The sequence below is a fragment of the Artemia franciscana genome, unplaced genomic scaffold, assembly GCF_032884065.1.
Source record: "Artemia franciscana unplaced genomic scaffold, ASM3288406v1 PGA_scaffold_236, whole genome shotgun sequence".
Taxonomy (NCBI): Eukaryota; Metazoa; Arthropoda; class Branchiopoda; order Anostraca; family Artemiidae; genus Artemia; species Artemia franciscana.
This window is the reverse complement of record NW_027062651.1, coordinates 20,687-92,775: the sequence shown is the minus strand read 5'-3', so window position 1 is coordinate 92,775 and position 72,089 is coordinate 20,687. Positions and strand designations below refer to the sequence as shown.

The 72,089-nt window shown below is 35.5% G+C and overlaps 2 protein-coding genes across 2 annotated transcripts in view; one reads left to right on the top strand and one right to left on the bottom strand.

Annotated features, from left to right (window-relative positions):
- The window catches only part of LOC136041539 (protein ENL-like), a 15,669-nt gene extending 10,448 nt beyond the window's left edge, over positions 1 to 5,221 (bottom strand). The window contains exons 1-2 of the mRNA XM_065726232.1: positions 5,101 to 5,221; positions 222 to 399 (exon numbers count right to left, since the gene is read on the bottom strand). Of these exons, the coding sequence (XP_065582304.1) occupies positions 222 to 399; positions 5,101 to 5,142 (220 nt within the window). The 5' untranslated portion in view covers positions 5,143 to 5,221. The remainder of the gene's footprint in view (positions 1 to 221; positions 400 to 5,100) is intronic.
- Positions 5,222 to 32,109: 26,888 nt separating this feature from the next.
- LOC136041538 (nucleolar protein dao-5-like) lies at positions 32,110 to 58,786 on the top strand. Its single transcript, XM_065726231.1, has 5 exons — positions 32,110 to 32,265; positions 40,428 to 40,605; positions 41,503 to 41,720; positions 51,913 to 52,053; positions 55,173 to 58,786. The coding sequence occupies exons 1-5, from the start codon at positions 32,263 to 32,265 to the stop codon at positions 58,680 to 58,682; spliced, it is 4,050 nt and encodes a 1,349-aa protein (XP_065582303.1). The 5' UTR covers positions 32,110 to 32,262; the 3' UTR covers positions 58,683 to 58,786.
- Positions 58,787 to 72,089: the final 13,303 nt, after the last annotated feature.

Here is a 72,089-nt window from a genome sequence, read left to right as displayed (position 1 = left end):
ATATATTTTTTTCAAATTTAGGGTGCAAAACTGCAAATTTTAATAATATAAAAGTTACCATATAAAAGACATTTTTCTATAGAAATAAGAAATGCTATACTTTCAAAATCTAGGACAGGGACAAAAAATATTGGGGGGGGAATGTCTTCCACTAATTGATGCCATTAATCAAACTAGAAAATAAAATTTTTAATAAAAAAAAATATGAAAGCACAACTTACTCCTTATAGGAATGGGGAAATCCTTAGGAAGGTTGAATACAACCTTTTCAATGAACTTTTCAATTGGTGCACCATCTTTTCCCTGAACATAGACTTCCCAATCATGGGTCAATCCTCCTGGAGTAATTTCATTCTTCAGGGTAGATCTATGACCAAGCTCAATGACTACAGCCAAAGTCTATTAAAAAGAAGGTTATATTTAAAAACAATAACAGAAAAATAAAAGAAACATCTTATATTTTTTAAATAACCAATAATTATATATATATATATCTATATATATAAAAATAAGTTGTCTGTGTGTGGATCTGTGGATCTGTGGATCAGGTGACGTCACCTGAAAAAACTGGATCAGGTGACGTCAAAACTGAAAAAAACTAAAAAAAAGGCAAAAACTACAAAAAAAACTAAAAACTAATAAAAAAAATAAAAAATCTAAAAAACTAAAAAAACTAAAAAAAGGCAAAAATTACAAAAAAAAACTAAAAACTAATAAAAAAGCTAAAAAACTAAAAAAACTAAAAAAAGGCAAAAACTACAAAAAAAAACTAAAAACTAATAAAAAAAATAAAAAAGCTAAAAAACTAAAAAAACTAAAAAAAGGTAAAAAACTAAAAAAACTAAAAACCAAAAAAAACTAAAAAAAAAGGGAAAAACTGAAAAATAAGCTAAAATAAAGGTAAAAACCAATAAAAAACTAAAAAAAAACTGAAAAAACTAAAAAAAGGCAAAAACTACAAAAAAAACTAAAAACTAATAAAAAAAAGTAAAAAATCTAAAAAACTAAAAAAACTAAAAAAACTAAAAAAAGGTAAAAAACTAAAAAAATAAAAAATAGAAAAAAACTAAAAAGAAGGAAAAAACTGAAAAATAAGCTAAAATAAAGGTAAAAACCAATAAAAAACTAAAAAGAAAAAAAGGAAAAAACTAAAAAAAAATTTCATCTAAAAAACTAAAAAAAACTAAAAAAGGTAAAAACTAAAAGAACTAAAAAAGAAAAAAATAAATGACGACACTCAAAGAGAAAGCGACCAGGACAAAAGGAATGTTCGATTAGCAATCAACAAAGCACCGGGACACTGGGAGTATAAATGACGACCAGGACATAAGTAAAAAAAAAAACTAACAAAACTAAAAAGAAGGTAAAAACTACAAAAAAACTAAAAAGAAAAAAACTAAAAAAAGGCAAAAACTACAAAAAAAACAAAAAAACTAATAAAAAAAGCTAAAAAACTAAAAAAACTAAAAAAAGGCAAAAACTACAAAAAAAACTAAAAACTAATAAAAAAAATAAAAAAGCTAAAAAACTAAAAAAACTAAAAAAAACTAAAAAAAGGTAAAAAACTAAAAAAACTAAAAACTAAAAAAAAAACTAAAAAAAAGGAAAAAACTGAAAAATAAGCTAAAATAAAGGTAAAAACCAATAAAAAACTAAAAAAAAACTGAAAAAACTAAAAAAAAGGCAAAAACTACAAAAAAAACTAAAAACTAATAAAAAAAAGTAAAAAAGCTAAAAAACTAAAAAAAATAAAAAAAAATAAAAAAAGGTAAAAAACTAAAAAAAATAAAAAATAAAAAAAAATAAAAAAAGGAAAAAACTGAAAAATAAGCTAAAATAAAGGTAAAAACCAATAAAAAACTAAAAAGAAAAAAAGGAAAAAACTAAAAAAAAATTCATCTAAAAAAGAAAAAAAAATTTCATCTAAAAAAGAAAAAAAAACTAAAAAAGGTAAAAACTAAAAGAACTAAAAAAGAAAAAAATAAATGACGACACTCAAAGAGAAAGCGACCAGGACAAAAGGAATGTTCGATTAGCAATCAACAAAGCACCGGGACACAGGGAGTATAAATGACGACCAGGACATAAGTAAAAAAAAAAACTAACAAAACTAAAAAGAAGGTAAAAACTACAAAAAAACTAAAAAGAAAAAAAAACTAAAAACTAATAAAAAAACTAAAAAATCTAAAAATCTAAATAAACTAAAAAAGAAAAAAAAGGAAAAAAATAAAGGAGAAAAACAAAACTAAAAAACGAATGTATATACAGACCGGGACACCGGGATACAAATGACGACCGGGACACAGGGAATATAAATGACGACCGGGACACAGGGACACAACTACAACGGGTACACCGGGGGAAACAGGGGGATATAAATGACGACCGGGACACCGGAACAGGGAATGGTCGATTAGCAATCACCATCAACAAAGCTCAAGGGCAATCATTAGAATCATGAGGTATAGATCTGAATACAGATTGTTTTCCCATGGACCATTATATGTTGCATGTTCAAGAGTCGGTAAACCTGACAATCTATTTATATGCAAAGACAATGGGACAGCAAAGAATGTTGTATATTCGCAAGTTTTACGTAGTTAAAACCATATATATATATATATATATATATATATATATATATATATATATATATATATATATATATATATATATATATATATATATATATATATATATATATATATATATATATATATATATATATATATATATATATATATATCTATATTCACAGGTGGGACATAGGGACACAACTACAATGGCGCGTAACTATTATGGCGCGTAACGACTTACGCGCGCGGGGGGGCTTGGGGGGGGGGCGCGAAGCGCCCCCACCAACTAGGTGTTGGGGTGGCGCGAAGCGCCACCCCAACAGCTAGTATATATATATGTGTGTGTGTGTGTGTGTTTTTCATACAAGTGCCATTACAAATATCCAGCCATACAATACCTTAATGACTTTGATTTTCTACAGCAAAGAAAAAAAAAACAAATTTAAAGTTGTTTTGCAAAAGAAATTATATAAACTTTCTTTCTTTTCACCAAGCAAAGCGTGGCCTCCTTGTATTATTTTTATAAACATAGAGTATGGATAAATCCTCTATAAGTAAAGGACAAAGGAAAGTTTATATTAAAAAAAAAATTAATATTTTCATACACAGAGCTGCCAAATAGGAAGTATTCATACAGTTTTCGGGTAGGGAGGGGAGGACGAATCTTCTGCTGAGAGGATTTTGCACGGGGAGAATTTTTCATGGAGAGAGAAGTTTCCGGGAGGTGAACTTTTCACGGGGAGTTTTATGCTGGGCGAATTTGTCAGAATTTCTATACGAAATCTCTTTATATATCTTGCTTTCTCTTTACCAATTTAATTTTAGGCGTGAAGATGCTAAGGATAATTGTTCAAGGTAAAGTTTCGCCAGGATTGAATTGCCCAGCGGCGATTTCTGTGGGGAGGGGGATTTTTCCATGAAGATAGAGCCAGGTATCCTAGTGTTATTTGAAAAACGATCAGAAAGTAAATTTAAATAAAACAAGTTTTTTCAAGTGAAACTTAAAACAAACAGAAATTATTGCGTATACGAGGGGGTTGCCTCCTCCTCACCACTTTGCTCCTTACGCTAAAGTTTAAATTTTATCCCAATCTTTAAAAACAACTCCTGAAACACAAGGCTCGTTTAATTAGAACAGTTATTAATTTTTTTAAGTGCCGAAAAACTTTCGCGTGAAGAACGGGGTGTTGAGGAGGGGAAACCCCTCATATACATAATAATTTCTGTTTGTTTTTGGGTTTTAGTGTTGTCCCTTACTTTCAGTTAAAAAGTCTTAATTTGTTTTTTTTATTTATTGAAGCTAAGAGACAAAAATTTTCTAAAGACAATGGAAAAATTATTTCAATTAAAGTAAAAGTATATAAAAAGTCAAAAAAAGTAATTAATTACAAAAATACACAAAATTATAGCCTACTTGCAAAAACTATATAAACTCCCAGCATTCAGTTCTGTTGAGCAATGCCGAAGCGTTGGACGGATATTTTTTAACAATATCGACAGTTTTGAACTTGGTTATCGACACCAAAATATTTAATGCCTTTAGACTCAATTGTTTATAAAAGTAACCCATTATCCAAGTAGTTTGTTCAAAGTAAAACATTAAAACTAAAATTGAGAAAATCCCGTGAAAATTTTTAATTCAATATTTGTAATCTAATTCTGAATACCAAAAACCAATATATTTGCCACCTTTATACTTCATAACTGTAAAAAATTAAATCTTTTTCATAGTGACAACTAGATAAATACAGTCAATCCTGGGAAAAAAAATCAATGATAATAAAAGACAAAAAAACATATCGGTTCAGGGGGAAAATACAAAAATTCCCAACATTCCGTTCAGGAGAAATGTTTCTGATTATAGTGGCTTAACATATCAGCTCATGGGTACTCTTGCAATGTAAGCAAAAATTGATGGCATATTTTTACCGAAATTGCCCCTTATTAAGTTGTATTCCTTGATTATCTATAACTTTTTTGTGTACTAATAACTGCACTAATTTCTAATAAACAAATACATATTTAGGGTCACCATAAAAAGCTGATTATTTGATTAAATGTTATCAACAGGCTCTTACACTTTGACAAGGATCGCTATTAACTTACTATTCATTATTATGAAGAAATTTATTTTTCTGTTACTCCAACCATATCATATAGAAAATATGTTTTTGGAAACTGGAAAAGGGTTACTCAGTCTTAAAAAACTCAAATTTTTCTTATCAAGGGTCAAAATCTATTGGCAGGCCCCAACAATGGGGCAACGCACATCTTTCCATGGCTTTCTCCTATTCTGCCTTTTTGTCCTTCGGTTTCCTTATAATTACTTTATAGTTCCAAATTTCTAGGGGGACATTTCACCCCCACTGTCCCCCATGGTGTAGTTACCACAAACCATTAACTACCTTGAAAAGGCTACAATTACCAGGAGACAACTGAAACATTTACTCTAATTCATTAATAAAAAGACACGCTAAGGTTAGCTGATTTCTAATTAGCTTTTATAATGTTAGAAGGGGCTTACCTTTTTTTTATCTCTCCTGTTAGCGTAAAATATAGCAACCATGATTTTATTATTAATCAAAATTTCTCAAATCACAAGTGATATCTTCACTTTACAACAATAGACTAATACTATTTCACTATTTCAGACTGCCTTGTGTTAGGAGGCTTTCGTAACTAGACAATGTTTATACTAATTAATGTACATTTAAATTAAAAAGTTAACTGACTTATAATTCATTATTGAATTCAGATCCAGTTTTCCCGGCTCACCTTTTAATTTATTCTAGATAGCATTGTTAATTGTATAAAATTTGACACTATTAATGCATAGCTAAAAATCTCTAATCCCCATGATTGGGTTTTAATTATTCACAAAAGTGGATTTTATTCAGATTGAAATTTTTAGCCATCCATTCTAGGCCAAATGATTGGCGGGTTGTCTCCCACGGGACTGTGGTAATAAGGAAGAATTTGAGGGAATTTAGATTTCAAGCTAGCTATAAAAGTAAAGATTCGAATTGATTGCAAAATAAGGGGGCGTGTGTATCTATGTTTCCCTCAAGGGGCTTGGTACTTCATTGAGATGTTAGTAATAGTAATAGCGAAAGAGTTTTATAGATTACCTTTAAAAAGAGGTTTTTGCCTCACAGATCTGTGAAATACAAAAAATTTACACTTTCTTATTTTTTTTTAATTGGGCTAAAATATATTTTCAGTAAAAGAAACCCCTCATCGTCTCCAAATAATTATTTAGTGGTAAGATTAGCAAAGATGAAAATATGAAAATATTGTTTTGTTGCGTACCAGAACTTTTTGCTTCTCTTTATAACACTACCTAAGAAAGGGGCGTAGCAGCTTGGAGAAGGGTTCAGAGGTAAATCTAGAGAAACTATGTTCATCCACTTAATTGAAATGTCACATCTGCAATATCTTGTGAACTAGGGATGTAGTTGAGCCTTTCATGCCCTGATGAACTAAGGATGGGACAAAGGAAATCCAAAACTAGCGTCGAGGCAGGATATTGGGGCTAAACAATTGTTTCTCCAATCTAGACGAAAATAACCTATTTCCACTATAAACCCATAAAAGACATATGCTTAGTCAAACAGCAAGATAAATGCCTATGTGCTGAGTGGTTGTCAGAATGACGTGTTAAGTTGAAACCTTTGTAGAAGGTTGATGGGGGGAAGGGGAAGTACGAGCTGAAAAATGACTTGGAAGCAAGAGTAGAGCTAAATCAAGGGAAAGCATGTACATTTACTTTATCGAAATACCTTACTGCAATAGTCCAGAGATGGTAAATTGAAAGTTAAATTTCCATTCTTAGGTCGATAGTAATTGGACGGAAACCGGATCCCCTCCCTTGTCATTTTTTTCCTACTTGAAACACCCCAAAATACATGATAAAAATTTTGCGAGTCATTTTTTCAAATGGTTGAAGGGTAAATACACTCCCAGGATTACATGTCCTTGTCCTCTCCCCCTCCCTCCGAAGTCTTATTTTGTCTTGGACTTTTGTGTCTCCCTGGTAAAAGTGTTCAATAAAGTATTTTTTTTATATTCTCCCCCCTAAAGTTTTTACCATTCCACCTCCCAATAGTTACATCATAAGAATCTAATTTTAATGCTGATTTTAAATATATAAGTTTCATCAAATTTAGTCTTACCCATCAGAAGTTACGAGCCTGAGAAAATTTGCCTTATCTTACAAAATAGGGGGAAATACCCTCTCAAAGTAATAGTATCTTAACGAAAATCATACCATAAGATTCAGTGTGTTAGAGAACCTTGCTGTAAAAGTTTCAAGCTCCTATCTCTAAAAATGTGGAATTTTTGCGCTTTTGCCAGAAGAAACATCACGGATGTGTGTAATTTTTTTTTTTTAACTTTTTTTTTCAGGTGTGATCGTATCGACGGAGTGACCCTAGAATGTTGCGAGATGCCTCATTCTAACGGAAATTAAAAGTTCTAGTGCCCTTTTCAAGTGACTAAAAAAATTGGAGGACTCCTAGGCGCCCTCCCACGCACATTTTCCCCCAAAATCGCCGGGTCGAAATTTTAAAATAGCCATTCTGTTCAACTTCGTCAAAGACCTAATAAAGATGTCTTTGGGGACGACCTAATCCCCCACAGTCCCTGGGGGAGGGGCTGCAAGTTACAAATTTGACCATTGTTTATATATAGTAATGGTTATTATGAAGTGTACAGAGGTTTTCAGGGGGATTTTTTGCGTTGGGGTGGGAGTGGGTCGGGGGTTACGTGGGAAAATCTTTACACGGGGAATTTATCATGAGGGAAGAGAATTTCCATGAAGGGGCGCAGGATTTTCCAGCCTTATTTAAAAAAAACAATGAGAAAATAAATAAACATTTTTTTTTCACCTGGAAGTAATGAGTAGCATTAAAACTTAAAACGAACATAAAATAATACGTATATAAGGGGGTTTGTGTCCTCCACAATACCTTACTCTTTACGCGAAATTATTTTTAGTGATTCCAACTATTTGCTCTACGGCCTTTGTGATTCAGGGGTCATTCCTAAAGATTTGGGATGAAATTCAAGCTTTAGTGTAAAGAGCAAGGTATTGACGAGGGGGCAAACCCCCTCATATACGTAATAAAAATACACAAATATAGAAGTTCGTTACGTAAGTTAATTCGTAAGGTACGTATGTTTCTTACTAACAAAAACGATGGTGAATTTTTTTTTTTTAATCCAGTTGCATTTTTAAGTAACCAAAAACTTGAGAGCAGCTAGGGCTCTTTTTTTTATCAAAATCATTCGATCAAAAATTATGAGAAAGGCATTTAGAAAACCAAATTAGTATACAAATTTTGTTTTAATTATTTATGTGCGGTGAGTTAAAATCAAAATATACATTAATTCCATCCTATGTGTATTAAATAAATAAAAACAATTTTTTTAACTGCAAGTAAGGAGCTACATTAAAACTTAAAACAAACAGAAATTACTGCGTATATGAAAGGGGTTGTTCCCTCAGTAACGCCTCGCTCTTTGCTAGTTTTTTTTTTATTGCTTTAAAAAGTAGAGTTGTGACAGAGTCAAACTTTAGCGTAAAAAGCGAGGCGTTGCGGAGGGGACAATCCCTTTCATATATAGAGTAATTTCTGTTCGTTTTAAGTTTTAATGTCACTCCTTACTTGCAGTTAAAATAAAAACTTGCTTTTTTATTTAATAAACACAAGACGGATAAGGAAAAAACAGAACATGTTTGATCAAAGGTGTCTGATGTGTCGAAACTCTCAGGCATTCCTCCCTGGATTCACAAAACCTTCTCATTCGTAAGTTAAAAATACGTCATTTTTTTCTAATTTTTCAGGATTAACCCCCCCCCCAACTAACCCAAAGAGAGCAGATCCGTTCCGGTTATGTCAATCATGTATCTAGGACTTGTGCTTATTTTTCCACCCAGGTTTCATCCCGATCCCTCCACTCTAAGTGTTTTCCAAGATTTTAGGTTTCCCCCTCCCAACTCCCCCCCCCGTTGTCACCAGATCCGGTCGGGATTTAAAATAAGCGCTCTAAGACACAATATCCTTCTAAGTATCAAATTTCATTGAGATCCGATCACCTGTTCGTAAGTTAAAAATACCTCATTTTTTCTAATTTTTCGGCAAAATTGCAAAAATGTTCTATACTTCCTGTTTCAAAACGTTTGCTCAGGTCAAATTTTTTCCTGATACTTAAGGTTCTTTTAATCACTTAATTTATCAGTTCAAGATTACGTTTTCTTATTTCAAAACTTTCGAAAGTGGATATGAATACACCCTCTACATGTGCAACTAAAATAGAAATAGAATCATTGAAAAATAAGAAGGTAGATATACAGTGAATTTAATTTTCTGAATGAAAAAGAAATTATTGAAAAAGAAAATAATACTTAGTGCTTTTTATAATAATATTCATACCATAACTAGATAGATCAAATCGGCTGCAGTTTGATCATGGAAGTCAGTAGGGGGTGGGGTCTACTTTAGGAATACAACATGCAGTACTAGGAGAATGTGCTTCGCTCTGTGAAGGGGATTTCAGGCATAAGAACAACATTTAGTATACCTCCCACCCCCTTCCCTCCGGGAAAGTATAGGCTATCTCCCATACCCTGAACTACACAAGAAAAAACTTTTGCGTAATTTTTCTATTTTTTTTTAACAAAAATACGAAGGGGAAGGTAATTTTCAAAGTATAGAATTTTTTACAATCCAATTTTTATCCCTTACAAGTTTGAATTAGTTCAAGGTTTCTGCCGCAGTGCTGCCAATAATTTTTTCAGATTTTCTGGATATTCTTTATCAAAAAATTTCTAATGGGCAAGTTAAGAATTCTAGCTCTATAATTCTACTTTTCGAACATTTTAAATTAGAAATACGATTGTTATTTTAAATATCGAGGAAAATTTCTCCCTGGAGGAGAATTTCCACAGGGTGGTAAAAATTTGTTTCCGGAGTTTTTTATTGGATAAGACCGTTTTCTGCTGTTTTCATATTTAAAAAAGATTCGTTTTTAAACAGTTCGTGGTAACGAACTGTAAGTAAGGAGCGAACCGGCTCAATAGTAACCGAAACTCTAAAAACGGAATTTTGATACCATTAGAGATATCAAAAGAATTGGTTTATTATTTTGATTCCAAATATTTAAGTTTCATTAAGTTTAGTCTTACCCATGAAAAGCTACGAGCCTGAGAAATTTGTCTGATATTTAAAAAAGGGGGAAAGATCCCTTTTCCCCTTTAATTCACAAAATTTTAACGAAAATCTTACTGTCAGATACAGCGTATCAAAGAACCTTACTGTAGATATATGAAGCTCCTATCTGCAAAAATGTGGAATTCTGTAATTTTTAAAAGAAGAAAGATCACGGATGCGTGTTTATTTGCCTTTTTTCATTTGTTTTATATTTTACCCAGGGGCGATCGTATCGAACTAGTGGGCCTAGAATGTCAGAATATGGCTCATTTTAACGGAAATGTAAAGTTGTAATGCCCTTTTTAAGTGACCAAAAAAATTCGAGGGCGATTATGCCCCCTCCCGTGCAACTTTGTCCCAAAATCGTCTTATCAAAATTTTGGCTATCATTCAAAATAGCTATTATGCATACATATTTAGAGTGGGCAGTGGATGACGAATTTTCTTCCGGGTATATTTTGTGTGGGGAGAATTTTTCGTGGATTAGGGAAGTTTTCAGGGGGGGAAATTTTACACGGGGGAGATTTGCCAGGATTCCTATAAGAAACTTCTTTAAATTTCTTTCTTTCTCTTTGTCGATTCAATTTTGTGTATCGAGATGTCAAAGGTTATTGTTTGGTGTAAATCAAACAGTTCGTGGTAACGTAAGGAGCGACCCGGCTCAATAGTATCTGGAACTCTAGAATATGGAATTTTGATACCAATAGTTACATCAAAAGAATTGCACTTTTATGCTGATTCTAAATATATAAGTTTCATCAAGTTTAGTTTTACCCATCAAAAGTTAAGAGCCTGAGAAAATGTGCCTTATTTTCGAAAATAGGGGGAAACACCCCCTAAAACCCATATAATCTTAACAAAAATTACACCATCATATTCAGCATAATAGAGAAACCTACTTTAGAAGCTTCAAGCTTCATCTACAAAAAAGTGGAATTTTGTATTTATTTTTCCAGAAGACAAATCACAGATGTGTGTTTATTTGTTTCTTTTTTTTTGTTTTTTTTCCAGGGGTGATCGTATCGACCCAGTGGTCCTAGAACGTCATGAGAGGACGATTTAATCCCCCACAGTCCCCAGGGGAGGGACTGCAAGTTACAAATTTTGACCATTGTTTATATATAGTAATAGTCATTGGGACATGTACAGATGTTTTCAGGCGGCAATTTTCACATTAAAGGGGGCAGGGGGAGGGGGTTACGTGGGAGGATCTTTCCATGGAAGAATTTATCAGGAAGGAAGAAAATTTCCTTGATAGGACCGCAGGATTTTTCTAGCATTATTAAAAAAAACTATGAGAAAATAAATAAGAAGAGGAATTTTTTCAGCTGGAAGTAAGAAGCAGCATTAGAATCTAGAACAAACAAAAATTATTACGTATATAAGGGGATTCGTCTCCTTCACAGTGACTCCCTCTTTACGCTAAAGTATTTTTTTTTGTAATTTCAACTATTTATTCTATGGCCTTTGTGATTCAGGGGCCATTCTTAAGGAATTGGGACAAAATTCAAGCTTTAGTGAAAAGAGTAAGGTATTGACGAGGGAGAAAACCCCCGTTCTAGTTGCCTTTTTAAGTAACCAAAATTGGAGTGCAACTAGGCCTCCTCTCCCGCCCCTTTTCCTTATTAAAATCGTCCGATCAAAACAATGAGAAAGCCATTTAGCAAAAAATAAAAACAAAAATATGCAATTTTCGTGTTAATTATTCGTGTGCGGTGAGCCAAAATCAAAACATGCATTAATTAAAAAGCGTACAGAAATTAAATTAAAAAAACAAGCTTTTAACTGCTAGTAAGGAGCAACAATAAAACTTAATACAAACAGAAATTATTCCGTGTATGAAAGGGGTTGTCCCCTTCTCAACACCTCGCTCTTTGCAACATTTTAGTTTTGCTTTAAAAAGTAAAGTTGTGAGAAAGAGTCAAACTTTAGCGTGAAGATCGAGGTGCTGAGGGGACTACCCCTTCCATATACGGAATAATTTTTGTTCGCTTTAAGTTTTAATGTCGCTCCTTACTAGCAGTTAAAAAATTAAAGTGGCTTAATATATCAGCTCATGGGTACTCTTGCAATGTAAGCAAACATTGATGGCATATTTTGCCAAAATTGCCCCTTTTTAAGCTGTTTTCCTTGAGTATCTATAATTATACGAACTTTCTTGTGTACTAGTAACTGCACTAATTACTAATAAAAAAAATAGACCATAAAAATTTTCATTTCATAAAATTCTTTCATTCCATAAAAATTTTCATTTCACCATAAATATTTAGGGTTACAATAAAAAGCTGATTCTTTGATTGAATGTTATCAACAGGCTCTTACACTTTGACAAGGATCGCTATTAACTTACCATTCATTATTATGAAGATATTTATTTTTTCTGCTACTCTAACCATATCATATAGAAAATATGTTTTTGGAAACTGGAAAAGGGTCACTCAGTCTCAAAAAAACTTAAATTTTTCTTATTAAGGGTCAAATTCTATTGGCAGGCCCCAACAATGGGGCAACACACATTTTCCCATGGCTTTCTCCTATTCTGCCTTTTTGTCCTTCGGTTTCCTTATAATTACTTTATAGTCCCAAGTTTCTAGGGGGACATTCCACCCCCCACTGTCCCCCGTCGTGCAGTTACCACAAACCATTAACTACCTTGAAAAGGCTACAATTACCAGAAGACAACTGAAACATTTACTCTAATTCATTGATAAAAAGACACGCTAAGGTTAGCTGATTTCTAATTAGCTTTTATAATGTTAGAAGGGGCTTACCTTTTTTTTATCTCTCCTGTTAGCGTAAAATATAGCAACCATGGTAAAATTATTAATCCAAATTTCTTAAATCACAAGTGATATCTCCACTTTTCAACAATAGACTAATACTATTTCACTATTTCATACTGCGTTGTGTTAGGAGGCTTTCGTAACTAGACAATGTTTACACTAATTAATGTACATTTAAATTAAAAAGTTAACTGACTTATAATTCATTATTGAATTCAGATTTAATTTTCCCGGCTCACCTTTTAATTTATTCTAGATAGCATTGTTAATTGTATAAAATTTGACACTATTATGCATAGCTAAAAATCTCTAATCCCGTGATTGGGTTTTAATTATTCTCAAACGCGGATTTTATTCAGATTGAACTTTTTAGCCATCCATTCTGGGCCAAATGATTGGTGGGTTGTCTCCCACGGGACTGTGGTAATAAGGAAGAATTTGAGGGAATTTAGATTTCAAGCTCGCTATAAAAGTAAAGATTTGAACTGATTGCGGCGTAAGGGGGCGTGTGTATCTATGTTTCCCTCAAGGGGCTTGGTACTTCAATGAGATGTTAGTAATAGTAATAGCGAAAGAGTTTTATAGATGACCTTTAAAAAGAGGCTTTTGCCTCACAGATCTGTGAAATACAAAAAATTTACACTTTCTTATATTTTTTTTTAATTAAGTCAAAATATATCTTCAGTAAAAGAAACCCCTCATCGTCTCCAAATAATTATTTAGTGGTAAGATTAGCAAAGATGAAAATATAAAAATATTGTTTTGTTGCGTGCCAGTACTTTTTGCTTCTCTTTATAACACTGCCTAAGAAAGGGGCGTAGCAGCTTGGAGAGGGGTTCGGAGGTAAATCTAGAAACACTATGTTCATCCACTTAATTGAAATGTCACATCTGCAATATCTTGTGAACTAGGGATGTAGTTTAGCCTTTCATGCCCTGATGAACTAAGGATGAGACAAAGGAAATCCAAAACCAGTGTCGAGGCAGGATATAGGGGCTAAACAATTGTTTCTCCAATCTAGACGAAAATAACCTATTTCCACTATAAACTCATAAAAGACATATGCATAGTCAAACAGCAAGATAAACGCCTATGTGCTGACTGGTTGTCAGAATGACATGGTAAGGTGAAACCTTTGTAGAAGGTTGATGGGGGGAGGGGGAAGTGCACGCTGGGAAATGACTCGGAAGCAAGAGTAGAGCTAAATCAAGGGAAAGCATGTATATTTACATTATCGAAATACCTTTCTGCAATTGTCCAGAGATGGTAAATTGAAAGTTAAATTTCCAATCTTAAGTCGACAGTAATTGGACGGCAACCGGATCCCCTCCCTTGTCCTTTTTTTCCTACCCCAAACACCCCAAAATACATGATAAAAATTTTACAAGTCTTTTTTTCAAATGGATGAAGGGTAAATACACTCCCAGGATTACAGGATCCTTGTCCTCTCCCCTCCGTCCGAAGTCTTAGTTTGTCTTGGATTTATGTCTCTTCCTGTTAAAAGTGTTCAATAAAGTATGTTTTTATATTCTCCCCCCTAAACTTTTTACAATTCCACCATCCCACACATCAAAACAAAACAAAAATTCCTGGGTGCGTGCTTGGTTTCAAATAGTTCGTGGTAACGAACTGTAGTAAGGAGTGACCCGGCTCAATAGTAACCGAAACTCTAAAAAACGAAATTTTGATACCAATAGTTACATCAAAAGAACAAAATTTTAATGTTTATTTTAAATATATAAGTTTCATCAAGTTTAGTCTTACCCATCAAAAGCTACGAGCCTGAGAAAATTTGCCTTATCTTACAAAATAGGGAGAAACACCCCCTAAATGTCATAGAATCTTAATAAAAATCACACCATCAGATTCAGCGTATCAGAGAACCTTACCGTAAAAGTTTCAAGCTCCTACCTCCAAAAATGTGAAATTTTGTGTTTTTGCCAGAAGACACATCACGGATGTGTGTAAATTTTTCTTTAACTTTTTTTTCAGGGGTGATCGTATCGACGCAGTGGCCCTAGAATGTTGCAAGAGGCCTCACTCTAACGGAAACTAAAAATTCTAGTGCCCTTTTTCAGTGATCAAAAAAATTGGAGGACACCTAGGCCCCCTCCCAAGCACATTTTTCCCCAAAGTAACCGGATCGAAATTTTGAAATAGCCATTCTGTTCAACTTGGTCAAATACCTAATAACGATGTCTTTGGGGAGGACCTAATCCCCCACAGTCCCCAGGGGAGGGTCTGCAAGTTAAAAATTTGACCATTGTTTATATATAGTAATGGTTATTATGAAGTGTACAGAGGTTTTCAGGGGGACTTTTTTGCGTTGGGGTGGGAGTGGGTTGGGGGAGGGGGTTACGTGGGAAAATCTTTCCACGGAGAAATTTATCATGAGGGAAGAAAATTTCCATGAAGGGAGCGCAGGATTTTCCAGCATTATTTAAAAAAAAACAATGAGAAAATAAATAAACGTTTTTTTCACCTGGAAGTAATGAGTAGCATTAAAACTTAAAAATTACATAAGATAATACGTATATAAGGAGGTTTGTTTCCTCCACAAAACCTTGCTCTTTACGCTAAAGTATTTTTAGTAATTTCAACTATTTGTTCTACGGCCTTTGTGATTTAGGGGTCATTCCTAAAGATTTGGGATGGAATTCAAGCTTTAGTATAAAGAGCGAGGTATTGACGAGGGGGAAAACCCCCTCATATACGTAATAGAAATACACAAATATAGATGTTCGTTGCGTAATTTAATTCGTAAGGTACGTATGTTTATTACTAACAAAAACGTTCGTAAATTAAATGAAAAAATCCAGTTGCATTTTTAAGTAGCCAAAAATTGGAGAGCAGCTTGGGCTTTTCCCCCACCCTTTTTTTCAAAATTATCCGATCAAAAACCAGGAGAAAGCCATTTAGTAAACAAAAATTAGTATGTAAATTTTGTTTTAATTATTTATGTGCGGTGAGCCAAAATCAAAATATGCATTAATTCTATCCTATTGTACATCCTATGTGTATTAAATAAACAAAAACAAGTTTTTTTTACCTGCAAGTAAGGAGCGACATTAAAACTTAAAACAAACAGAAATTACTCCGTATATGAAAGGGGTTGTCCCCTCCGCAACGCCTCCCTCTTTGCGCTTAAGTTTTTTTTACTGTTTTAAAAAGTAGAGTTGTGACAGAGTCAAACTTTAGCGTAAAGAGCGAGGCGTTGCGGAGGGGACAACCTGTCCTAATGTAAATCACGCCATCAGATCCAGCATATCAAAAAAACTCTACTGTAGGGGTTTCCAGTTCTTATCAACAAAATGTTGGATTCCGTGTGCTTTTTCTTTGCTCATTCGAACAGAAGTCTAGTGCTTTTATCAAGTTACCGAAAAGATTCAAAGACCACTAGCCCCCCCCTTTTCGATGACATTTTAACCGAATTTTTGAGATAGCCGTTTGATTTAGAATACCTGAAAGAACCAATAAATATATCTTTGGGGACAATAGTCCCTTGCTTGACTTTTACGCTAAAGTTTGACTTTTTGTCAAAATCAAATACTTCGTGGTAACGAACTGTAGTAAGGAGCGACCCGGCTCAGTAGTAAACGAAACTCTACAAAACGGAATTTTGATAGTAATAGATACATCAAAAGAATTGAATTTGTATGATGATTTGAAATATATAAGTTTAATCAAATTTAGTCTTACCCATCAAAAGTTACCCATCAAAGAGTCGTAGAATCTTAACGAAAATCATACCATCGCATTCAGCGTATCGGAGAACCCTACTTCAAAAGTTTCAAGGTCATATCTACAAAAATATGGAATTTCGTATTTTTGCCAGCAGACTGATTATTTAGTGTTTATTTGTTTGTTTGTTTTGTTTGTTTTTTTCCAGGGGTGATCAAATCGACCCGGTTGTGCTAGAATGTGGCGAGAGGGCTCATTCTAACGGAAATTAAAAGTTCTAGTGCCCTTTTTAAGTGACCGAAAAAATTGGAGGGCACCTAGGCCCCCTCCCACGCTCAATTTTTTCCCAAAGTCAACGAATCAAAGTTTTGAGAAAGCCATTTTGTTCAGCATAGTCAAAAAACCTAATAACAATGTCTTTGGGATTACTTCCTCCCTCACAGTCCAAGGGGGAGGGGCTGCAAGTTACAAAATTTGTAAATACAAAGACGAAAAGTGTACAGACGTTTTCAGGGGGTGTTTTTTGGTTGGGAGGGGGGTGAGGGAAGGAGGTTAATTGGGAGGATCTTTTCACGGAGGAATTTGTCATGGAAGAAGATAATGTCCATGAAGGGGGCGCAGGATATTCTAGCACTATTTAAAACAGAAAAAACAATGAAAAAACAAATATGGAAAAGTTTTTTTCAACCGAAAGTAAGGAGCAGCATTAAAATTTAAAACGAAAAGAAATTACTACGCATATGCTAAAAAGCATTTACTAAAAAAATCTTTAGACGAACAGAAATTACTCCGTATATTAAAGGAGCTTTTCCCTCCTAAACGCACCGCTCTTTACGCTAAAGTTTTTTACTGTTTTAAAAAGTAAAGTTGAGAGAAAAAGTCAAGCTTTAGCGTAATTTACATATAGTAATGGTTATTGGGAAGTGTACAGACGTTTTCAGGGGAACTATTTCGTATCGAGAAGGGAGGTGGATTGGGAGAGGGGGTTATGTAGGAGGATCTTTCCATGGAGGAATTTATCATGAGGGAAGAGAAATTCCATGAAGGGGCTGCAGGATTTTTGGCATTATTTAAGAAAAACAACGAGAAAACAAATAAATAAAAAAATCAGCTGGAAGTAAGGAGCAGCATTAAGACCTAATTAGAACCGAAATTATTAAATAAATAAGGGGTTTCATCTCCTCCACAACTCCTCACTCTTTGCACTAAAGTGTTTTAGTAATTTCAACTATTTATTCTACGACCTTTCGGATTCAGGGGTCATTCTTAAAGAATTAAGACAAAATTCAAGCTTCGGTGTAAAGAGCGAGGTATTGACTTGGGGGTGAACCCCCCTCATATACGTAATAAAAATATACAAATATAGAAGTTCATTACGTAAGTTACATATATTTATTACTAATAAAAACGTTCCTAAAAAATAAAAAGTTTTAGTTGCCTTTTTAAGTAACCAAAAATTGGAGGGCAACTAGGCCTCCTTCCCCACCCCCTTTTTTGTATAAAAAAAAATCGATCAAAACTATGAAAAAGTCTTTTAGCCGAAAAAAATTAATATTCAAATTTCGTTTTTAATTATTCATGTGCGGTGAACCAAAATTAAAACATGCATTAATTCAAAAACGTTCAGGAATTAAATTTAAAAAAAAACAATTTTTTTTTTACTACAAGTAAGGAGCGACAGTAAAACTTAAAACGAACAGAAATTATTCCGTATATGAAAGGAGTTTTCTCCTCCGCAACGCCTCGCTCTTTACGCTAAAGGTTTTTATCAAACAGTTCGTGGTAACGAACTGTTGTAAGGAGCGACACGGCTCAATGGTAACCGAAACTCTAAAAAACGGAACTTTTATAACAATAGTTACATCAAAAGAATCACAGATTTAAGCTGATTTTAAATATACAAGTTTCATTAAGTTACCCATCAAAAGTTATCTATCTATTAAAAAATCGATATAAAAGTTATCTATTCATAGACTTATCCATCAAAAGTTATGAGCCTGAAAAAATTTGCCTTATTTTAAAAAATAGGGGAAACACCCCTTAAAAGTCAAAGAATCTTAGTGAAAATCACACCATCAGATTCTGCGTATCAAAGAACCTTTAGAGGTTCAAGCTCCTATCTACAAAAATGTGGATTTTGCACTTTTTGCCACAAGACAGATCAAGGATGTGTCTTTATTTTTTTTTCCAGGGGTGATCGTATCGATCCAGTGGTCCTAGAATGTCGTGCGAGGGCTCATTCTAACGGAAATTGAAATTTCTACTGCCCTATTTAAGTGACCAAAAAATTTGAGGGCACCTAGGCCCCCTCCCACGCTTATCTTTTTCCCGAAGTCACCGGATCAAAATTTTGAGATAGCCATTTTGTTCAAAATCGTTGAAGAACCTAATAATATATCTTTGGGGACGAATTACTTCCCCACAGTCCCCTTGGAGGGGGTTGCAATTTACAAACTTTGACCAGTAATTACACATAATAATGGTTATTGGGAAGTGTACAGACGCCTTCAGGGGGATTTTTTTGGTTGGGGGAAGTGTTGAGGGGAGGGGGTTATGCGGGGGGAACTTTCTATGGAGGAATTTGTCATGGGGGAAGAAAATTTCCATGAAGGGGGTGCAGGATTTTTTAGCATTTTTTTAAGAACAACGAAAAAACAAATATGAAAAAGTTTTTCAACTGAAAGTAAGGAGCAACATTAAAACTTAAAACGAACAGAAATTATTGCGCATATGAGGGGTTCACCTCCTCCTAATACCTCGCTCTTTACGCTAAAGTAATTTTATGAATTTCAACTATTTATTCTGCGGGCTTTGTGATTCAGGGGCCATTCTTAAGAAATTGGGACAATATTTAAGCTTTAGTGTAAAGAGCGAGGTATTGACGAGGGGGTGAACTCCCTCATATACGTAATAAAAATACACGAATATAGAAGTTCGCTACAAAAGTCAATTCATGAGTTACGTATATTTTTAATAATAAAAACATTCGTAAAAAACTAAAAGTTCTAGTTGTCTTTTTAAATAATCAAAAATTGGAGGGTAACTAGGCCTACTCCCCCGCTCCTTTTTTCTTAAAATCGTCCGATCAAAACTATGGGAAAGCCATTTAGCCATAAAAATACATTAATATGCAAATTTCGTTTTAATTATTCATGTGCAGAGAGGCAAAAAAATGCATTAATTAAAAAACGTTTAGAAATTAAATTAAAAAACAAGTTTTTTTAACTGAAAGTAAAGAGCGATATTAAAACTTAAAACGAACAGAAATTACTCCGTATATGAAAGGGGCTGTTCCCTCCTCAATGCCCCGCTCTTTACGCTATTTTTTTTTCTGTTTCAAAAAGTAGAGCTGAGAGAAAGAGTCAAACTTTAGCGTAAAGAGCAAGGCATTGAGGAGGGAACAGCCCCTTCCATATACGGAGTGATTTCCGTTGGTTTTAAGTTTTAGTATCGCTCATTACTTTCAGTTAAAAAAAACTTTTTTTGTATTTAATTATTTAAGAAAGGCTGCTCAAACGTAAGGGCCGGGGAATTTAAATGGTAAATATATTTAGAGACCTTTAGTATAAAGAGCAAAGGATTGAGGAAGGGACAGCCTCCCTCATATACGGAATAATTTTGGTTCGTTTATTGTTCCTTACTTTGAGTTAAAATGACACATGTTTTTTTTAGATACTTGTTATTTAGACCTTCGCATACTTTCAACAAATTGGATCAAATTTTTGTTCAGAATAGTTGAGAACCTATAGAATTTGGCTAAGGGGATGACACGGCCACCGCAGGCTCTGGGACAAGAACAATAAATAATCCAAATAGATGACTGCTTAACTATATGCTTAAAATGGAAGGGGGGGCTTCTTTGATGTTGTTTCTGTGACTGGCTTGAAACTTTAAGGGTCTATGGTCTGGGTCAAAAGGATCAAATATTTTCTTATTGAAGGTTGGATACAAGACACAGGAATGGGCAAACAAGCGTTTTGCCCCTGATCCCTTTGTAACTTGTAGCTGCAGGTCCTTCCACCAAAACGAGTCTAATTCACATAAATATACGGGCAATAGTCCCCTCCTCAGAAGAAAAGGTACCCAAAAAAGGGCGAAAAAACTGGATTTTTCCTGACTTAGCTCTGAATTTATATATCGTTAAGTTCTCGGACTAAAAGGAGCTTAGATTATAAGATATAATCGAGAAAAATATTAGTTCTCCCTAAAACGAGAACAAGAAAAGATTCTGTGGAAGGGTGGTCATTTAAAATAGCCATGAAATTCAAAGTTGATGAAAGATCCAATTAATGTGTTTCTTGAATTAGCATGATCCCAAAATCCCCTAAGGCAAGGGTGTAAACAATGCAAATCCCAAATGTTTCACACATAAGTTTTAGAATGAAAAGAGGGAGGTTCATTTGATATTGGATGTGGGATTGTATTGCAGCTTTAAGGGCCTTTTTCTAGGTAAAGAGGATGAAACATTTTAACGTGGAGAATGGTGGGAGTCACAGAGACAGACCAAAGAGTTTTTTGTCCCTGATGAGTTTGAAACTTACCGTCGTAAGCCTAGGGGCATTTAATGTACAAAGCATTGGTTCTCCTCAAAATAGAGTCCAATAAAGGTTGGGAAAGGATTTAGGACAAGCCTACCTCCCGTGGTCTTTTCTGCTCTTCATCACCCCATACCCTCTAACATTACTAATAATGTATCGAAATTTTAATGCATTAATTGTGTTCCAAAACGACAAAAGATTTAGTATATATCCCTTCAGGGTTGACGGTACCGGGGCAATAACCCTAAATTGTTTAAACTACCCAGTGTTCACAGATAGGGAATAGTAGAAAAGGCAGCCATTATTCCCACTATGAGAAAGGCATGATTCCCACCAGTTATTTGCCAGAATATCCCAAAGGTACACTCTGGGTACGAAATTCCCACCTGAATAAATTAAAAGACTCATATGAACATGCGTCGCTTAGGGGCACCGGCGGATCCAGGGAGGCCCGGGGCCTCCCCAAGACTTTTCTGGAGCCCTCTTTTACTTTTTTTTCTTTTTTCCCTTTTTTCGAATACATTTGTCAATTTGGTCAATTATTGACACCTTTGTCACATTGGGCCCCTCAAGATTTTGTTCTAGATCCGCCCCTGCTTAGGGGGGAAGGGCAGTTGCCCCACACTCCACAAAAATTTGCAAAAATATATATAATTTATTAATTAACTTACTGTTATTCGTTTTAAGTTTCTGCTTTGCCCTTTACTTTTGACAGATGTTTATTTTTAACTAGCTGTTGGGGTGGCGCTTCACGCCACCACAACACCTAGTTGGTGGGGGTGCTTCGCGCCCCCTCCCAAGCCCCCCCGCGCGCGTAAGTCGTTACGCGCCATATTAGTTACACGCCATTGTAGTTGTGTCCCTGTGTCCCACCTGTGAATATATATATATATATATATATATATATATATATATATATATATATATATATATATATATATATATATATATATATATATATATATATATATATATATATATATATATATATATATATATATATATATATATATATATATATATATATTTTTAACTACGTAAAACTTGCGAATATACAACATTCTTCGCTGTCCCATTGTCTGTACATATAAATAGATTGCCAGGTTTACCGACTCTTGAACATGCAACATATAATTGTCCATGGGAAAAACAATCCGTATTCAGATCTATACCTCAATATTCTAATGATTGCCCTTGAGCTTTGTTGATGGTGATTGCTAATCAAACATTCCCTGTGTCCCCATCGTCATTTATATATCCCCCTGTGCCCCCCGGTGTCCCCGTTGTAGTTGTGTCCCTGTCGTCATCTATAGTCGACAAACATGACGTCAGTCGACACGCACGTCCCAGTCGTCATTTGTGTCCCGGTGTCCCAGTCTGTAATTTCTTTTTGAGTGTCCCGGTCGTCATTTATATTCCTTTTTTTTAGTTTTCTTTTTCTCCTTTATTTTTCAGTTTTTTTTCCTTTTTTTAGTTTTTAGTTTTTTTTTTATTAGTTTTTTTTCTTTTTAGTTTTTTTACTGTTTTTACCCGTTTTTAGTTTTTTTAGTTTTTTCTTTTTTAGTTTTTTACATTTTCTTTGTTTTTTTTAGTTTTTTAGCTTTTTAATTTTTTTAGTAGTTTTTACCTGTTTTTTAGTTTTTTTTTCTTTTTTAGTTTTTTTCTTCTTTTGTATTAATGCTAAAGCCAAGGTTCGAACCTGGAATCTCTCGGACCTAGAACCTGGAACATAACGCTTTACCAACTCAGCTACTTCGGCTTGAATACATTTACCTTTTTTAGTTTTTTTTTTATTGTTTTTTTTTTCGTTTTCTTTTTCTCCTTTATTTGTCAGTTTTTTTCCTTTTTTTAGTTTTTTTTTCTTTTCCAGTTTTTAGTTTTTTTTTATTAGTTTTTAGTTTTTTTCTTTTTAGTTTTTTTGTAGTTTTTACCTTTTTTTTAGTTTTTTAGTTTTTAGTTTTTTACCCTTTAATAGTTTTTTTGGTTTTTTAACTTTTTTAGTTTTTTTTAGTATTTTCTTTTTAGTTTTTTTTTGTAGTTTTTATCTTTTTTTGTTTTTTTTTCTTTTGTATTAATGCTAAAGCCAAGGTTCGAACCTGGAACCTCTCGGACCTAGAACCTGGAACATAACGCTTTACCAACTGAGCTACTGTATTTGTATCGGATTAACGACGCTTCTTGACTACTAAGGTCCCTGCGTCGGCCCTGTAGTGCATTCCTGCAGCATGGTTCGATCTCTGAGTCCCGTATTACCACGCTTAGCTCAAACCCACTGCGCCAACACAGGTAGTTATATAACTGAGCTACTTCGGCTTGAATACATTCGTTTTTGAATTGGTATGTGATGAAATAATTCAGACGTCATATGCGGACAGTGACGTCACTCGACACACAGACAACTTATTTATATATATATATAGATTTTTAATTTATTCAATTTTTTAATTTTAATTTATTTAATTTAAATTGTTTTAATTTTATTTAATTTATTATTTATTTTAAATTAATCAATGCTCATTTTTAATATGGAAACCACGAAAAACAAGGATCCATTGCACTTCCTAATATGTTCCAGTTCCAATTTGACATTTATGCAAAAATACCACCTTTGAGACTTCAAATTCCTCACTATATGGCCAGAGCCCTATCATCAAGAAAATAGGTGAACCTAGTTAATGGCGAAATCGCAAAAATGTTCTATACTTCCTGTTTCGCAACGTTTACTCAGGTCAAATTTTTTCCTGACATTGAAGATTCTTTTAATCCCTTAATTTATTAGTTCAAGATTAGGTTTTCTTGATTCAAAATTTTCGAAAGTCGACATGAATACACCCTGTACATGTGGAACTAAAACAGAAACGGAATCATTGAAAAATAAGAAGGTAGATATACAGTGAATATAATTTTCTGAATAAAAAAAGATATTGAACAAGAAAATAAGGCTTAGTGCTTTTTATAATAATATTCATACTAAAACTAGATTAGTCAAATCGGTTGCAGTTTGATCATGGAAGTCAGTAAGGGGGGGGGTCTGCTCTAGGAGTACAACATGCAGTACTAGAAGACCGGGCTTCGCTCTGTGAAGGGGATTTCAGGCGTAAAAACGATAATTAGTATGCCTCACACCCCTTTCCTTCCGGAAGTGTACACCCCCCATATCCTGAATAACACAAGAAAAACTTTTGTGTAATTTATCTAGTTTTTTTTCTAACAAAGAAAGCAAGGGAAGGGTAATTTTCAAGAACTAGGATTGTTTTTCCCATCCAATTTGTATCCCTTACAAGTTGGAATTAATTCCAACTTGCCGCAGTGCTGCCAGTGCTGCCAATTTTGCCGCAGTGCTGCCAATTTTTCATATTTTCTGGATATTCTTTATCAAAAAATGCCTAACGGGTAATTTAAGAATTCTAGCTCTACAATTCTACTTTTTGAACATTTTAAATTATAAATAACGATCGTTATTTAAATATCGAGGAAAATTTCCTGGGAGGAAATATTCCCTGGAGGAGAATTTCCACTGGGGTGGGAGAAATTTGTCTCCGGAGTGTTTTATTGAACAAGACTGTTTTCTGCTATTTTCATTTTAAAAAATGACTCATTTTCAAACCGTTCGTGGTAAATAACTGTAAGTATGGAGTGACCTGGCTCAATAGTAACCGGATGTCTAAACAAGAGCTAAGAGATCATATGGCACTTGTGACGAGGTCTTAAGGGCCAAGAACTCATATGGTATGAGCTTTAACAAAATTCTAAGAATCAATAAATTGATTTAAAGGGAAAATCAGAGGCTTAATGCCGGTCAGGATTTAAAATAAGGGCTCTGAGTCATGATGTCCTTCTAAATATCAAAATTCATTAAGATCCGATTACCCAATCGTAAGTGAAAAATACCTCAATTTTTCTAATTTTTCCTCTCCCTTCAGCCCCCAGATGGTTGAATCGGGGAAAACGACTTTATCAAGTCAATTTGTGCAGATCCCTCACACGCCTACCAATTTTCATCGTCCTAGCACGTCAAGAAGCACCAACCTTGCCAAAGCACTGAACTCCACCCCCTAACTCCCCCAAAGAGATCGGATCCAGTCTGGTTACATCAATCATGTATCTACGACATTTTTAAGCCTTTTCCAAGATTTCTGGTTTCCCCCTCCAACTCCCTCCACTGTCAACAGACCTGGTCAGGATTTTAAATAAGAGCTCTGAAACATGGGTGCCTTCTAAATATCAAATTTCATCAAGATCCAGTAAACCGTTCTAAACTTAAAATACCTCAAGTTTTCTAATTTTTCAAAATTAACAACCCCCAGCTCCCCTAAAGAGAACGGATCCGTTCCATTTACGTCAATCACATATCTACAACTAGTGCTTATTATATTATTATATCTCCACTCTAAGCGTTTTCCAAGATATCCGGTTTCCCCCTCCAGTTCCCCCCAATGTCACCAGATGTGGTGTGAATTTAAAATGAGAGTTATAAAGCACAAAACCCTTCTAAAGATCAAATTTCATTAAGATCTGATCACCCGTCTGTAAGTTAAAAATACCTCATTTTTTCCTAATTTTTCTGAATTCCTCCCCCCCCCCAACTCCACCAAAGAGAGCGGATCAGGTCCAGTTTTTTCCATCACATATCTTGAACTTGTGCTCATTTTTCCTACCAAGTTTCATCCTGATCTCTCCGCTTTAAGTATTTTCTAAGATTTCTGGTCCCCCAACTACCCCCCCCCCCCCAATGAAACTGGATCCGGTTGAGATTTAAAATATGAGATCTGAGTTACGAGGTCCTTCTAAATACGAAGTTTCATGAAGATCCGATCACCCATTCGTAAGTTAAAAATACGTCATTCTTTGTATTTTTTCAGAATTAACCCCTCCCCAACTACCCCAAAGAGAGCAGATCCATTCCGGTTATGTCAATCATGTATCTAGGACTTGTGCTTATTTTTCCACCCAGGTTTCATCCCGATCCCTCCACTCCCAGTGTTTTCCAAGATTTTAGGTTTCCACCTCCCAACTCCCCCCCCCGTTGTCACCAGATCCGGTCGGGATTTAATATTAGCACTCTGAGACACGATATCCTTCTAAGTATCAAATTTCATTGAGATCCGATCACCTGTTCGTAAGTTGAAAATACCTCGTTTTTTCTAATTTTTCAGAACTACCCCCCCCCCCCTTCGGCTACCCCAAAGAGAGCGGATCCGTTCCGGTTATGTCAATCATGTATCTAGGACTTGTGCTTATTTTTCCTACCAAGTTTCATCCCGATCCCTCCACTCTCAGTGTTTCCCAAGATTTTAGGTTTCCTTCTCCCAAATCCCCCCTCTCAATGTCATCAGATCCGGTCTGGATTTAAAATAACAGCTCTGAGACACGATATCCTTCCAAATGTCAAATATCGTTATAATCTGATCAACCGTTCGTAAGTTGAAAATACTTCTATTTTTCTATTTTTCCGAATTAACGGGCCCCCCACTCAAACGATTTTCAAAGATTTCCACCCCCCCCCCCCCATTGACACTGGATCCGGCCGGGATTTAAAATAAGAGATCCGACTTACGAGGTCCTTCTAAATATGAAATTTCATTAAGATCCGATCACTCCTTTTGTAAGTTAAAAATGCCTCATTTTTTCTATTTTTTAGAATTAACCTTCCCCCCCAACTCCCCCAAAGAGCGGATCCGTCCCGGTTACGTCAATCACGTATCTAGGACTTGTGCATATTTTTTCCTCCAGGTTTCATCCCAATCCCTCCACTCTAAACGTTTTCCAAGATTTTAGGTCCCCTCTAGCTCCCCCCAGTGTCACCGGATCCGGTCGGGATTTAAAATAAGAGCTCTGAGACACGATATCCTTCCAAATATCAAATTTCATTAAAATCCGATCACTCCTTCGTAAGTTAAAAATACCTCATTTTTTCTAATTTTTTAGAATTAACCCTCCCCCTCCCCAACTCCCCCAAAGAGAGTGGATCCGTTCCGGTTATGTCATTCATGTATCTAGGACTTGTGATCATTTTTCCCACCAGGTTTCATCCCGATCCCTCCACTCTAAGCGTTTTCCAAGATTTTAGGTGCCCATTCTCCAACTTTCCCCAATGTCACCAGACCCGGTCGGGATTTAAAATAAGAGCTCTGAGACAGGGTATCCTTCCAAATATCAAATTTCATTAAGATCTGATCAATCCTTCGTAAGTGAAAAATACCTCATTTTTTCTAATTTTTCAGAATTAACCCTCCCCTCAACTCCCCCAAAGAGAGCAGATCCGTCCCGGTTTTTTCAATTACGTATCTAATACTTGTGATTATTTTTTTCCACCAAGTTTCATCCCGATCCCTCCACTATAAGTGTTTGCAATATTTAACCCCCCCCCCCAACTCCCCGCAATATCACCGGATCCAGTCGGGGTTTAAAATAAGATCTCTGAAATACGATATCCTTCCAAACATCAAATTTCATGAAGATCCAATCGCTCCTTCGTAAGTTAAAAATATCTAATTTTTTTCTAATTTTTCAGAATTAACCCTCCCCTCCCCAACTCCCTCAAAGAGAGTGGGTCCATTCCGGTTATGTCAATCATGTATCTAGGACTTGTGATCATTTTTCCCACCAAGTTTCATCCCGATCCCTCCACTCTAAGCGTTTTCCAAGATTTTAGGTCCCCCTCCAACTCCCCCCAATGTCACCGGATCCGGGATTTGAAATAAGAGCTCTGAGACACGATATCCTTCCAAACATCAAATTTCATTAAGATCTGATTACTCGTTCGTAAGTTAAAAATACCTCATTTTTCCTAATTTTTTCCGATTTAACCATCCCCCTACTCTCCCCCAGATGGTCGAATCGGAGAAACGACAATTTCCAATTTAATCAGATCCGGTTCCTGATACGCCTGCCAAATTTCATCATCCTAGCTTACCTGGAAGTGCCTAAAATAGCAAAACCGGGACAGACAGACCGACAGAAAGACAGACCGACAGAATTTGCTATCGCTATATGTCACTTGGTAGATACCAAGTGCCATAAGAACGGAATTTTGATACCATTAGACATATCAAAAGAATTGGCTTATTATTCTGATTCCAAATATTTAAGTTTCATTAAGTTTAGTCTTACCCATCAAAAGCTACGAGCCTGAGAAAATTTGTCTGATTTTCAAAAAAAGGGGGAAAGACCCCCTATAATTCATAGAATTTTAATGAAAATCATACTGTCAGATTCAGCGCATCACAGAACCTTTCTGTAGAGGTTTCAAGCTCCTATCTGCAAAAATGTGGAATTCTGTAATTTTTGCCAGAAGAGAGATCACGGATGTGTGTTTATTTGCTTTTTTGTTTGTTTTTTATTTTCCACAGGGGCGACCGTATCGAACCAGTTGGCCTAGAACGTCAGAATACGGCTCGTTTTAACGGAAATGTAACGTTCTAGTGCCCTTTTTAAGTGAACGAAAAAAAAGTGAGGGTGACTTGGCCCCCTACCGTGCCATTTCTTTCCCAAAATCGTCCGATTAAAATTTTGGGATAGATATTTTGTTCAGCATAGTTGAAACACTCAATAACTGTTTCTTTGGTGATAACATGGCCCCCGAGAGCCCCAGGGACAAGGTCTTTAACTAACAAAATTTGCCCGTTGTTTATGTGTAATATTTGTTATTGCAAAGTATGCATACATATTTAGAGGGGAAAGGGGAAGACGAATTTTCTGTCAGACATATTTTACACGGGGAGAATTTTTCATAAAGAGGGAAGTTTTCAGGGTAAGTTTTACACGGGGGAAATTTGCCAGGATTCCTATACGAAATTTCTTTATTTGCTTTTTATTTATTGATTCAACTTTATGTATGGGGATGTTAAGGGTAATTGTCCGGTGTAAATTTTCGCCAGGATTGACTTGTTCAGAGGACATTTCCGTGGGAAGTGGATTTTTCTCAGACATCCTGGCATTATTTAAAAAAGGATCAGAAATTAAATATAAAAAACGAATTTTTTCAACTGAAAGTAAGGAGCAACATTAACACTTAAAACGAAGAGAAATTATTACGTATATGAGGGGGTTGCCCCCTCCTCAACACCTTGCTCTTTACACTAAAGTTTAAGTTTCCTCCAAATTCTTTAAAAACGACTCCTGAAACACAAGGATTGTTTAATTAGAATAACAAGTAACTTTTATTTTAAAGTGACTTTCACTTTACCGGGAAGAGGAGGTGTTGAAGGTGTTGCGGAGGGGTAAACCCCACTCATATACGTAAAATTTTCGGTTCGTTTTAAGTTTTAATGTTTATCCTTAGTAATAGTAATAGTAAATAGTAAATAATAAACAGTACGATAGTGTAAGAATTAACTTTTGAGTGCGCCCTTAAACAGCTCTCTTTGCTGCTCTAGTGCCCCGATAGTGACGAAGAAAAAAAAACACAAGAGAAAAAAATAGGACACGGCAGTGCTGCCCATACCAAAAAGTGATTTTCGTTTTTCATCAAGGAGGGGGGGGGCTGTAATTCTCCTGTATGATGTTTCGACAATGGTGATTCAAAGGGTACTTATCGGTTATGTAATAGACACTATAAAATTTCGACACAAGAAACTGGTCAAGTAACTTCTTTATACTGTTGATCATTTGGATGGCAAACATCAAATGGGATAATAATCGGTTAGTTTACTTTGAATAGTGATATATAATAGTGTCTCACCATGGATGTTCAAGTTAATATTTGGGATTTGCCAGGGATCAAAGAACATGATAAGGGGTTGTTGCCCAAAACAAAAAAAAATGCGGCAATGGACACACCATGACTATGTCCCCCTATGAGAAGCTACATTATTGGAAGTGTAACAATAGGCCATGTTTGAAAATTGTCAATTTGCGTGTCAATGCAGTGGTTTTCATTCACTTTATCAAAAGTTTGAGCTATATATTTGCTCATTAGGGGGGGGAGTAAAGTATAGCATATATTAAACACAGCAGAGGTTAGTTTACATATTTAATATATGCTATGCTCTACACCCCTCCCCCCTAATGTTCAAATATATTTGGGATTTGCCAGGGATCAAAGAACATGATAAGGGGTTGTTGCCCAAAACAAAAAAAAATGCGGCAATGGACACACCATGACTATGTCCCCCTATGAGAAGCTACATTATTGAAAGTGTAACAATAGGCCATGTTTGAAAATTGTCAATTTGCGTGTCAATGCAGTGGTTTTCATTCACTTTATCCAAAGTTTGAGCTATAAAGTTTTAACTATTATGTATTCATCATATTTTGTAGCATTTGTCATACTTCATTTCCCAAGTGTCTATTATATAGCCAATAAGTACCACTGAAAAGGTGTACTTTTTGGTTTGGTACCACACCATTTTCAGATCACATGTAACTGAATGACGCGATGCATGGAGCTGTTTGAACAGCAAGTAGTTCAACTGCGTGATTTAGTCTCCTGTTCTGGGTATGGGAGTTGAGGGAAGTGGGATGTGCACTTTAATATTAGTGGTTAAGCTGGCAAAAACAATCAAGCTTTAACAAAATTCACCATCAACCACCCTAAAGCTTGTTTACACCATACCACTGTCATCTGCAGCAACTCACTGCTGACAATTTTAGTAACAGCCGAGTCGAGCACCAGTATCTAATTTAATACGTTTTTGTTGTGTGTCTATTGTTTGTTACGCTCTTGATGAGAAATTATTCAATAGAAGTGTTGATTACTCAATAAATTATTCAATAAAAGGCAGCAATGCATTTCGAAGAAAATAACGAGGAGCAAGTGATATTGGACAACCTTGAGCTTCTTGAACATTATGATGATCAAATTATAATTGCTACTGTTGATGGCACAGCTGACGTTGTTACTCGGAAATCGACTGCATCAAGAATCCTTTACGACTTCTATAAGGTTAACAAAACCGGAAACGAAGAAGACGAGAAGAAAGAGCCTATAAAAGCTGCTTCAAAGCTCATAAAAAATGACATAAAAAATATAGAAACCAACAAGGATAATTACGAACAGCTAAATTCCCTGACCTCACACGAGAACTTGCTATCGTTTCTACCCTCTAGCCTATGTTTGCTAGGCTTGAATTATATTATGCTTGAAATATTTATCGTTAAAGACACTGCCATAAAAATTATTGCAAGTGGAAATGCAATTGTACAAGCTCTCCGCCCGCACGTAGTCATTTCCCCCTTGCTACTAGGAGTGGCTCTTCAAATGCATCATTACTATTCCTCCGAATTCTTGATTTGATACCTTGAATTTTCTGGGGTTTTGCTCCTCATATTCTGAAATTTTGAGGTTTGAGAAAAATTCTACCGTTTACTATGGAATCGAATTGTAAGGAATTACTTCTGACTGTCTGGTCCAATACGCGGTGGACAACGTCGATCCTAGTATATGTACTCTCGATGGTGGAAACATTTTTCGTGGCATGGGTACCATTGCTGCTGTAGCCCCAGGGCTAGAAGTCACATTAAAAAGTATCCCTAGGCGGGAGGCTACCGCTGAGGAGATAAACGCAGCTGGAAGAATCCTAATCATCCATAGAAAGTCAAACGATTCTGTCCTTTCGACAATGTATTATAATCTTCTTCGTTCAAGACTCGAAGAAGATAAGGTTTCAAACTTAGATTTTCTTTGGCTTACGTTGTGGCATCTCAAGCAACCTAGGCTAGGTTGGCGTGGAACCATACATTCATTCATGGTCGGAGACCATCCGGGTAAGGCCAATATTTTCTTTTTTCCTATGATCGATCTTCCTTCAAGAGACGAGAATTGTATCCTTTCTATACTGACATTCCTTGCCCATCAGGCCGATCGGTACGGATTGACTCCGGTCGTAACCTTGACCTGGAAGCAGCGTTGCAAAAGTAGTGGTTAGACTAGGAGGATTCCACACCCTCATGTGTTTTGTCGCTGCCATTGGATCTTTGATGGATGGATCCGGACGAAAAGAAATATTTGAATTGATGTACGCTTCCGATACAGTTCCACATCTTCTAAGAGGTAAGGCTAGTCATGAGCACTGCAAGCCCATACCATTTTAGACGCAGCACTTCACTCAATTCTGATAAAGGAAATTCTAGACAAGGATTCAGATGCAGAACTTGAGTTGAGTACAGAACTTGCATTGAATACGGTTGGGCTTAGTGAAATCAAATACCTATATGAGAAAGTAATGGATGGACGAGCTTCACTTGATCATATCTCTCACTCTTCAAGTCTCATGAAGGTCAAAGCTTCTCTTTCAGCTCTTAAATCGGAGTTAACTCACGAGACTAACTCGGACAAGTAAAAGAACACGCAGATAATTGCCTAAAAATTCTAAAAGATACTTTTAAAGAAGATGTCGATTAAATGTAGATAGTTTTTTCTGCTGCTGGATAAATGACCCATTGTAATTTGAAACAAAATGCGTGCAGAGCAAAATCTAATGAATATATTGTGCCATTAGGGTTAGACGCTAGCCTGCATTAACCTAAAGATATGGTAAGCAGGAGTAATGGGTATCCTAGTCTTGTTTTGTTATAACCTAGTTGGACATTAGGCCTATGGATAACACTGCTGAGGTAGGGTGCTTCTGAAAGAAACATCTTAGTAAGATAAAAGTAGTAGCATTAGAATTTTTATTGGTAAAGGTCTTGATTTGGGGCTATTGTGAAGGAAACGTGTTAAGAAAACAATTCTACTCATAATATGCAGAATAATTGTAGCCAACTCATTTTTACTGCAGCTTCATTATACTTTACCCAGAAAACCCATGGTGTAGAAATATATAGGGTAAAATTCTAGATAATTGACTTCTTGCTATCTCAGAAAGGGTTTAGGTTAGGAAAATGAAACTTTCAGGGATGAATCTACAGACTAAAGTATGACCTGGGAAGGTATTTTGAAGCAATTACCTCCACTCCTTCTCTCTCTAGATGGCCCTGACCTTTGATGACCTTTAAAAATATGTATGTTATAAAAGTGAAACCTTGTAAAATAGATCTTCTGCTTAATTAAAGTACAACAAAATTGTTTTCAGCTTCATAACTTTGCTCAATTCCATTTTATAAGGTTTTAAAGATATGCAAATACATTTTCTAAATTTTGAGCTAAATAGTACAAATCATATATATCCTATGCATTCTTTGCTTCCATTTTTGCTTTGATAAGATTATTAAACAATATATAGTTTATTTTATTTTGTATATAAATTTTTGTTTTTAATTGTTTTTGTTTGGTATTAGTACTGATGATGGTCACCACACATGGGACCAAAATATCTAGTATTTTTGTGAGATTTATCACTGTCTATTGAAAGGATTGGTAATTGTTTAGTTTTGTCACAAGCTATCTAAACTGGAAACTGCCACAAAGCATCATATTGTTGTACAATATTAATAAAATTATATTTTAAATACTAATTCCAGTCATCACTGGTAATTTCTGTATAGTTGGAAGTCAAAAGATAATTGAAAAACTCATGCTTCCATTAATGCTAATATCCAAGATGACTTTTGAGTTTAAATCAACCAGCTGTCTCTAAATAATTACAATAATAGCTGTTGTGACATTGACCTGTGACTGAATTTGAACTGGCAAATCAGATTAATTAGTTAAATATTTCAAAAGGTAGGGAGTGCAATGTCCAATGTGCAAGGTAACATTACCTATAGAGCAAATTATAATAGTCCATGAGCCCTGTGGGCAGTGGGGCAAGGTCTGATTGGTTAAGCCTTGTTTGTTATGGTCATGATATTTCATCATTGCAACCCTATTTTCCACAGAAATTGCAGTTAGCCTAGTCAAGGGTAAGCTTCTATGGTGTTAAAAGTTTGAAGGGAAGATATTTTAGTTGTTTGTGATTTTTTTTTTTTTTTTTGAATTACTGTATATAGCTAGATTCTGATGATTACATATTGTTTTTCCATCATTATTCATTCATATTGCTCAACCCCAACATTTCTCTTGGCTTCAAAATCTTGCCATTTTATGCATTTTTTTATGGCAATTGGTATCTACCAAGTGACATATAGCAATCACAAATTATGTTGGTTGGTCTGTCTGTCCTGGTTTTGCTACTTTAGGCACTTCCAGTTAAGCTAGGATGATGAAATTTGCTAGATGTATCAGGAATCAGACCAGATTAAATTAGAAGTTGTGGTTTCCCCAATTCAACTATCTATTTTTAACTTGTGAAGGAGTGATCAAATCTTAATGAAATTTGATGTTTCAAAGGATATTGTGTCTCAGATCTCTTATTTTAAATTCTAACTGGGTCTGGTGACATTGCAGGGAGTTGGGGGGGGGAGAGGAACCTAAAATCTTGGAAAATGCTTAGAGTAGAGGGATTGGGATGAAACTTAGTGGGAAAAATAATCACAAGTCCTAGATACATTATTGACATAACTGGAACGGATCCACTCTCTTTGGGGGAGTTGGGGGGGGGGGGTAATTCTGAAAATTAGAAAAAAATGAGGTATTTTTAACTTACAAAGGAGTGATTTGATCCTAATGAAATTCAGAAAAATTTGAAAAAATGAAGCATTTGTAACTTACAAACAGGTGATCAGATCTTAATGAAATTGAATCTTTAGAAGGATCTTGTGCTTTAGAACTCTCATTTTAATCCAGTCCAGATTGGGTGACATTAGGGGGAGCTGGAGGGAGAAACTGGAAATCTTGGAAAATGCTTAGAGTGGAGAGATCAGGATGAAAGTTGATGGGAAGAATAAGCACAGTTATAGGTACTTGATTGACATAATTGGAATGGATCTGTTCTCTTTAGGTGTTGCTAATTTGGCTTGGGGTTGCTAATTTTGAAAAATGGAGGTATTTTAACTTAAGAACAGGTGACTGGGTCTTAATGAAATTTGATATTTAGAAGGAACTCATCTCTCACAGCTCTTATTTCAAATCCCAACCAGATCTGTTGACATTGGAGGGAGTTGGAGGGGGAAACTGGAAATCTTGAAAAATGCTTATAAATGTTGTAGATATGTAATTGACATAACCAGGCTGGATCCACTCTCTTTGGGGGAGTTAGGGGATGGGGTTCAGTGCTTTGGCAAGTTTGGTGCTTCTGGACGTGCTAGGATGATGAAAATTATTAGGCGTGTCAGGGAGCTGCACAAATTGACTTGATAAAGTTGTTTTCCCCAACTCAACCATCTGGGGGGCTGAAGGGAGAGGAAAAATTGAGGTATTTTTAACTTACAAGTGGGAGATTGGATCTTAATGAATTTTGATATTTAGAAGGACCTCATGACTCAGAACTTTTATTTTAGATCCTGACCAGCATTAAGCCTCTGATTATCTTTTAAAGCAATCTATTGATTCTTAGAATTTTGCCATAGCTCATACCATATGAGCTTTTGGCTCTTCTGACTTTGTCATGAGTGCCATATGAGCTCTTAGCTCTTGTATTTTCAATGAAGGGGGATTTTAGAAGATAAAAATAGATATATTTCAGTAATAATGACAAAGAAACAATATGCAATTATGAGAATCTTGCTATATGCAGTAATATGCATTTTCAAAACCTTGTGACAAAAGTAAAGCTTTACCAAAAGATTTTATCCCTATTTGAACTTTTATTTATCAAAATAGTGTGTATAATTTGTGCTATATATTTGAACTTTAGGAGGGGGATAAAATGGGTATAGATGTATGAGCATTCCAACATAACAGGGTGTAATCTGCTATGGGGCAGGGGGAGGACAACTGCCCCCTCCAGACCCAAGTTTGCACCATCCCCCCCCCCCAGCTGAAATTCTGCAAAAAATCTTGTCAAAACTAAGATAAGCCTGCATAATTCAACAATCCAGAGAAACAGTCCAGTTTTCTTAAGTCTTATATATCTTTTCTTTTATTATAATATATGGATTGTTTTTCAGTTTTCACTTTCACTTGACCTGGGATAATTGGCTCCAACTTTATCCCTCCTCCCCCCAGGATTTTGACAAAATTATATCACTGCCATATAAGGAGACATGTTAAAAAAAAAAATTCTTACTTTTTGATGTAAATAAGCCAAAGGGACCAGATGATGTTCATCCATGTCTTCTTAAGGAGTACTGAAAAGCTCTCAGTTACCCCCTGTGCATGTTGCTCTGGCTATCTGTTCAAAATAGGGAACTACTGCATGATTGGAAAACATCCTATATAACCCTGAGCCATAAAAAGGGACAAAAAGACTCCATAGAAAATTACAGTCCTATAAGCATCACTTCTGAAGTTGTTAAGGTGCTTGAGAGGTTTGTTAACAAAGCTCTAATTAAACATCTTGAGGTCAGTAATATCCTCTCCAAATCACAACATGGGTTCAGATCTGGTAGATCTGTGGACACTAGCCTCATCCAAACATATGAATTAGTGACTACACTGCTTGATGAGAGTCTTCCTGTTGACATGATTCTTCTTGATCTGTCTAAAGCATTTGACAAGGTGTGTCATGAATTCCTCATAATCAAACTGAAGGCTGCATGTGTCAATGAAGGTGTTGTATAGTGGATTATGGGCTTCCCCTCTGAAAGATCACAGATTGTCAGAGTTTTTTATTCAGAAGGAACTCCTCATTTCTCTTCTCCCACAACTGTATTAAGTGGCATGCCCCAGGGCACTATTCTTGGACCAACACTTTTCAACTTCTATGTCAACAATCTACCCACCCTTCTTTCAAATCTTATTGCCCTTTATGTTGATGGCTCAAAACTAGTTGAAAAGGCAGCTACTCCCTCTGACAAGCAATCAATTCAAACAGATCTTGATAGTGTAGGAAGATGGGTTAATATGTGGCTTCTTGCTTTAAACGTTGACAAATGCCATATCATCCATTTTGGCAAACACAACAAGTATCATAAGTATTTCCTTCAAGACAACTTCCTTTCTGCTGTTTCTGATGAAAGAGGTCTTGGGGTTATTGTTGATCACCAATTAAAGTTTAGCAGCCATGCTAAGTCTGTTTCACCTTCTGCAAATAAATCCCTTGTTATCATAAAAAGAAACATCTCCAGCCAACACCCAAGAGTTTTTATGAAGTTATATATGGTGCTTGTGCAACCACGTCTGGAGGTCAGAATGTCATTGGCAGCCCCTTTTTTCAAAAAAGATAAAAAGTTGCTTGAGGATGTCCAGCATCATGCCACTAAGATGGTTACCAGCATGAATAAATTTCCATACGAAGAAAGACTTAGTCGTTTCAAGCTGCCAACACTGACATACCAACGAAAAAGGGATGATACGATTTTGACCAAAAAATCCTTTCTAAGAATACCCTTCCTGGTCCCTTTGCACAGCCCTTGCATTCTGGTACTAGAGAACATTCAATGAAGCTCCCCATGCAGCATTTCACAAGTAGATATAGAAGTCATTTATTCAGCCAAAGAGTCATCAATTTGTGGAATCAACTGTCTGAGGAAACAGTTTTTGCAACTTCAACCAATATGTTCATGTCAATATGTCCCACTGTGATAAGGATTGGCTCTGTCAGGAGTTCCCTTACAATTGGGAAGCTGCTGAGTCTAGATCAACAACCACAACCTACACCAAACAAATTTTTTTCATCACTGGAGCATCACAAGGATGGAAAATCCTTATGTCACTCCAAGCTGTGATTTAAGGTAATAATATGCAAAGGAATTCTAGTTGATATATTTTGCAGCAGATAACCTTTATCTTCATTTCTTTCCTTGTTTTTCCAGTTTTTTGGAAAACGCATGAATTTCTTAGAACCTATATATTAACAGAGTATATACCCACCCCTCTATTTTTAATTTTTTTTTATTTTCACTAATTTTCATTTTTGACTTACTCATATTCTTGTTTTTGCTCATCTTCTAACCATCTGTGTCTTTGCTCTTCGTTTTCATTTTTGACTTGCTCTGACTCTCATTTTTGCATATCTTTTAACTGCCTGTGTATTTGCTTTTCATTTTCATTTTTGACATGCTCTAATTCTTGTTTTCACATATCTTCTAACTGCACATGTCTTTGATATGCTTTGATACTTGCTGTTGCGTATCTTGTAACCACATTTGTGTCTTTCTTCTTCATTTTGGATTTTGATTACTTCAAACAATTTAGCAATGCCTTTTCCTTTAGCTGCCTGGATGTCTAGGTTGTTCATTTTCACTCATTGTAAATATGTTTGGGCCATTCTCTTGGTCCAATCATGTTTGATAGTTCAAGTGGTTCCATAGAATCATCATTTGTAATAATTGCAAATTTTTGCTTTTTTTGCCTTCCTTTTGACATTATACCACTGTTTGTGTTCACTGGTTATGTTCCATGCAGCAATTCACTTTTATCTAACAAAAAATCAAACTAATTTTGAAAATTTTCAGGTATTTTTATGATTGAACTAAAACATTAAAGTTATTGCTCAGGCACCATAAATATTTTTGTAGTTTACATAATAAGGACTATGAAATGAAAATAGTATAACATGAAATGAAAATAGAAATGAATTGAAATGAAAATAGTATGACATGGCACTCTATGTCAACTAGCCTTCAAACTTTTGGTTTTCTTTTTTAAGATGTTTGAATTGTTGCAATCCCTTGTCAAAATATATAGAGATACTATATATATATATAGAGAAAGAGATATAATATATAGATGAAGATCATTTCTTAGATTTAAATATTAATATTTGTGATAATAATAAATTAAGTTTTAAAATGTATAATAAAACGGATGATTTGGATTTTGAAGTGATTAGTTTCCCATTCCCTGAAAGTAATATACACTCAAATATCACATATTCAGCGTTTTTCTCACAGTTACTTCGTTATGCAAGGATTTGTAGTAATTATGTTGATTTTAAAAATAGATGTAAAATCTTAAGCCAAAAATTGATATCAAGAGGTTTTTCTGCAAATAAATTAACTTGGCAATTTAAAAAATTTGGTTTTCATTATAACGAACTTTTAATTAAATATCAAAAGAATTATCTAGAAATACTTAAAGAAATTTTCAATTAATTTCGGAGGTTCGAGAAATGTTGTTGCAGCGCCATTTATTTTGAATTTTGTTTCTAATTGAGCGGATTTTTTTTTTAAATTAGCCACATGGTAAAGATGAATTCTATAATTGTTTAGTTCATTCAGGTTTTTTGCAATGTGTTAATATTTGTGATTTGGTAAAATTTATTATATTTAGTTTACCTATTGTTGCTAAAAAGAGGGATATATTAACAGGATAAGCTTGTTTTGGTGTTACTTGGTTGTTTTACATTTGCTGTTTTTTTTTTTCTTTCATAGGCATGTATTTTGGGGGTGATACCTGACACAGGGATGCCATGGATATTCTGTGGTAGCCACAACACTTGGCTGGGTAGAGAATTTAAAGTGGCGAAACCCTATATAGGCCAGTGTATTCTCCCGATGAGCCCTTGTGTTGGGTTGTTGCCTCTGAATTATTTGTCTTTATTATTTTTTCTATTGTTTGGTAAATGACGACTTATACTTATTGACGACATGACTGCCTGTCCATGGATTATTCTTTATGGTTGATTGTGTATGGCTATGCTGTTTGACCTATGTGATTGTATGGATGAGTAGGGTTAAGACCTCATTCAAGTGCTGGTCTATATTAATCACTAATTTAGGAAAACAGTCTTCCTTTTCTCCTTCTGTCGCTTTTTTTTTTTTTTTTTTTTTTTTTTGTGTTTATGCTGTTGCATTGGTGATTTCTCTTTTCATGATATGATATATAATAGATATAATATCTATTAATATAATATAATAATATATAATATAATAGATATTATATAATATATAATAGATATATATATATATTTAGATATAATATATAGATAGATATAATATATATAATATATAGATAGATATAATATATATAATATATAGATAGATATAATATATATAATATATAGAGATAATTGACAAAATGCACAGAGATACTGGCTTTGAAATTGTCAACAGTGTGAACACACAGACATCTTGTTTAGGCCATTCCTCAGGCTTATAATACAGATAGTTCCTTGTTCTTGTTGTTCCTTTTTAAGAATCTTTTCATTGTTCTTGAAATCTTTAACTAAGTTAATTAATATTCATATTAGCTAGTATTAATAATTTATTCAAAAAGTGTTGAGTTCTTTAACGTTGCCTAAATGACATTGCATTTTTAATGAAAGTGGCACAAAGATCCAGAACTATTGTATGTTTTTCACTGTCTAATAAAAACATATATCCCTATCTGAACCCTTATTTTGTTTGATATTTATGCATACACACACACACACACACATATATATATATATATATATATATATATATATATATATATATATATATATATATATATATATATATATAACCCTTATTTTGTTTGATATTTATGCATACACACATATATATATATATATATATATATATATATATATATATATATATATATATATATATATATATATATATATATATATGTATATATATATATATATATATATATATATATATAAATATATATATATATATATATATATATATATATATATATATATATATATATATATATATATATATATATATATATATATATATATATATATATATATATATATATATATATATATATATATATAGATAGCTATGTATGTTTTTATTTATGGTCTTGTTTTGCTAAACATTTGTTTTTCTCAATAGAGTTTGGCTGTGGTAATTGAACTTGGTCATAGATCTACCCTGAAAAGTGAAGTTAGTTCAAATGGAATGACCCATGATTGGGAAGTCTATGTTCGTGGAAAAGATGATGCGCAAATTGAAAAGTTCATTGAAAAGGTTGTGTTTAACCTTCATAAGGATTTTCCGAATCCAATAAGGAGTATGTTCCCCTTTTATATTAATATTGAACCTATTCAGTATTAGTACTTCCTTTAATTTTTTTTCTGGCTCTTGTCATTTGTTTGAAATTTTTTATGCTTTTCTCTATTGTTAATACACATAATCAAAACGATGTTGGACAATTTGTTGTGAGAGGGGGAGGGGGACTGACGTTTTAACTGTTTTTGGCACCATCTATTGGTTAATTTCATTTTCAGTTATTTTTTGTATTAACTCTATGTGTTTCTACCTTACTTATGATTTTGACCAAACATTTTTGTTCATTCCAGCTTAAGGGTTGTATACCAAATCAGAATATCTCTTCCCTCAAATATGCTTTTGTTTGGTTCAAAACAGTGTTTGTTTGTTTTGATTTGAAAACGCAGTGTTATTCTAACATGAAAGAACACTTTTTACATGTGAATTATTTCGTTGTGAAAAGTGTTTTTTTCTTTTATGTATGTATGGCTTAAACTCTAAAGGATCATACCTTTTTTTTGTATTCGAGAGGTAAGGTCTTACCTGTTTGTAGAACTATTTGTTGACTCCACATATATTCTAATATATCTGGAACAAAAAATACATTCAGATTTAATATTTCCAGATATATGGGGATAATATTTAGATATATGGGAGGGGGGATTGGGGGGATAATATTTCCCCAAAAAATTTTATGAATTGACGCTGCTGGGTATTTCTGTTTATCCTTAAGTTGGTGGGCTTTCATGTTAAAAATATTGTAGAATACCCCTAAGCTATTCAGGCTTCAGTTTGGTTTTGCTATCAAAATTAAATTGTGTTTCATTTCTTATGATTTTCACAATAGTTCCTATATTTTTTTTCTTTGATTATTGTCCTTTCAAGGGTGTATTCTACTTAACTGCTTTTGTTATTTTAGCCGTGCGTAAGCCTCCGTTTACCATTAAAGAGGCTGGATATGGTTGTTTTCAATTTCCAATTGAAATCCATTATAAAAATCCAGACAGAAAAAAGGACAAATTTGACTATGACTTGGTGCTGAAAGCTAATTGTGACTATGGCCATCTCAAACCACAGACGCTTGTTTTTGAGAAACCAAGTGGCGACTGGAAGAGGAGATTATTGGAAGGGGGTGCTGTAAGTTCACTTTACTTACTAAGCCCAATTGTTGTTTTGAAGTTGGAAATATAGCATGTAGGGGGCAATAGGCCTAACTCTTTGGGCAAGCCCAAAAATTTATCTTATGGTGGCTGGCTTAAAAGTCATAGTTTTAGGTTATAGTAGAAGGGGTGCTTTAAGTTCCTTTTATTTTTAAAGTTGGAAATATAGCATATAGTTGGCGAAAGGCCCAATTCTTCGGGCGAACCAGATAATTTTTCTTATGGTGGCTGGCTTAAAAGTTATAGTTTTAGGTTATAGTAGAAGGGGTGCTTTAAGTTCCTTTTATTTTTAAAGCTGGAAATATAGCATATAGCTGGCGATAGGTCCAATTCTTCGGGCGAACCAGAGAATTTTTCTTATGGTGGCTGGCTTAAAAGTTATAGTTTTAGGTTATAGTAGAAGGGGTGCTTTAAGTTCCTTTTATTTTTAAAGTTGGAAATATAGCATATAGCTGGCGATAGGCCCAATTCTTCGGGCGAACCAGAGAATTTTTCTTATGGTGGCTGGCTTAAAAGTTGTAGTTTTAGATTATAGTAGAAGGGGTGCTTTAAGTTCCTTTTATTTTTAAAGTTGGAAATATAGCATATAGCTGGCGATAGGTCCAATTCTTCGGGCGAACCAGAGAATTTTTCTTATGGTGGCTGGCTTAAAAGTTAAAGTTTTAGTAGAAGGAGTGTTTAAGTTCCTTTTATTTTTAAAGCTTTTAGCATATAGCTGGCGATAGGCCCAATTCTTCGGGGCGAACCACAGAATTTTTCTTATGGTGGCTGGCTTAGAAGTCATAGTTTTAGGCTATTGTAGAAGTGGCTGGCTTAGAAGTTATAGTTTTAGGTTATATTAGAAGGGGTGCTTTAAGTTCTTTTTATTTTTAAACCTGGAAATATAGCATATTGTGGCGATAGGCGCAATTCTTTGGGCGAACCAGAGAATTTTTCTTATGGTGGCTGGCTTAGAAGTTATAGTTTTAGGTTATAGTAGAAGGAGTGCTTTAAGTTCCTTTTATTTTTAAAGTTGGAAATATAGCATATAGTTAGCGAAAGGCCCAATTCTTCGGGGCGAACCACAGAATTTTTCTTATGGTGGCTGGCTTAGAAGTTATAGTTTTAGGTTATTGTAGAAGGGGTGCTTTAAGTTCTTTTTATTTTTAAACCTGGAAATATAGCATATTGTGGCGATAGGTCCAATTCTTTGGGCGAACCAGAGAATATTTCTTATGGTGGCTGGCTTAAAAGTTATAGTTTTAGGTTATAGTAGAAGGGGTGCTTTAAGTTCCTTTTATTTTTAAAGTTGGAAATATAGCATATTGCTGGCGATAGGCCCAATTCTTCGGGCGAACCAGAGAATTTTTCTTATGGTGGCTGGCTTAGAAGTCATAGTTTTAGGCTATAGTAGAAGAGGTGCTTTAAGTTCTTTTTATTTTTAAACCTGGAAATATAGCTTATTGTGGCGATAGGCCCAATTCTTTGGGCGAACCAGAAAATTTTTCTTATGGTGGCTGGGTTAGAAGTTATAGTTTTAGGTTATAGTAGAAGGGGTGCTTTAAGTTCTTTTTATTTTTAAACCTGGAAGTATAGCATATTGTGGCGATACGCCCAATTCTTTGGGCGAACCAGATAATATTTCTTATGGTGGCTGGCTTAAAAGTTATAGTTTTAGGTTTATTGTAGAAGGGGTGCTTTAAGTTCCTTTTATTTTTAAAGTTGGAAACATAGCATATAGCTGGCGATAGGCCCAAATCTTCGGGCAAACCAGAGAATTGTTCTTATCGTGGCTGGCTTAAAAGCTATAGTTTTAGGATATAGTAGAAGGGGTGCTTTAAGTTCCTTTTATTTATCAAGCTGGAAACATAGCATATAGCTGGCGATAGGCCCAATTCTTCGGGGCGAACCAGAGAATTTTTCTTATGGTGGCTTGCTTAAAAGTTATAGTTTTAGGTTATAGTTAAAGGGGTGCTTTAAGTTCCTTTTATTTTTAAAGCTGGAAATATAGAATATAGTTGGCGATAGGCCCAATGCTTCGGGGCGAACCAGAGAATTTTTCTTATGGTGGCTGGCTTAAAAGTTATAGTTTCAGGTTATAGTAGAAGGGATGCTTTAAGTTCCTTTCATTTTTAAAGTTGGAAATATAGGATATAGTGGCGATAGGCCCAATTCTTCGGGCGAACCAGAGAATTTTTCTTATGGTGGCTGGCTTAAAAGTTATAGTTTTAGGTTATAGTAGAAGGGGTGCTTTAAGTTCCTTTTATTTATAAAGCTGGAAATATAGCATATAGCTGGCGATAGGCCCAATTCTTCGGGCGAACCAGAGAATTTTTCTTATGGTGGCTGGCTTAAAAGTTATAGTTTTAGGTTATAGTTAAAGGGGTGCTTTAAGTTCCTTTTATTTTTAAAGCTGGAAATATAGAATATAGTTGGCGAAAGGCCCAATTCTTCGGGGCGAACCAGAGAATTTTTCTTATGGTGGCTGGCTTAAAAGTTATAGTTTTAGGTTATAGTAGAAGGGATGCTTTAAGTTCCTTTTATTTTTAAAGTTGGAAATATAGGATATAGTGGCGATAGGCCCAATTCTTCGGGCGAACCAGAGAATTTTTCTTATGGTGGCTGGCTTAAACGTTATAGTTTTAGGTTATAGTAGAAGGGGTGCTTTAAGTTCCTTCTATTTTTAAAGTTGGAAATATAGGATATAGTGGCGATAGGCCCAATTCTTCGGGCGAACCAGAGAATTTATCTTATGGTGGCTGGCTTAAAAGTTATAGTTTTAGGTTACAGTAGAAGGAGTGCGTTAAGTTCTTTTTATTTTTTAAGCTGGAAATATAGCATATAGCTGGCGATAGGCACTGCTCTTTGGGCGAATCAGAGAATTTTTCTTATGGTGGCTGGTTTAAAAGTTATATTTTTAGGTTATAGTTGAAAGTTTGGTAGTTCTATCTATAGTAGTAGGAGTGCTGTAAGTTCCTTTTACTTACTTAAGTCCAGCTGTTATTTTAAAGACTGGGAATATAGCATATAGCTAGAGACAGGTCCAACATTCTAGCAAATCAGTGAATTTTTCTCTTGGTGACTGGTCGGGCTATAATAATAGTAATTTATTCCTCACGCCTCTCACTACAATATTTCCACATAACTGACATCTTATTAAAAGAAAAATGTTATGGAAGGGCGAAGAGTGGATCGACTGCAGCACGATTGCCACCTAAAGTCGTCCTACGTTGAAAGTCTCGAGATATGGTATGTTTATGTTTAGGCTATTGGAGACGGCTTCCAGTGATTTCATCTTTTCGACTGGGAATGGCAGTTTTTATTCCAGATTCTGATGACCCGGGGTATGAACGAATGATGGTAAGAATTAGATCTTGCAATCTTCGTCTTCACAGGTTCCAATTGCAGACTGTGCGATCTTGTGCTGCTTTGGGTAGTTATTTGAACAAGCTTGTCTTTTACGTTTCCAAAATTCTTGTGAACTATCTTAAAGAGGGTTTTTATGTCTAAGATCGTTCTTCTTGTCTCAAGTTTATGGAGAGTGAGCCTTCTTAGAGCTTCGTCATATGGAAGGTTTCTGAATCCTTGAAGTCCTTTTTACAAAGCGTTTCCGGACTCGTTATATTCTGTGAATATTCTTTTTGAGATATGGCGACCAGATGACAGTGGCGTATTCAAGCTGTGGTCTGACGTAGCTTGTGTATGCTGAGATCTTTGAGTGAATGTCGAGGTATCGTAGGGAGTGAGTGAGGAGCCAGAGAATCTTTGATGCTTACGAACAACCAGGCCGATATGCTTTTATGGTTTGAGGTCCAAGCTCAGAATTACAACCTAGGTCCTTTTAGAAGGTAGATTTTGTCAGGTCGATACCTTTCATTTTGTATCAGTACTTCAGATTTTGGCGGCCAAGATGGACGACAGAGCATTTTGCTACATTTGGTGAAAGTTGCCATTCTTCGAGCTTCTCCGTCAGGGCGTCCAAGTCGCTTTGGATTTGTGATGATGCACTAGCTTCTCCCAGGAGCTTCCTATCGTCTTCAAACAGGCCGAAGCCGTTTTGGTAAATGGCATTTATGCAAATGTCTATGTACATGACGAACAAGACTGGGCCGAGAACACTACCTTTTTGGACGCCACTGGTTGCATCTATCCATGTGGATAGTGTGTATGCAACCTTGACTGCTATTTTTCTATCATTCAAGTATGCTGAGAGCCAATTTTTTAGCTGCTCCTTGGTTCCATAGACTTCTAGGCAGTGGGTGAGTTTTCGCAAGGATATTCGGTCGAAGGCCTTAAGTAGATTGATTAGGATAATATCTATTGGAATCCCATAGTCCAGGGCAGATTGGATGTAGTCGTGTATCACTACTAGTTGGGAAACAGTAGAACGATTTTTACGGAAGCCATGCTGATGATCTGAGATGAGGTTGTTTAATTCGAGGTGCGAGTTTAACTTTTCCACTATGACCCTCCATGATTTTTAGGAATGCTGAAGTAAGGCTGATGGGTCGATAATTCTCCGGGTCAATCCGTTTCTCTTTTCCTTTGAAAATAGGTGTTACATGGGATAGCTTCCAGGAAGTAGGAAACTTGCATTGCTCGAATGAGATTTGGAAAAGTATTGCCAGAGGTTCACATAGCTCGTCTCTCAGTTCTTTCAGGATAAAGGACGGGATGCCATCAGGATTGAGTGCTTTTGACGCTTTCGTGCCCTTCATTGCTCTTAGAACACTTCCTGGCGTGAAGCCAATGCTGTGGAGCCCGCTTCCTGGGTGTGAGTCCTGGAGTTTTTGTCCAAGACTCTGATGGTGTTTTGGAGTTGTTTTGGTGTTGATTTTTGGAGTTTTGTCCGAAAATTCTGATTCTTGTTTGGAGCGGGGGGATATAAAAAGACACTTTAGAAAACGCATCAAAAATGTGTTTTTGCTAGTCGGACAAACATTTCGGGAGGGGGGGGGGGGGTCAAACTCCCTAGCCCCTTTATTGAATGCGGCCTTGGTGACTGGTTTAAAAGTTATATTTTTAGGTAATAGTGGGAGGGAGTGCTGTAAGTTCTTTTATTTACTTAAGTTTAGTTGGTATCTATAGAAGAGTTGGAAATCTATAAGTGTAGACTGGTCCGACTGTATGGATGGATTTAAGAATTGTTTTATGACAGTGGGTTAAAGTTATAGAAAAATTCGATTTTAGGCCACAATTTTAAATTTGAGAGCTAGTTGCTTCAGCAGGAAGGGGCTTATTCTATTCAAAGAGGAAACTTTAGGGTTAATATTAAGATAAATTGATGTCATTTTTTGTGAAAAAATGAATATATCAATTGATGTGTAACCAAAAATGGAAGGAGATATGGGACAATGGAAGGATGCTCCCATTGTTTTAATCCACTTATCTTAATAACCTGGCATCAGCCATTGAATCCTATTAATGATTTTGCAAGTTTTTCGAAAACACTATGCATTTCATGAAGCTAAGGATTTATTGATGAAAAAACATGATCGAATTTGAAGTTAGCTTTAGAGTCATAAAGGTTTTTATTCTTGTAATTTCGGTTTGACACTAATTCTTTTTCAAATTTGGGTGCTATGGGTACTTTAACTTGGGTTTAATAAGTACCACTGACTGTGCAGTGTCACTTAAAATGGTACAATACAAAATAAGCTTAATTTTTACTGAATAAAATGTGCATTTCATGAAAAGGTCAAAACCTTATTGGGTCAGCCACGAAAGTTTCTCAAATTTCTTCAGAAACTTCCTTAAAATTCTTTAGGTAGTTTCCCTGAAGTAGATTTTTTTTAAGTTTTTTACCATTATTGAATAGGTGGGACTAGGTAAGTACATATGGTAGAACATAGGCATAAATTTGAAAAAAAAAACGTTGAAGTGTGCTATGAGAGGATGTTTGGCGAAAAGGTGCTATGGGAGGCCATAAAGTTAGGAGAATAAGGCAGATTCAGCATAGTTTAGGTGTTGGATTCGTTCTTGAAAGTTTCCATTAAGGTTATTTGTAGGACAGAAATCAGATAGAAAAAAATATATTATGTGGTATATAATTAAGTGCATGTACCAAACATACAGCATTGCCGTATCTATTGCCTCTCAGCCAACTTATATACACAATTTTGATTTGTTTTTTTTTTTTTGTTCTTGATTTTAGCATTATGAAGCAATTATTGCTGAGGAATAAGCACAAACAATGATGGTAAATCCACAGAATCAACAAAAGTTTTGTATGTACCCTATGGCTATATCCAACCCTATACTTAGAGGGGCTGGGATGCAATTGTAACTGCAGCACTTATAGTGTTTGGAAAGGAAACTGAACGGAGAATCTTTTTGTACATATTTTTTTCCGTCTGGCTTCTGTCGTATAAGTAACCTTAAGTTTGGGTTACTTGACGCAACACAGCCCCCCATCTAGATTTTTCTCTTTTTGAGTTGACAAACCATCCTAGCCTAGTGCTTGGCGTGTCTGCGAGGATAGGGGCTCGAGTCCTGGTGTCGCTGGCTATTTGCTTTGGAACGGGAGTCAGTGGTGTGACTGGCTAGGACAAAGTCGGCCCAGCTCAGAATGGGTACCTGGAAAAATCTGAGGAAAACACGGAAAGCGTCATATGATTTGCCCCCAACCACGCATTACACTCCCGGCTGAAGGCAGAAAATCGGAGATCAGTACCTGTGCTACCCAGACCATTAACCAGCATGCAAAAAAAGTTTTTTTTAAGTTTAGGTGAGTAGACAAACAATATGCATTTTAGTCAACTCTTGACATTTCAGAGAAGCCCAAAGGCCCCAGAGTGTGTAAAGACCGTTATTAAATCTGTCTGGTTTATCGTTTGAAGATTTCCTAAAATAAATAGGCCAATCACCACACCCCTTTTTACATTAACAGCCCACCCCTTTCTCACAGATTATTCAGACATAGTCGGTAATTTGACGTTGTATGGCAGAAATCAGATAGGAAAAGAAGAAGGATTTTGCTATTTTGGAAGTTTGTTGGTAAATGAATCTTTCAGGAATGAGCTATTGCCTAAAGTGTACTTTTCCCGGGATTCCTGGGAAGGAATCCCGTGGTGTGCTCTTGGAGCAGTAATTGTGTACATTGGTTTTTCAAGTTGTTATGGTTAAACTTCTTTCATTCTGAACGCAGAGGACGCCTTGTCATATAGAGGGGGGACAACAGGTGCTTCTGCCTCGGGTGCCGTGACTGAGGGGTTGTCCACTTTGATCAAATCTTTTACTTATGATTCAGATTTTTTGCTTATATCCTGGTCGGCAGGAGGCGATGTAGTTAATTTTTCCCCCCGTGCCATCAACCCTAGGAACGGCTCTGACTCAGTACAGTTTGTTCTTATTAACTGAACATTAATTCTATGTATGTAAATGTCTTATATGTAAATTTTTTCTCAGAAACGTTGAAAGAAACGTCAGAAAGACGTAAAAAACGTCTTTCTGTTTTTTGAAGCTTGGCACGCTACCGACTTTTTGAACATTCTTTTTCCCCTCCCAGTTCTCTTAATGTATTTTTTTTTTGTATATTATTATTATTATTCTCTCCAGAGTGAAATTAGAGACTGCTGAACTAAACACAAATACTTGGAATAGATGGCATTGATGAATTGAATCACCTGGACTGTTTGGACAGATGAAAATCATAATCAGATCCCTTAACGAAAACAAGAAAGCGGTTTCTTTGTTAAACCATGCTGTGTCGATAAGAAACTGGGTTAATCAAATTGCATGTCCCGATTGCTTATTAATTAATGCTTGCTTAAAAAGCTTGTTATTAATTAAAAAGCTTGCTTAATGCTTTTGTGAGAAAGATTTTCAATGTGTCTTTCTTTTCCAGTGCTTCCACTCCTCCCGATTTATCGGGAGATCTCCCGACTTTTTGGAAAATCTCCCGACTGAATTTTCCTCCCGATAATCTCCCGATTTCTGTTGAATTGAGCTCTGTCCAACTTGAAGTTTCTGAACTTTCTTGATTGTCTGGCAGAATGCAAAATATGTCTTTGTTGCCCGTAAAAGAGGGATTTCAAAGCCGCCGGCCGCGTTTGATTCGCGGAAGTTAACTGCGGACCCTAATTAATGACCTAGTCGGCAGCCTGTCCCGTGAGAGACCATTGTTGTGCTCGAAAAAGGGTTGATTTGATTTGATTCTCAGTGCATAACTTCATCTGATCTGATCAGTCAACTCAGATAGTTCAATTCCACTGGATAATTTGTGTACAATAAGGACGTGACTTACCTTACGTGACAGGATTTTTTTAGGGTAAGCACCAAGTTTACTGGAACTGGACAATTATACATCCCTGCACGTGGGCAACCCAAGAAGTAGGCTACTGACCTGTCCTAGGGGGTAGGCGGCTTTTCTGCTTCTATGATCTGTTTCTTTACCAAAATAACAATGCTTTAACTTGAAACCAATTCTTAACCTGTTGCCAGTTCAAGGATTCTATAGTACACATTCGAATACATTATTCTTACGGGTCTTATAGATATCCGGTATTCGCCTGACTACTAGCCTAGCCTATATCCTCCCGATAATCTCCCGACTTTTTTGGAGTCGTTACTGATTTTCAGAAAAAAAAAGTGGAAGCACTGTTCTTTTCACCAAGTACAAGTCGATCTCCTGGTATTTGACATAATATGAGAAACATTAAGGATATAAAGCAATCAACATATTTACACAAGAGAACACTTTTATTTTCACATTTGGAAAGAAAGTGAAGCTCCCTTTAGTCCACTGATCAGTCTAATAATACTGATCTGTCTGGGATACATTCAGATTTTTATTTAGCCAGTATCAAAGTTAAGAGCGTTCCCTGAAAGATGTCGATAAATTCAGCTGACTATCTTTGATCTACCTAATTCAGGTATGGGGTTGTTGACTCAGTAACGATTCTTGTGTTTATTTCTCCTTTTGTTTTGTGGGCTTCTTTGACTGGAAATTATGTAAGAGATTTGAATAAATTAGATACTGCCTATGAAACTGTGTTTGGAAGGGGGATCTCAAGACGTATATTTTTATGTCCGAATATTTTAGTTTTCTAAAATAAATTAGGAGAGAGTATGCTCAGAAGCTATGTGGGGATAGAAACCCACTGCATGGGAAAATAGTCTAATTTTGGCAAAAAGTCAAAATATAGAAATTCAAAATTGAAAAAAAAAAGAAGGAAAAAATGTTTCACAGAGGAGTTGGAGAATATGTCAGTTTTTTCTTTTTTTTTGCTGTTTCTCCTCTTTTATCCTTTTTTTGCCAGAATTTGAAGTTGTTACCTTTATTAAGCTGTTTTTGTTTTTTCCTTTGCTTTAGAATTTGTGTTGAAATAGATTGGAATATCCGAAAATTTTTGTAAAGTATGAAGTATTTGTGGGGACTTACGTCTTGTGGTATTTATGTTTTATTTAGAAATGAAACTAGTTGAAAAAAAAAATTATTTAGGTTTGTGAATTAAGCCAAATAAAAAAGCAAAAACTAAAATTGAAAAGTGTGGGACAAAATCCTTTCTTTCGCATTTGCTTGAATTCAAACATTTCAGAACAAGCTACTTTTTTCTTCAGTTAGCTACTTTTTTCTTCAGTTAAAATTCTATAGCTCTAATAATCTCACGACCTTCCTCTTCTAGTATAATTCCATTATTCTTATAACTTTCATTTCTAACAATAGATGGTAGTAAATATCATGCTCAGGAAAATGTTGGCAACTATGGGAAAACTTTAAAAGTATACACGGGGTTCCGGCGCTCCACATCCAACACGCATAACTGAACCTAGTAAACAAAAACATAGGCAGACCCGTGACCTTCAAAGCAAATGACAAAAATATGTTGTAGAAGTGTAAGCGACTAAGCCTCTCGGTTATTATAGCTCATGAGAGGCTTGCATAGTGAGCAGAAGGTCGTGGGTTAGGCTCTTACCCAAAGCAAAATTTTTTTTTTCCTAATTGCTAACAAACATACAAATATCTTTGGAAAAAATAACAATCAAGGCCGTAATCTGGAGAGCGGCTAGGGAATTTGACCCCCCCCCCAATGAAATGTTTGTCCGGGTCGTAAAAACGTAATGAAAATGCAAATGCTTCAAAATACATTTTGATGCCTTTTTTACAATTTATTTTTTGCAAACCCCCTTGTCTAACAAAAATCCTGTATTTGAACCTGCCTAAGATTAAAAAGGTTCTTTGATTGTAGGTACCTTTGTCTGGATCCGGCCCTAAAACAGTCAAGGAAGAAAAGAAGATCGAGAAAACAATACCAGGTGAAGTAAAACCACCATCATCATCAGCTTCAAATTCTTCAATTAGTCCAAAGGGAAAAATAAAGCCTGCAAAGGTATGAATTGGTGGCTTTTTCGCATTACTAAATAATGTTAGACAAAAACTATGATTAGTAGACATATTCATCCAAAGATTGCCCTTAAAAATGCTGCCATCTAAATTTTCTTCAAAAATTAAAATATAATCCTTGCTAGATTTATGCGTGTAATCTCAAGCATGAAATGAGAGGTCACCTCTTTATTCATCAACCAATAGAAGTTAGTTCATAATTCACCAACTATAATTCATTAATCATTCACCACAAACCATTAACTACCATAAACTATAAACCATTCACCAACTATAAAGTTAGAAGGTTCTAATAAACTATGATTAGACTCCTTCAAGAGGAGTGTCTTTCCTATTGCAAAAACTAAGAGGCAATCTCTCCCTCTTTGTCTCACTCTCTCTCTCTCTCTCTCGCTTTCTTTCTTTCTCCTTCTAAGTCGTCCTCGTGACTGAGAAAAAGTCCCCTAGCATATAGACTAACTCCATTGCGTTTATGTCCCTAAAACCGACCAAATGATATCTATTCCCACGTCATTGCCAATCCGGCTTCAGGGTTGGAGTGGGGGAAGAAAACTCTCCGGTATTACCAACGACGTTCTTATATTCAACCAGCTGGCCCAGACCTTTTAGCCATATTCTCTAAAAACATACCTTCTCTTACAGAAGATACGTCAGTAATATTGGGGTAACTACGTGTATCAAACTTCCTATCAAATTTCTGAACCTTTACCGAGGCGGAAATTATAAATAATTGGCAGGAGAAAAATGTAAGAAAGCTTCAATTTAATCTATTATTCAGGTCAGCAGCTGCAATAGAACTGAAGTATTCAAATACAAAATATACTAAAAAGGCACGATAAATCCAATTCTGAGCCAATTAGTGATGTCGTGGGGTTACACGCACTCTATCTTGCTCGCTAAATGAAAGACTTTTTCTCCCCTCGACCCCACAGTTATGGACCGTTTTTTTCTGGTCGGCGCGATGACTAATTGCCAGTGTGTCTGAGAGTTATATATTTTTTTATATATCAATTTGATACTTTCTGTTTCATAGACGAGTATTTCTGTTTTGTTTTTTTTTTCAAGTTGGCCAATGTTCTCCTTGGCTATAAAAATATTAGCAATAAAAAATTGTGCATATCTTCCATAAATATGCACAGTTCCCAGTCTTGGTAGTGGGTGAGGTATGGAGATTTCTCCAGTGAGTAAAAAGGGGGGAGGATAAAAGCGTATTTCGAGGCCTGAATTTACGACAGCCCCAAGAGAATTCTTTGAGCCAGCCTTACAGAGAGTCTATGTTATAATATTTTCAAAACAATGATTGAGCAAACTCAATATTTTTCTTATATTTTAATTAAAATCAAATGAAGCATAGTAACAAGCTGGCACGTACGCAAGGGGGGGGGGCTGGAAATTTTGTGAAACGTTTAATTTCCCCATGGTTTCTTGGGATTTCTGGCAAAAGTAGGACATTTATTAAGAATTTAGATACATGTGTGAAGCCTTTTTTGGGGGATTTTACAGCATGCAATTATCCGGTCAAGTCACTGCCCAATTATTAACCCATTTTCTGTCTAACTTTTTACCCTCTTTGAAGTAATTAGCAATTGTACTGTTATTATTTTTTTTTTTGTTATAAAGAGTTTGCTTTCCACAGCAAAATAGAATTATCCTTGATATTAGGGCGTTTATCCCCCCTTTTCAGGATAATGTACAGCTTTTAATGGATCAATTTTGGAAACAATCATTTTACATTAAGCACAGCACCCATATTGCACTGTTAACCCTAAAATTTCCCTTTCAGTGGGAAATAATAGATTAATCACTGGTTTTAAATCGCCATGAACATAATCTGATCCTAAAACGTACTTTTGAGGTTTCAGTCTTCTTCCCCCCATCCGCTACAATACTGCAGATTAAAGCTAGTCTGTATTTTCCGATATACGTGCTTTTTGCATTACTAAATAATATATATATATATATATATATATATATATATATATATATATATATATATATATATATATATATATATATATATATATATATACATATATTATATATATACTGCCCCCTGGCGCTTCATATGTTTATGGCAGCTGACAATCTGACATGATTTGGCAGTTATTGCTGGCTTCAATCCATCCAATTTTGGCAATGTATTCCACAAAACGTCTTCTGATGGTCAGCCACTGGACAGGATGGCCAGTAGCCGGACGATGACTGAAACCTCGAGCATTAAGTCCCTATCTGTGCCTACTACTCTCAGGAACATCACGAGACAGTTGGCTACCACCAATGGTGAACTTAGTCGGATTAGTTTCTTCTTTTTTCTCCGCTTTTAAATTTATCACACCTCTTGTGTTGGTGGACTTGTAAGTGTTTAACTGGTTTTACAAAATAGTTTTAGACTTGGTTTTATTCGTTTAATTTTGGAAACCTTTATTTATAAATTTTTCTAAACTTGGTCCACTGCAACACTAAACCTCTATATAACCATCCTGTGGACTAGTACTCATCCTTCAATCGTCGGTTTTAATTGTATGATTCTATGGTTGGAGGTGCAGTTATACTTCCTCTTTGCTTTAGTTATTTTTCATTAAAAGTTCATTATCTTTAATAAAATTTGTTAGAAAATTAAGATCATGTCAATTCATGCATACATGAAGAGAAAAAATAATGTCAATGAGCCAAAATTTGAAATTCTCATCTTATTTCGATCAACTTCTGAAACAAAGTAAAATTGTCAATGTTACCTAAGTCAAGCTTCTTTTTTTCTTGACAATATTTTTATAATCAATTTATTAAAGAAGCCACCGCTGAGGCAGAGCCAGATCGATTCAAAAATTCATTTGGGTTTGTCAACTGATTTTCATAAATGTTGATGCCTATAATCAGGAGTAACGAATTTGCTTCCTCTCAAGGTTGCTCCGAAAGACCCTCCAATCCCCTAACTTCCGAAGCGAGGTAAAATTAGATGAACATAATTATATTTGTCTATATTTGATATATTCTCCCCCTTGCTATATTTCAGTCCCCCTCCCCTAAGTGATTATAACTTAAAATTAAATGTTTTTATTTTGTTTGATTTTATTCATGTATTTATTCCTTTGTCTTTTCTTTTAGGAGCCAAAAGAGTCAAAACCCAAAATAAGCAACTCTTTTCTTGATATTTTTGGTGAGCCAGCAATTCCAGTTGAAAAGAAAAAGAAAGACAAACAAGAAGTAAAGAAAGAAAAAAGTGGAGTGAAAGAAGAAAGAAAATATGATAAAGAAAAATCCAGCAAAGAAAAGAGCAAAGAGAAGGAGCGAAGCTTTGATAAATCAAAAGATGAAGACAAGAAAAAAGAAAGTAGTAAACACAAAAAAGACGGTAAAATAGAGGCCGTTGAACCTAAAAAGGAGGACGTTCGCATTGTTACCGACAAAGTAAAAGAAGTGACTAAAAAGGACAAAGACAAAGCTAAAGCTAAAGAGCTTGATAAAAGTCATGATAAAAGTGACAGAAAAAGTAAAGAGAAGAAGGAAAAAAGTGAAAAATCTACTAAAGAAAAAACCGAGGTTAAGTCACATAAGGCAGAGAAAGAAAAACGAAGTGAAGACAAAGCAAAGGAAGTGAAGAATGAGCAGAAGAAAGATGATAGAAAATCTAAGAGTGAGGAAAAAAAGAATAGTGAACATAAAGAAAAAAGGAAAAAAGAGAGTGAAACCAAAACTTCAGAAAAATTAATAAGCAAAAAGCATTCAACAGACAAAAAAGAGATAAAAGAGAAGGTTAAAGTTGAGCAAAAGTCGGATACTGTACCCAAAGTGAACAAAGAATCTAAAGATAAAACTCACGACAAAGCTCAAGAAAGTACAAAAACAAAACACGATGAGAAGAAAACGCCAAGAAAAGACAAAATAGCCAGTAAAACAATGCCAGTGTCTAAGGGTACGATTAAACCAGAGAAAAAAGTTGAAAAAAGTGAAAAAGATATAGAAACAGGCAAAGTTAAAGCAAGTGAAGACATTCTAGAGAGGAAAGTGAAAGTGAGAAAAGACTCAAGTTCGTCTGTATCGTCAGTTTCCCTGAGTTCGCCGTCTCAGGTTTTTAGTAGCGATAGCTGTCATGCACTGTCACCAGAACGTTCAAAACCATCAATGCCACTTGAAAAGCTTATTAACAATATATCAACGGACTCTTCAAGTTGCGAGTCTGATTTTGGGTCGCCTGGTGTTGTTCGAAAAAATTTGGAGAAAGAAGTAAAGGTTAAGAAGGAGGAGAGGCCATTGTCCCGTAATGAGGAAGAGGCGTACAGAGGGAAAGTGCCACCAAAACTAGTCATGTCAGATACAGTTAATCGCTCTCGTAGCCCCAGTGCAGATCTCACAGTGAAGCAGGAAACTTCATCAGTTTGTGCAGATAATTTGAAAAAGCAGACTAATAAGAATAAATATCCGTCTACTTTATATCGATTAGCTGTCCAAAATAAAGAGCGTGAGAACGAACTTCTTCAAAAAGAGAAAGAAAAGGCCGAATTAAAAGCAAAGGAAGCTAAAAAACTTGAAGAAAGTGCTAAAAGGGTTGCAAAACCCATTGGATCTGCAGTGGTTCGACCTGCAACAAGTGCTCGGCCTGTGCTAACTGATCGACCTGCAGCAGCTGATCGATTCAAAGTCAAAGTAGAGGTCCAAAGTCCGACGACGTCAAGCTCCACCAGTGAATCTGAAGAGAATGACGACAAGAGACCAATACCTGTACCTGAACCCCGTCCAAAGCCAAGTCAAACGTCAGTAAAAAAATCATCTGCTGATGGTCATCATCTGTCAAAAAGGCTGCTCAAAGCAGGAGAATCGTCAAGTGACAGTGAGGATGAGTCAAGTAAAAGGTTACCTCCTCCAAAGCCAAGCTCTAGAGGAATATCCCAAAAGCCTAAAAGCCCTAGTGAGAATGAAAGTGAGTCAGCTAAAAGATTACCTCCTCTTAGGCCAGGTTCTAGAGGAGCGTCTAAAAGGTTAAAAACCCCTAGTGATGACGATAACGAACCAACCAAAATGTCTCCTCAAAGACCAACCTCTAGAAGTATTTATAAAAAGATAGAACATTGCAGTGAGTCTTTTTCCTCTTCTGAAGAGGAAAAAGGGGTAAAAGTAAGACATGTCAATTCACTTGTAGCAGCAATGCCCCCAACAGTGGCCAGAAAAACCAGTAAAACTCTGGATAAGAATGAGGTTAAAGGTTTGTCTCCTCGTAGATCTAGCTCTAGAGATATTTCTAAGAAGTTGAAAGACTCAAGAGAATCCTTTTCTTCCTCCGAAGGCGAGAGAGATTATAAGACCAATCGTACCAGCTCACCTGTAACTGCTCATCATGCAACGAAGACTAACCAGATTATTAAAACATTTGACACTGAACCAAAAAGGCAAATGACTGAAAAGAACAACCAAGAGGTAACTAGTGACAAATCCTCTTCCACCTCCGAAGATGAAAATGATACTAGGACAAAGGAAAGAGATTCGCGTCCAGCAGCTCAACATGCAATGAAAACTAAAAGGACGATCAAAACAGATGGCACTGAGCAAGGAAAAAAATTGATGAATAAGAAGAAGCGGGAGATTCTAGCAGCTAAGTTGAAGAAACACTCATCTCTTTCAGAATCTTCAACTTCGTCTAAAGAAAGCGAAATTTTTGATAATAAACCGACTGCAAAGAAATCTCTGTTTACCAAGCAAAACGGAAGAAGTGTTGCTATGTTAGAAACAAAGAATTCTGGTCAGAACTCGAAGAGATCCGACTCATTATCTGATTCTTCTTCTGATACTGAAACAGATGTCGATAGGAGATCAAAGTTAACACCAAACAAGATCTTGGATGTTAAAGTGGAGAAAAGAGAAGATGCGGCATCTTCAACTGAGGAAGGCGTTAAACAAAACGGCATGGCTCTTCACTCAGATATGAAAAAGGTCTCTGAAGACAAATTTCAACTAGGACTAACTTCAGAGATTAATAAGTTTCCCCTTGCAACATTGTCAGACGATGAAAAAGTCAACTTTCAGCCACCACCAGAAAATTCACCACCACCTCTACCGCTGTTATCGGAAGACTCTTCAGATGAAGAGATAAAAAAACCACCGAAATTTCCTCCGTGTGTTAGAAAAACCAGCTTGTTGAGTAAAACTAGAAGACCTTCTAGTAGTAGCGATACTTCAGATTCTGAAAGTGATGAACCAGCTTCTACTTTATTTAAGAAGAGTCGGCCTCAGAAACGACCTCGGGATACCTCGTCAGAGAGAGGTCGTCTGTCTCATCCTGGGAGTAAAAGAGTCCCATCCCCAAGACTACCTCCTGAATCGATTAGTAGACAGAAATCCGTTAATGAAGACTACTTAGAGGTCAAACCTGCGGGGGTTCAGTGGACAGACCCAAAGAATGAGTTTTCTGATCTGTCGAGGTTCACGAAAGATTATTTGGCAGACTTATTGGAACTACAAAATCGTGTTTGCTCAGTGTCTGACCCTGACATTGCTCAGAGAATAGTGGATGCTATAGAGGAAACTGGATGTTTTGAAATTAGTGCGAATACTTTTGATTTCGACGCTTGTAAACTAGACCTTGTGACTATCCAGAAACTTAGGAATATTTTGAATTTTTGAAATCTTGCTATGTGTTAGTTTTAATTTTTCTGACTAATTTGATTATTTATGCCTTTACATTTTGTTACGAGTTGCGAATAAGAGTACAAATGATATCTAACAAACTTTTTTTGGGTAGAATAATTTACTTTTCTTCAACAGGGAATATTCCAAAATAAAGCCACAGAATTTTATTTCGAATCCTCAAAAAGTATTACCTTGGAAGTTTTACTCTCCTGTAATATTATGAGGATCGGAAACATGAACCTTGAGTTTTAGGCATTATAGTATTTAAATATTCAGAATTCGATTGTCTAATTGGTTTTGCTGCTTTTTTATTTCTCTTTTCTTTACAACTTAACTTGTATAGTGGGTGAGAAATAAATTATTATTATGATCATTTTCGATATTGAAAATATCGAGAATATGCCCAATGATCGAATTCATTTGACAGGGGAAAGAGAAGAGGAGGGGAAGGCGCTTTTCAGATTTAAAGATGTGAATTAAATGGAAAATATAAGGCTAGTGGGAAAATTTTAAATATATCTAGAGTATTTCTAGGAAGCATCTTTCATTAGAGGTGTTTGGTGCTCCTGATATGAATTGTTTGGGCTAACAAAGTCTAAACCTTAAAAGAAGATACTTTACTCCTCTGGGTTTTAATCGTCCTCTTATCGGGGTAGTCACCCCAGTGCGTTAGTTTTGCTGAATTTGTTCGGCTGTATATATATTTTTTCTTTTTTTTTGGGGGGGGGGTACTCCATTGCGTCAATTTGATTGTGGGTGAAAAAAAAATTATTTCCAGGATCATTTTTATTACAATCATCACACATTATTACTATCACTACTGCTCCCTCCAGACCCTAGTTTGCCCCCTCCCCTCTGCCGAAATCTAGTCTCTGCAAAAAATCTTGTCGAAATTAAAATAAGCCTGCATCTTTCAAGCATCCAGAGAAACAGGAAAGTTTTGTTTAGTATATCTTTGCCTTTCTGTTACTATATGGCTCATTTTTCACTGTCGTTTTTACTTAATACGGGAAAATTGGCCCTAACTTTACCCCACTACCCCAAGGATTTTGATAAAATTACGCCTCTGGTTTGGCCCCAGGAGAATCCCCCAAACGCACAATCTTTGTGAATCCAGAAAACATGGCCTGTTCCTAATCGGAATTTGTAGGATCAAGCCGTACTTTTCGTTCCGCTTATTGTTTGATATACAGTCATTTAAACAAGCACCTACTATCTTTTTACCATCTCTCCGGAATATATACAACTAGCATTTTGAGGTGCCTAATTTCAGCACCTCTCTTGATCATTGTCGTGACCATAGCTTTCAATATTATAATCTCAGTGCATAGAGTTATTTTCTTATTCCCCCAAAATTTCTTTTAACTGCGGAAATAAGCAAAAAACAACTTGGAAAAAAGCGACGATATTTTGGAAAGCGACAGTGAGCTAGAGTAATGTACTCTTTTTGAAGGTACATACCCTAGCCTGAACTGATAAAAATTTTACACCGGAAGTATTCATATTCTTTAGTAATCTGATGAATTAACCGTAATTTATTATTTTTTCTAATATGTAAAATTATGTCAATTTTTTCCAAGTCATTCTTTAATTTGGCAGGTCTCATATATAGAATAATTTATTTGTAAGTTGCTGTACAATATGTATAAATAGTGGAGTAACACAACAAAAGAAGAAAAATGTATGCATATACATGAGCACATGCATACATCTTAGTTCATAGAGTTATTTTACTGTTCTCCTAAAATTTCTTTTAACTCCGGAAAAAAAAAACACAAAAAAGAAAACTCGGAAAAGAGCTACGATATCCTTGAAAACGGCAGAAAGCAAGAGTAACCTACTCCTTCTTGAAGGTATATAACTTGAACTGAAAATTTTTTGAAGATTAATTTCACTGAACTTGAGTCACTTTGGAAAGGGCCAAGCAACAAGGCATATCGAAAATATTCATATTCTTTAGCCATCTGATGAATTAACCTAATTTGTAATATTTTTTTTTCTGATATTTCAAATTGAAACCAAGTTTTTCCCAAGTCATTCTTTGTTTTGACAACTCTCATACAAAGAATAATAATTTGTATCATACATATAGATGAACACATATGCATACTCATGTTACACAGGAATGTATAAACACACCCACAAAAAAAAGGAATAACATACACAGACATAAAAACATTCTTATGGCAATATTAAATATGTAGAAAAAAAAAACAGAAAATGCAAATCAGAACAGCCGTATAAGAGGATGAAAAGGATCCAACTGCAGGCCTCTTCATTTAACCTGTAATTCAACTTATTATTCTAAGTCAATATTTCTGAATAGTTTCTGCTCATAACGTCGCTTTTGCTCTGGATATGTTAACCTGACTATTTTGTAAAAGCTCTAAATCAATGAATAAGTGGAAACATACAAACTTTAAATTAAAAAGTGAAACCTGGACGTAAAAGAGGGATTTGAAAACTTAAAACCAACTGGATTATGGTTTATTTGTGTTTGTTTTAAGTTTTGCTAAGCATGAAAATAAGAGAAAAACGCAGGACAACGAAACAAACGATTAAAATCCAAAGCCATTGAAAAAAAATACAAATATTCATCCAGGTTTGATGACTGACCAACGTTCAATTCTTGAGTATAAACTTTATGATACGCCAATTAGAGTGAGGTTTTTTTGAAAAGTTTTTTTTTAGCTTTGAATTACAGTTTTCCCATAGATGAGTTTGGCCAATGAGTCCTCCCCCAAAAAAAATATTTTACCTAACTCGTAAAAACGTATCACCGGCCGTATATTAAACAAATAAGCTGTAAGAAAAATTTTGTTCAATCCCAATTTTTAAGGGTTGAAATAAAAGAAAACAAGTCAATGTTGATACAAAAATGAATATTGATATGGTAAACCAATTTGATATAAAAATGAATGTTTTCCAAAATATTTTCTTGTCAGTTTGATTATCTACTTCTGTAGTACAGGTGTGACGGTGAAATCAATCGAAAAAAATGTTTTATCTACGAGTGTGACTTTAACGTGGCTTGGGCATAAAATAAAATTCAAGTGGGTTTTTAAAGATAGGTCAATTACACTAACCTTAAGGTAATGGGTTAAAAATCTCCCCCGCCTGAAAAGAGCTAACTGCTAAGTAGGGCAATTCTATTTAATTATTGACATTTATTGCTTAATGCAGTCATTTAAAACTTCTTAAGTAATATGCGTAGTTGTGATAAAGGCCAACATTGCGTAATTGTAAACGTACTTATTTTGTTTGTATTTTTTTTCTTTCCTTGTGTAAAATTGGCAATTCAATTGAGTAATTTCGTCTTTAGTTGATAATCCAACTGTAAATATTGATTTTCATCGACTGTCTGGCAACCGAATTATTTAGGTCCTATTTAAAGTTTTTAGGTTCTGCGTCACGCTTTCTTCTTTCTCTCTTTCTGTACCAAATTTTTCTTCTTGAAAACTTTTAAATTTGTATTTGGTTGAAATATATTTTAAAACTTAAAATCAAAGACTTCATTTGTTCTAAGTTTAATAATACTTTAAATATTTTATTTTTTTTAATTATTTTTATGAAGTTGATGCTTCAAGAATTATTCGAATTAGAGATAATTATATAAGAATTAGAAGAGAATTATATAAGAATTATTTCTCTGTATTAAATATAACTTTATTAGAATCACTCCAATAAGGACATACAAGTAACTGTTATGGTTACTTGTTGGTTAAACCGGATAAACTCGACTATTTATATTCCCGAATCAACTGTGTTTTTTACTAGAAACGATTATCAATTTGGATTGTCAAATTACGCGGAAAAAACAGATTTTCCGGTTCCGTTGGAATGGAGAATTAGTGCTTTTTTAATATCCCGGAAAAAGTCTAATTTTATAATTCTATAAATATAGAGATAAAGTTTAACATTGTGTGGAGATATTGTAAATATAGTGTCACACAATTACACTATAAACCATTTTAAAGTTATTAACGAAATTAAATATAATAAGAGGACGAAAATCCACAAAGAAAAGAATATTCATTTACGGTCTAGCAGAAAAATTAATAAATGGCACTAATCCCTACAAATGCTCTATAGCCTGTTAAGGAGGGGGAAGGCACGTAATATTTAAAAACTATCTAAAAAAGGATTTTTAGATGACTTGGCGAGAACAAAGAGACTCGAATCTGTACTAGACAAAACTAAAACCAGCCAAACTATTGATACTTCCGAGCTGATTCTGGCCTCAGGCATCATGCTCCATACAATAAGGCATGCCGCTACAGAATCGAAACCTGACATCGCAAATGGATTACCTTACGGAACCTTACGAAGCGAAACGAGCAAACGGTTGGCAAAAAAAATCTTGAAATGATCTAATGTCTGAATGAAACAAGGTTTAAATTTTGAGGGTTGTTGGTCTGAGCGACTCCCCGTCAAAATAAGAGCCGGTCTTCCGACTTTAGTGAGTTAAAGGGGCCGACAGAAACCCTTTGAACCGGGATTTTGCTACCCAGTAGGTCCACAAAGCGGGTCTCTTTGGCTAACTTCTGTTTAAAAGCCATTACGAGGGTCAAAGGCCCAAACTGCCAACTATGGCTGTTGAGACAAGCAGACGGGGGACAAAAAAATCTTTTGAGGATGGAAGGTCTGAGCTAAGTAAGACCTTATTTGCTTTTTCCTTAGGCCTTACTGGCGTCCGATTGAAGGAAGACAATTTGAGACAGTTGAAGGACCGAACAAATCGAAGGCACGTTTGCAAAGGCCTAGACCCTCCCCTTCTCTGCAATGGCCATTTTGTGAATCAAGGGTCATTTTCAAAGGCCGAAGACCCGAGCTGTGACCCGTAGCGAGATGATGGAGTTAACAAAAAACGTCAATAAAGCGGACTTTTTGCTATCGCAGAGATCTGTGGATCTTTTCAGCTATCGAAGAGATCTATCTTTTTGCTATCGAAGAGATCTGGGCTTTTCAGCTACTATAGTTTATGATTGAACTAGTAAAAGAAGCAAAAAGCAAGAGGCTTTTAAGGCAACAGTCCCGCGCCTCAGCCTGGTCAAGCGACATTTTTTTTTCAACATCTGCACATTAATGCAAATACGAGGGCCCTCTGAAAAAAAAACGAATTTAACTTAACTCAGAATCCAGTAAATAAAAAGTTTACACCATTAGAGGCATATAATCCCGTGAGCGTTGTGGTATAGAAATGTGGATAAGATTTGAAAATTCCAGCCTATAAGTGCTGTGGATAGGAATCTTAAAAGTATGTCCAAAGGACACTCCTGGGAAAGTTGAAAAGTTTTACCCAATAATTGTGTCATTAGAAAGTTTAGTCCCGCCAATATAAAAAAAGCTCTTGATACCCTCCATAAAATTGTAGCTGTGTATACGACTATGTTCCAACTATGATCTGTTTTAATTTGCGATTAAATTAAAAAAAATTAACTGCAAGTAAGGAGCGACATTAAAACTTAAAACGAACAGAAATTGCTCCGTATATGAAAGGGGTCGTCCCCTCTTCAACGCCTCGCTCTTTACGCTAAGGTTTTACTCTTTCTCACAACGTTAATTTGTAAAACAATAAAAAACTTTAGTATAAAGAGCGAGTCTTTGAGGAGGGGACGACCCCTTTCATATAAGGAATAGTTTATGTTCGTTTTAAGGTTTAATATCGCTCCTTACTTGAGGTTAAAAAATTTGTTTTTTTAATTTAATTTCTGAACGTTTTTTAATTAATGCGTGTTTTGATTCTGGCTCCATTATATGAATAATTAAAAATGAAATTTGCATATTATTTTTTTTTGCTAAATGGCTTTCTCATAGTTTTGATCGGACGATTTTAATTTTTAAAAAAGAAGTGGGGGAGGAGACCTAGTTGCACTCCTATTTTTGGTTGATTAAAAAGACAACTAGAACTTTTTTTACGAACGTTTTTATTAGTAATAAATATACGTAACTTACGTAACGAAATTTTGTATTTTTATATTTTTATTACGTATATGAGGGGGTTCTCCCCCTCGTCAATGCCTCGCTTTTTACACCAAAGCTTCAATTTGATCCCAATTCTTTAATGACCCCTAAATCACAAAGGCTGTGGAATAAATAGTTGAAATTACTAAAAAATACTTTAGCGTAAACAGTGAGGTATTGTGGAGGAGACAAACCCCCTTATATACGTTATAATTTCTGTTTGGTTTATGTTCTAATGCTGCCCCTTACTTCCACCTGAAAAAACTTTTTTTTATTTATTTTCTCATTGTCGTTTTTTTAATAACGCTAGAAAATCCTGCGGCCCCTTCATGGAAATTTTCTTCCCTCATGATAAATTCCTCCATGGAAAGATTCTCCCACGTAACCCACTCCTCGACCCCCCTTTAACGTGAAAAACCCCTTTGACGTGAAAAAGTCTCCCTGAAAACGTCTGCACACGTCCCAATAACTATTACTAGATTTAAACAATGGTTAAAGTTTGTAACTTGCAGCCCCTCCTTGGGGGACTGTGGGGGATTAAGTCGTCCCTAAGGACATAATTATTAGTGTTTTCGACTATTCTGAACAAAATGACAATATCAAAATTTTGATCCAATGACTTTGGGAAAAAATGAGGCCTAGGTGCCCTCAAATTTGTTGGGCATTTAGAAAGGGCACTATAACTTTTATTTAAATTCTAGTTTAGTGACTTTTGGCTATCATGGAAAGGGGTCAAGTTAGGAAAATGAAACTTTCAGGAATGGGTCTACAGGCTAAAGTATAGCCTGGGAAGGTTTTTGAAAGTACCCACCTCCACTCCTTCTCCCTCTAAGGGAGGCCTGAAATTAATCTATATAACAGGTCTATACCTATTGAAATTTTGACAAAACAACATTTTACCTGAATTTTCAGTTACCAGTTGCTTTTTTTCTGCCTTTAGTTCTCAAAATGCAATTCCTGTTATTTGAGTAGAATTCTGAGCCATGTCAAAGTTTCTTTTTTCAAAATTTAGGAAATGTATTTGCATATCTTTAAAACCTTATAAATTGGGATTGAGCAAAGTTGTGAAGCTAAAAACAATTTCATTCAAGCAGAAGATCTATTTTGTAAGGTTTCATTTTTATAACATACATATTTTTGAAGGTAATCAAAGGTCAGGGCCCTCTAGAGGGAGAGGGAGTGGAGATGGGTACTTCAAATACCTTCCTGAGACATAATTTAGCCTTTAGACCTATTCCTGAAAGTTCCATTTTCCTAACCTAACACCTTTCCGAGATAGTCAAAAGTCACTAAACTAGAGCTTTACCGAACTTTTAATTTCCGTTAGAATGAGCCCTCTTGCGACATTCTAGAACCACTGAGTCGATACCATCATCCCTGAGGAAAAAAACAAAACAAATAAACACGCATCCGTTATCTGTCTTCTGGGAAAAAATACAAAGTTCCACATTTTTGTAGATAGGAGCTTAGAACTTCTGCAGTAGGGTTCTATGATACCCTAAATCTGATAGTATGATTTTTGTTAAGATAATTTGAGGGGGTGTTTCCCCCTATTTTCTGAAACAGGGCAAATTTTTTCAGGTTCATAGCTTTTGATGGAAGAAACTTATATATTTAGAATCAGCATAAAAATACGATTCTTTGGGTGTAAATATTGGTATCAAAATTCCATTTTTATGGCACTTGGTATTAACCAAGTGACATACAACAATCGCAAATTCTGCCGGTCTGTCGGTCGGTCCCGGTTTTGCTACTTTAGGCACTTCCAGGTAAGCTAGGACGATGAAATTTGGCAGGCGTATCAGGGCAGATTAAATTAAAAATAGTCTTTTTCCCGATTTGACCATCTGTGGGGAGTGGGGGGGGCGTTAATTCGGAAAAAAAATAGAAAAATTGAAGTGTTTTTAACTTACGAACGGTCGATCAGATCCTAATGAAATTTGATGTTTGGAAGGATATCGTGTCTCAGAGATGTTATTTTAAATATCGACTGGATATGGTGACATTGGGAGGGGAAAACGTAAAATCTTGGAAAACACTTAGAGTGGAGGAATCGGGATGAAACTTGGTGGTAAAAATAAGCACAAGTCCTACATACATGATTGACATAACCGGAGCGGATCCGCTCTCTTTGGTGTAGTTGGGGGGGGGGCGTTTATTCTGAAAAATTAAAAAATGAGGTATTTTTTTAACTTACGAACAGGTGATCGGATCTCAATGAAACTTGATATTTAGAAGGATATCGTGTCTTTGAGCTCTGATTTCAAATCGCGACCGGATCTGGTGACATTGGGGGGGGGAGTTGGGAGGGGGAAACCTAAATTCTTGGCAAATACTTAGAGTGGAGGGGTCAGGATGAAACTTGGTGGGAAAAATAAGCACAAGTCCTAGATACATGATTGACATAACCGGAACCGATCCGCTCTCTTTGGGGTAGTTGGGGGGGGGCGGTTAATTCTGAAAAAATGGAAAAAATGAGGTATTTTTAACTTATGAACGGGTGATCGGATCTCAATACAATTTGATATTTTGAAGGCTATCGCGTCTCAAAGCTTTTATTTTAAATCCCGACCGGATCTGGTGACATTGGGGGGAGTTTGGGGTGGGGGAACCTAAAATCATAGAAAACGCTTAGATTGGAGGGATTGGGATGAATCTTTTGACATTGGACGACCAGATCTTTTGACATTAAGGAGAGTTGGAGGGGGAAATCTTGGAAAACACTTGGAGTGGAGGAATCAGGAGGAAGCTTGGTGGATAGATTAGGCAAATGTCCTTGATACGTGATTGACGTAACCGTACTGGATTCGCTCTTTGGGGGAGTTGGGGAGAGGGGTTCAGTGATTTGGCGAGTTTGGTGCTTCTGGACGTGCTAGGACGATGAAAATCGGTAGGCGTGTCAGGGAGCTGCACAAATTGACTTGATAAAGTCGTTTTCCCAGATTTGACCATCTGGGGGGCTAAAGGGAGAGGAAAAATTAGAAAAATTAGGTATTTATAACTTACGAGTGGGTGATGGATCTTAATGAATTTTGATATTTAGAAGGACATCGTGACTCAGAGCTCTTATTTTAAATCCTGACCGGCATTAAGCCTCTTATTTTCCTTTTAAATCAATCTATTGATTCTTAGAATTTTGTTAGAGCTCATACCATATGAGCTCTTGGCTCTTAGCTCTTCTTGCCTCGTCACAAGTGCCATATGAGCTCTTGTTTAGAGTTTCAGTTACTATTGACCCGGGTCGCTCCTTACTACAGTTCGTTACCATGAACTGTTTGATCAGCCAACATAGTTTTTTTTTTAATAAGAAAACGATTTCTTACATAGGCCTATCACTTTAACCAGTAATGAGTGAATTTAACTCCATCTGAGAAAGCAGTTTTACACAAAATTGGCCAGAAATACATTTTTGTTAGAGCTATTTGCATCGGGAAATTTCATCTAGAAAACAACTTTAACGCACTCATGAATTACGTGAAACAAGGATGATGCTCCAGATCTGCTTTTTCCTGTTGCATAATGTCCACGAACAATTCGCGTGGGATTCGCAAGATTGATGAATGTTCAAAAAATAATTTGAGCTTTGAGTGAATGAACTATAAAATAACACGTTTTTGGGATCCAAATAAAAAGATGCGAGGGAACCTGTAAATTAAGTCAAGGATATGGGATGCCAGCTTATTTAAACTTTTGATACTCGTGTATTATTCAGAGCACATTCGAGAAGTGAAGTTAGGTTAATCATATTGAAATATACTAAAATATCATGAAAATATAAGAATTTAGTTTACATAACAACATAATTTGGGCTATATATATGCATATTAGGAGGGTGTGGAGGTAAAGTAGCCTAATCTACTCTTACCCCACTCCCCTAATGTGCAAATATATAGCCCAAATTATACAAGTCCAATCCATTCTGTCGCCCGTTATCTTTCTTTGTGGTATGAAACCGGTTTTCTTAGATTTTACATTTAGCAAACTTCTCAAAAGGTGTTCTGAACTGTACAGGAATGTCAAACTTTCTTCTTGTATGGTACAAGATTTGGTACTTACGTGCTATAGCGACCACGCCAAAGAAATGGAGTTAGGCTAGTCATAATGAACTATAACAAACTGTGATGAAATTATAATACGTCAGTAAAAAAAAAAATTATGGAAACTACAACAGAGAATTATGGAAAGCAAGCCGCCCAGAACGCATTATATACATAACCTAACCACCTTTATATATTAAATATTTAATTAAAATATCCCTGTATAGATACCGTATATCTTGCTCAAGCTAAGCTGATTATTTCCGAGTAGACAGAGAAAATCGGTTTCATTACAGATCTAGAACGAAGTGTGGTCGCTATAACACGTAAATACCAAAAATGTATACATACAAATCATTAAAACACAGAAATTAAATTATAAAAATGGTTCTCCAGTAAAAATAGTGTGTAGATTGATGCAACTGAAGGAAACTACTCCCAAGCATAAAAGGAAGGATACTGCCTCCTCAATCCTTCACTCTATAAGCTAGGCTGTAACTCTTTTCACGTGCATACGGGGATGAATAGGCTTTCATTTAGATCTTTTTATCTAAAAACTTTTTTTTCTTCGCTTTTGGTTTTCAGGGGTTTGAAAGGGTTTATAGGTCTCTATCAGAAAGTTTAAAGGTCTTGATAGGTGCGTTAATTGTATGGGAAGTACTTACCCCCTCTACTTTTTAAAAGTTTGTTTTTTCGTGTTCACGTTGAAGAATACCGTTTTTGGTATTTTTTTATTTTTTTTTTAATAAGAAAATTGTTTAAATTGCCCCTCCTAAACTTCAAAAAATGCATTATCCCACTCCTCAGCATTTTCATGAATTGAGGCTCTAGCTCTTAGACAGTTGAGTTTGGCAAGGCTAGTGGCGTGAGTTCGCAAAAATATAGGGGAGGCAAAACGCATCTCCAAATCTAGTGGGGGAGGGAGTTAATTTGTTTGTTTTTTTCATGGAAATACCAAAAAGGCATCTTTTAACAAAAATATTCAAAGCCTATGTCTTGGGGGACGGGAAAATTCCCTCCGTCCGATTGACGCCACTGGGCTAGGAGGATCCCAGGAACCAGGGGCGTAGCTCCAGTAATTTTATTGGGGGGTAGAAAGAAGGGTCTCCATCCGGAGAGTCAAGAGGCATGGGCTATATAAAATTTTTCTCCAAATTATTGGTGGAGCAACTGCCCCCACCCCCGAAGCGACGCCACTGTCAGGAACCCGAAAACTAATACTTTCTTCTGTTGATTAGAATAAAGGGGAAGGCAACTATATTTCCTTGAAGGTAAAATTTAACTTTTATGTTTTTTGGCATTTGGTCATTTGTGTTTTTGACAGTTGGTACGAAAAGTGGAATTTGATCCAACTATGTAGGGCTATAACAAAAGAAAGTTAAGATGCTTCGATTGAGTTTTACAGATGAAGAATACAGGCTGCCAATAAACGTGCTATTTGGCAAACCAGATGGGATATGGAAAGGAGGACTCCCCAAAAGAGATAGGAAGGAGACATAAGAAAAGATTTTAAGGACATAGAATTTCATGGGAAGTGATAAAGAAAATGGCGATAAAGAAAACTGTAATAAACGGCGATATGAAGACGATAAAGAGGACGGTGAAAAAGAAAACCTCATGAAGAACACAACTTTGTAAAGGATGGTTTTAGAGAATGATATATGCTGTTATGTTGGCTTTGGGTGTCTTTGTGCTGCTACGATTAGATGATAGTAGTAGTAGTAGTAGTAGTAGTAACGTTCAATAAAATGCTGCAACTGCTATGTCTGTGAGAAGGTTCAAGATAATTTATTGTGTTTTGTGACAATATTCAGCAATGCACTTATAACCTCCGATTAGAAATGTGCTCATGCTCTTGTGTTTTTGCAAGAGGCATGCCAAGGGGTGAGCTCGGGGGTTTGGTTTTCTTTAAAATATGAAATGCTATACGAAAATGTGACATTTTTTTGTTAATCAATGGCTTTAAAAGATATTTTCTGAATTTTGACACCTTCCTTTTCTCTGAATAGGGTTGAGCCTGACTTTACCTCAAATTAAATAAAAAAAACAAGTTTTTTAAATGAAAGTAAGGAGCGACATTAAAACTTAAAACGAACAGAAATTACTCCGTATATGAAAGGGGCTTTTCCTTCTCAGCGCTCCGCTCTTTACGCTAAAGTTTGACTCTTTCTCTTAACTCTACATTTTAAAACAGTAAAAAACTTTAGCGTAAAGAGCGGGGCGTTGTGAAGGAAAAGCCCCTTTCATATACGCAGTAATTTCTGTTCGTTTTAAGTTTTAATGTCGCTCCTTACTTTCATTTAAAAAAACTTGTTTTTTTTTATTTAATTTCTGAACGTTTTTGAATCAATGCATGTTTTAATTTTGGCTCTCCGCAGAGGAATAATTAAAACGAAATTTGTATATTTATTTTGTTTGGCTAAATGGCTTTCTCATAATTTTGACCGAATGATTTTGAGAAAAAAGAGCGGGGGAGGAAGCCTAGTTGCCCTCCGATTTTCGGTTAATTAAAAAGGTAACTAGAACTTTTAATTTTTTACGAATCTTTTTATAAGTAAAAGATATACGTAACTTATAAATTAGCTTACGTAAAGAACTTTTGTATTTTCATGTTTTTATTACATATATGAGGGGGTTCGCCCCCTCGTCAGTACCTCGCTCTTTACACTAAAGCTTAAATTTTGTCCCAATTCATTAAGAATGACCCCTGAATCATAAAAGCCGCAGAATAAATAGTTGAAATTACTAAAAATACTTTAGCGTAAAGAGCGAGGTATTAGGAGGAGGTGAGCCCCTTATATGGGTAATAATTTCTGTTCGTTTTAAGTTTTAATGCTGCTGCTTACTTCCAGCTAAAAAAAACTTTTTCATATTTATTTTGTCATTGTTTTTTTTTTAAGTAATGCTAGTAAATCCTGCGCTCCCTTCATGGAAATTTTCTTCCCCCATGACAAATTCCTCGATGGAAAGTTCCCCCAGCATGTCCCCCTCTTCTCAACCCCGGCCTCCAACCAAAAAATCCTCCTGAAAACGCCTGTACACTTCTCAATAACCATTACTATATGTAAGCACTGGTCAAAGTTTTGAACTTGTAACCCCTCCCACAGGGACTGTGGGGGAGTAAGTCGTCCCCAAAGACATAGTTATAAGGTTTTCCGACTACGTTGAATAAAATGGCTATCTCAGAATTTTGATCCGTTGACTTTGGGAAAATAATTAGCGTGGGAGGGGGCCTAGGTGCCCTCCAATTTTTTTGGTCACTTAAAAGGGCACTAGAACTTTTCATTTCCGTTAGAATGAGCCCTCTCGCAATATTCTAGGACAACTGGGTCGATACGATCACCCCTGGGGAAAAAAAAACAACAAATAAACACGCATCCGTGATCTGCCTTCTGGCAAA

Excerpts from the sequence above, each read along its gene's own strand:
- LOC136041538 (XM_065726231.1), top strand. Across the intron at positions 40,606-41,502 it reads TTTTCCGAATCCAATAAGGA|CCGTGCGTAAGCCTCCGTTT; the intron begins GTATGTTCCCCT and ends TTGTTATTTTAG. Across the intron at positions 41,721-51,912 it reads GATTATTGGAAGGGGGTGCT|GTACCTTTGTCTGGATCCGG; the intron begins GTAAGTTCACTT and ends CTTTGATTGTAG.